Source organism: Coptis chinensis, chromosome 3, assembly GCF_015680905.1.
Source record: "Coptis chinensis isolate HL-2020 chromosome 3, ASM1568090v1, whole genome shotgun sequence".
In the NCBI taxonomy this organism is placed as follows: Eukaryota; Viridiplantae; Streptophyta; class Magnoliopsida; order Ranunculales; family Ranunculaceae; genus Coptis; species Coptis chinensis.
Window position 1 is genome coordinate 111,168,276 of NC_141458.1, and position 72,089 is coordinate 111,240,364.

Sequence of the window (72,089 nt, forward strand, 5' to 3'; positions counted from 1 at the left end):
TGTTTTGATCCAACGGCCAAAATTTTGTTGTTTGGATGTTGTCTGAGAAATTCACGTCTCCCTAGCCAAACTGATATATATATATATATATATATATATATATATATATATATATATATATATATATATATATATATATAACTCTACCTTGACAACTCTAATTGACAACTCCAATTGACAGCTAATCTTGACAGCCCACCACAGACACTAGATTATAGTCCATCCAACGTCCAGATCTTGGTCTCATTTAACAAAGGAATTAGGGAGGGTAACTTAGTCATTTGACTTTCTATTCTAAAAAAAACTCACAAACAAACCACCCGACTCTTCATCCCCTTCCACCCAACAAAATCAATCTCTCCAAACAAATCCCAACTGAGAGCTTGATGAACTCTCTCTCCCTCTACATAAAATCTTCGACCGCTCTCCTCACCTAAAGAAAATAATTCAAGTTTGAAGCTTTTTACCTTTTTGGTGAGTTATTTCTATTTTGTTTTAGTGTATCAAATGTTAGGAAGAAACCCGGCCACCCACCCACCTTTCACGGTTTTCATTTTTTCTAGTGTTTGTGCGTGGTTAGTTTAATAGGCACACGCCTATAGATAGAGCACAACTAATAGACGCACGCCCACATTTAATTACTGTCTAATTTTTTTAAGAGTTTAAATTGGAAATTTAATATGGGAGTCACTTGATATTTATTTCGTTATTGCTCTGCATTTATTTCGTTTGATATTTTCCTCGCTTTTTGAATTTTCTAGAAATGGAAGGGAATGTTGGAGCTGTTAACGGGTCTTCTTCTCGTTGTACTGATTCCCAAAGTAAAGATGTCGAGATATTAGTTGCTCCGCACTTAGGTATGAAGTTTAATGTTGATGAAGCAAAGACTTACTATAGAGAGTTTGGTAGAGGAATTTGAGATTCGTGTTCAGACTACAGATAAAAAACAAACTGGTGTGGAATTGTCTTCTAGTTGTCTATTGGTTTGCTCACGTGAGGTGGTCCATAACAAGAAAAAAGAAAGTGAAGGTGTAGCTTCGAGAAATATTTCGACTGTTAGGTGTGGTTGCCAAGCTAGAATGCGAGTTACAAAAAGAAAACTTGAAAATATATATGATGTGAGCTTCGCTGCAAACAACCATAGCCAAAGTTTGGTCTCTCCATCAAAGAGGCAGTATATGAAAGGTAACAAAAATATGCCTGAAGCTGCGAAGTGTTTGACAGAGGTTTTTCATGACAACGGTATACCTGTAGGGAAAGTGGCAGACATTTTCCATGGGGATGCGATTGGGTTTAGGAGAAAGCATTGTTGGAACCACCATTATGGTTTGACGAAAATATGCCTAAAGACAATGATGCTACTGCTGTACTTCACTATTTTAGGCAAAAGAGTGCTGAAAATCCTCAGTTCTACTATGTCATTCAATTAGATACAAAAGGGGTGGGTTGCAGTAAATTTCTTTTGGGTTGATGGAAGGTCCCATGTCCAATATGAGTACTTTAGGGATGTCGTATCTTTTGATACAACATATATAACTAATGTTTACAGTATGCCTTTTGCCCCTTTTACTGGAGTCAACCACCACATGCAGTTTATTCAGTTTGGTTGTGCCCTGCTACTTGATGAGACAAAAGAGACATTTGTGTGGTTGTTTCAAACATGGCTTGCAGCTATGGGTGGTCGTCCACCAACTTCAATGCTTACTGACCAAGATTTAGCAATGACTGCAGCAATTAGAAGAGTTTTCCCAGCTATTCGACATCGATTTTGTCTTTGGCACATTATGCAAAAAAATTCAGAAAAGTTGTCCTTTGTTTACCATAAGCTCGATACATTGTGTTCAGAGCTTACATATACTATTTGGAAGTCATATAAGATTGCTGATTTTGAAAGAAAGTGGTATGCACTACTGTTGAAATATGACTTGACTGAAAATACTTGGTTGACATAAATATATAAAAACCGTACATCTTGGGTTCCGGCTTATCACAATAACATTTTTTTTGTTGGTATGCATATGACTGGGCGAAGTGAATCAATGAATTCTCATTATGATCAATTCGTTAGTCCAACGACTACACTTATGGAATTTGTCCATGGTAACGAGAGGTCTTTGGAATCGATAGCCAGGAATGAAAATGAATCTGATTACCGCACCAAACATACTTCTCGCATTGTGGCTAAGGATGCATTCCTCCTCAAGCATGCAGGTAAAGTTTATACCATTAGTGCTTTCAATAAATTCAAGAAACATTTAGAAAAGGTTAAGATGAAATATAGAATTGTTGGAGAAGAGATAGACATACATGGAACTGGAATTTATACGGTGAAGACAAGGGACATCAAGCAAACTTCAATTTGGAAAGTGACTTTTAATAGAGGAACCTTGGAGGGTAACTGTGAATGTAAGAATTTTCAGTTCGAAGGATTACTTTGTGCTCACATTTTAAAGCTTTTTTAGCGTTATGACATCGAAGAGATTCCAGATCATTTTATTTTGAAACGGTGGATGCAAAAGGCAAACACATATAGAGCGGTGTTTAATGGTGGACTAGTGGCCGGTCATGAAGACCATGAGCCTTTAAGAGTTGCCCATTGTATCAAGGTTGCTACTCAATTAGCTTATGATGCATCAATTAGTGTTGAGACATATGCATATTTTATTCAGAAGATGAGTGAAATGTCTATTGGAGTTTCGGAGCTCAAGGAAACTATCAGCAAAACAGATACAATGAATAATGAAGCACCTCCAGTTGAAGAGTCTATAGTTGATACCTCACAGGTAATTTATTTAGTTTGTTGTTTATCTTTGCAATGATAAAAATCTTATTTGATTTTAACTCTTAAATCTTCTTTTCAGCTCTTGGTTTTAAATCCCAACATTTCTCAAACGAAGGGGAGGAAGAAAAAAGCGGAGAGAATGAAAGGCCCCAGGGAGGAAGCCTTAGAGAATTCAGGAAGAATGTGTAAAAGTTGTAATAAGATTGCTAGGCATGACTCCAAAAATTGTCCAGAAAAATTAAAAAATAAGAGTGTGGAATGACATGCTTGTCGAGTGTGGAAGGATCGTTGGGTTCTTACACTCGTTTTTTTGGGTGTTTATTTTTTATTTTTTTTTAATTGTCTGAATTTTAAATTGACTATCCAGTTTTTTAGGAGCTTACAGTGTGGAAGGACCGTCATTTTAAACATGCCTCCACGAACACGAGGAGGATCAAGCACCCAAACCCGAAAAAGAAAATGTAACGAAGTACCACCAATTCCCATTATTGACGAACCCGATAAAGAAATCGCAAAATCAACAACTCTGTGGACTATGAACATTGAATGTTCATACTCTTGTTGGACTATGAACATTCAGTGTTCATACTCCTAGTGGACTATGAACACTGAATGTTCATACTCTTGTTTGACTATGAACATTCAGTGTTCATAGTCAATAAACTTGGCATATAATGCGTATGTCAATGAACTTGGCATAATGCGTATGTCAATGAAGTTGGCATACGTCAATGAACTGGAAAAGCGGGTAACAAAGTCGGAAAGACATGGACGCGGCCATATTTGATTGGAAATGACAAAATAAGCATAACCCACTGCTTTGCCGTGGGCACCACCCTCCTGGGCCCTAAATCCATCGTTTAGGCCTTCAAAATCATGTTTTTGCCGTTTTAGGAAAGTTTTGTTTTTGTTATATTTTTTGATAGGAGAGTCCGTTTTCAATTTTGTTAGTTGGGTTAGTTCTATTTTGATTAGTAGTTTCTTTATATGTGGTTATCCCAAAACTTTCTATTTTTGGAAAATTTCGAGTTTTGTGGTAATTAGGGTATTTCGCCTATATAAAGGTTGGTAGTCTGTATTAGAGTTTTCAGTTTTGGTTTTGAGTTAATTATATTAAGAGTTACCACAATTGGACTATGAACAGTGATATTAAGAGTTAATCATTTTGAGTTAATCATATTATGAAAGTACGTACAATATGGACTATGGACACTCACTGTTCATAGTTTGATATGAACAAATAATTTTCATAGCTCATGACTGTGGTATGAACAAAGAAGGGTTAATTTGAGATAATCCCTTGTTTTGTAGTGAGAGGAGTGTTTTTTCCCGATAATAATCTCATCTTTTTTTTTTTTTTTGTCAACGGTTGAGATTAGATCATCTAATTTATTTTAGATCGACTGTCGAGATTAGATCTAACCATTTTGGTAGTCTTCCATACGTGCACAGCTTATACATTGTCGTATATAAATTTTCTCTGTTATATAGTGTTGTGCACAGCTTATTCAGTGAGGTATGAACATTGATTGTTTATACCCCAAATAGGTATGAACAATGAGTGTTCATAACTCATATTGGGGTATGAACAGTGATTGTTCATACCCCAAATAAGAAAGGGTACAATGGTCATTTGACTTTCTATTCACAAAAAAAAATTTAGATCCACCAAAAAACCACGACCCCATTCTTCTTCCTCCTAACAAAAGCCATCTCTGCACAAAACTTCATAGCTGGGTATTGATTTGTGTATAATTCTTCAATTTGGAGATGGGTTTAATTTACCTTGGAGTTATCCTCATAAATATGAAGTGGGTGATCCGGTTATCTGTTGAAGTGAATTCTTTGACTTCCATTGAATCATTGATAAAGAAATACCTTATATAGTTATGACAACCTTTTTTTATGTAAACCATTTGAAGGAATTAAGGATATTGCTGAGTTGAGAATCTTGGTGAGCTTTTGATGGGTGATTGGATTGAGAAATCGCCTTATATGTTCGAAATATACACGGATGTGACCGAGCTTTTTCAAATTACTAGTTCAAATTATTGGTTCGTATAAAAAATCGATCGAATCCTTCTTAGAATATTTCGACCAAATTTATTTCTTGGCGGATAAGATGGGCATCACATGTTTTCATCTTTTGCTTCTATTGTTGAGCGTTGATGTTTTTGTATCTCTTTGACTCTATTGTTGAGCAGGAGGTAATCAATTTTCAAATGAGTTCTTCAAACTTGATTGAGTTGGGTTTCAAGGATTCAACTTTAATGATATTTTCCTTTTGATTCTTAAGATTTGATTGTGGGTTAACCGGTTCCAATGAGTTTCCAGGCAGAATTTTCATGAAAAAAATGTGGTGGTGGGTTTCTCTAAAAACTTGGTGGTGGGTGTCATTGTAGTAAGGAGAGAGAAAGAGGCCGGATGAGGAAGAAGAAAGAGGGCGTCAGTTTTTACCCAATTGTCTAATCTAATTTGTGAAAGAAAAATAAAATGACTATTGTACCCTCTCATATTTGCTTTGTGAAATTAGCACAAGATCTGAACGTTGGATCGGGTATAATTGAATGGACATGATGAGCTGTTAAGATTGGCTGATATATATATATATATACACGACATATCTGATATATATCATTGACTTTGTTGATTTTGACCGTTTTTTATTAATATATCAACAATATTTCTGATATTTTTTTATATATCGACATACAAAATAAAATTTTGACCGGTCAACAAATTTGTTTTTACTGATATATATGATATATATCCGATATATATATATATATATATCGGTTTTTTTGGGGTTCCGATATATCGCCTGACATCGAAATATTTGGCCTTGTCCTAAACCAGCTGGACTAGGAATTTGAATTGAGGGGCAACGAGGTTTTCACTTGAGTTTAATAGACTTCACTACTATCTTAAAAATCCTAGCTCGACCTACAATTCTACAACAATATTTTAATATTAATTTATTGTGTGATGTGTGACTCTTGGTCACTTTTTCTTGACATTTTTACCCCTGCTATTTAATCATTTGGATGGATTTACCTTTCCCTTTCCTTGAAGATTATAGGCTCTGTCATTAAATCATCTTTCCCTCTTTATTTGAAACAAAATTTTGTTTTGGGATACTTTTTGGTTCTTTGTTTGATGGGGTTGTAGTGTAAATTTGATTTGTAAGTATTAAATAATGCAATTGAAACGTTGTAATTGTGAGTTTTATTTTGTGTTTCTTACAATCTCAACTATTTTCTGTGCCATTTTTTGAATCACCGATATGCAGAAGACTGAAAGATGTAATGACAATGTAGAAGAAGAAAGGAAGTGATCTATTGGTCCACTAAGAGAATAATCAAGTGAGCGGAGCGAACGTTTTGGGCCAGGTGGGGGGTATGTAGCCCAAAATGCCATTTGGTTGGTCTCTCTCTCTCTCTATTACTCGGGTTTGCTTTGTAAACGCCCCAACATCACAGTTCTCTGCATTGAATTGTTTAACTTTTTGTATAGATGCTTAAAAAGTTTGTCGAGGGTTAAATTGGTTGTTTCTCTGTTTGGTGCACCAAGTTATCAATTCATGGATTCTTAGAGAAGTTGTCTGCACCTTTATTGAAGAAAATCTCACGCGAATGTTTTTTTTTTTTTTTTGATTTTTTTGTTATGTTGGGTAACTTAAGTTTTCGTCCTTTCATGATATTGTTACTTGTACATGGAATGAAATTGGTTTTTAAAAGATAGGTATGTTTGGTTGGGGTTTTTTTTTTTTTTATTTTTTATGTTGTTTTGATGTTGGAATTTTTATATGAGTTCTTAGTGTGATTCATATTTATGTTATGTTAACTCACTGTTATTGATTAGTTTGGAAATGGTTTTGGTTTGATACTTTGATTAGTTTATCTGTAATTATGACTTAAGTTATCAGCATTTCACGATCTAATTATTTATGGGGAGACACAAATGTTTGGTTTTTGTGTGGCAATTTGTATTTGTTATGATGTTAACCGAGATTCATTTTCTCACCTTTATAGCATTCCCAATGCAGGTCAATATGGGGTGGTTTGTGAAAATTTTCACCTCTTTTTTGAGGAAAACCAATGCCCAATGCAGAGGTGAATAACTGATGACTATTTTCCCAAGTTGAAACCAAGGTGAAACCTTCAACCGAGATAGTGGCTGACTTGTGAACTTCGGACGGGATATTGGATTCCATCTCGTGTGTTTTTTTTTTTATTTTTTTTTTCCGACGGAATGTTTCATTCTGTCTCGCGTGTTTTTTCAGTTTTTTTTTAAACTTAAGACAAAATACTGGACGGGATGTTACATTCCGTCTCGATCAAAAAGCCTCCAGACAGAATCTAACATCCCGTCCGAGATTTTTTTTTCACCTTTGCATTGGACAGTTTCACCTTGTTTTTTTTTAAGAGGGGAAATACTGCCTACAAAGAGGTGATAAGAGGAGAATATATTGATTTGCATTGGGAATGCTCTTAGTGATTAAATACACTATTTACGTTGAGACCATTGGTTGCATTTGTCAGACCACGCTTGATCGTGAGTCGGATTGAGATTGATAGTATGATTACATTTGTCATTTTTTATTTGCATTTGAGATTAGGTTTGTCATTTTTTTGTTGGGTGAGTTTGAGATCGAGAATTTTAAATTGTGACAGATCGAACAAGAGCTGAGAGTGACATTCAATTGAATAACCATGGCATCCGCAGGGGCTCCGTCACTCGGCACTGCAATGGGCAGTAAAGTAAATTGCACCTTCCTATTTTGACTTTTTTGTGATCATTGAACCCAACGATAATTATCCACGTGCACACCAGAATAGTAAAAAATAAAAAACACTCTCTCATATTCTTGAACACCAAGAAAAAATTCTCTCCTCTCCTCTTACGAAACGAAACCTTTTCTTGAATAACATCAACACAGATAAAACCAAACCTTTTCTTGAATAACATCAACACAGATATGGAGGAGATTAATCCAACATTTTATTTTGTTACTTTGGTTGACGATGAGATATCAGTTTTCAGAACTGGGTTCAATTTTCTTGGAGCAGAAGTACGAGTAGTAGTAGAAGAAGAAGAAGAAGTACACGAAGAAGAAGAAGTAGTAATAAAGGTATTATCTTTACATCCAATGCAGAATCAACCCCCAAACAGCTATGTGGATCTTAATGACATACGGTTCACAGTTGTAGGAGTATATCCAAGGGTGTATTTGATGGGAAAGAATCGTTTGGGGGAAAGGGATGTGGTAGGAGGTCAAATGTATAACGAAATTGAGAACTTGTGGTTTCCCCTTCCGCCCCCTCTTGTCCACAGGACTGGCCGTTACTGGTTAATGTAAATGTTCCCCAATATCCTTATGGTGCTGTTATCGCATTACCCTATCTTTTTGAGGACAAAGACGAGGACTTTGGTGAAATTTACTATCCATTAAAACAACCATTTTATGTCTCTATCAATAAACCCATAAATGTCCCTACATCTGAGATAACTTTATGTGCAGCTTCTGCTAAATTTTTGTATTGTGCACTAGAATACGATCAAGACTCAATCCATTGTTATTCATTTGTTACTCGTCCTTGGAACACAATTCGTGTTTATGCACCTTGTTCAGGTTGGGGTAGAGGCCAAGCCTCTATCTACCATGATGGGAAGCTCTGGACGTTTTCGGACGGAAATTTCTACTTCTATTGTCTGGAAGATAACGAGAGACATTATGGGGAAGTTCAATTCGTCCCTGAAATGTTGTGTATAGCTGGGGAGGTAATTGTCACTGATCCTTCAATTTTCCGTGTTGGTACTTTCTTTTACGTGGTTTGGTTATCGGAAGAATTGTCAGACCAACTCCTCGTCACCGTGTGGAAGTTTAAGATAGAAAGCAGTATTAAAAATGATGCCCTTGATGTGAGAATGGTTAAGAATAGCAGTCGCTTTTACAAATTTTCTCTCCACGGTGCTTCAACAAGCTTCAAAGTGGCGTGGTAAGTATTTTGCGATTTCACTTTTATGTTTGTGCAAATTATATGATATTTAATTGCATTTGCTTGTCTTGCATGCTCATTTACAGTCTTCAGATTTCGAAGAAACAGACCCCAAAACCCTACATTAAAACATACATCAACACTCTTTCGCGTACCCCAAATTCAGCTGATTATGTGCAGCTTTTGAAGCACACGGGTTCCTGCCCATCTGACGAGGTAAGATTGACACATGGGTTTCCTGATTTTATCGTTACATTTTCATTATATACTGTTAAGGGGTAGACAATGGAAGGGTAGCAGGGGCGGAACAAGGATTTTACACTTGGAAGTTGGCTATAGCCTCTTAGCCCTGTCCGCTCCCTGTTTCAGGTAGGGTGGTGGTGATTGGAAGCAGGATGGTATCGATCTGAGTTGAGTGAGTGCAAGGCTGGTGGCAGTTCTTGGGTTTCTTATTCTTATTGTATATGGGTGTATTGGGTCAGGGAATGTGGTTCTAGGAACTAATTTGTCAATATTTGTATGTTCATGTAAGATTCGGGATTATATGAATTTACTACTTTTGATTGAAATTGTCAATTTTATCAATAAAAAACATTGTGTGTGTGTGTGTGTGTGTGTGTGTGTGTGTGTGTGTGTGGGTGACCTTCATTTAAAACTTCATTTGTTTTAAACCATTTAAGATACTCTGTGTAGGTGACCTTTTCTGGGGAAGGACATCCTCCCAATTTGTACTCGGTGGATGACCTGCCAAAGCTTGTTGTGCAGAATCTTCATGAGCAACCTATTGTGATGAGCATGGACTTCCATCCAACACTGCCAACAATTCTTCTAGGTCTGCTACCTGAGTGTGTTTCTTATAGTGATTTAAGATAGATCTCGGCCTTATTTGATTTATACCTGCTTTAGGTCTTTACAATTGCAATTGGTGTTTCTGACTCGTTGTTCTTTTGCTCTGTGCTTAAGTTGGTACGAGCTTCGGCGTTATCACTATATGGGAAGTTGCATCTTCTTCAGTCATAGAAGAGATGACCTTCGAGCTATCTGATTTTTCAAGTTGGGGAATGCCATCACAGGTGTTTTTGTAGTTGGTATCTTTGTAAAAAAAAAAAAGCAATTGATACTTGCCCGCTTTATTTATAGTTCAATTTTCTGCATTTCCAGAAACGTGTACGTGTGAATTGCTGCGTCTGGGGTCCAGACGGATCTATCTTTGGTAAGAACTTAAATCGTCACCACCTTTCTTAAATCGTCACCACCTTTCTCTATTGTGTGTGTGTTACTGCTGGACCATTTATTTGTTATTTAGTTGACTTTATACTGCTGTCCTCTAGGTATTGCCTTTTCGAGATGCTATTTTCATACTTATAGCTTCGGCACAACAGGAGAAGTGAGGCACCAGCTAAGGGTAAGTTGCCCCTTTAAATTTCCTTTATGGTCTAGCAATATATAGGTTCTTGATTTGTTTGTCATTGCAGATTGATGCTCATATTGGTGGGGTAAATGATATTGCCTTTGCGTACAGTGGAAGCAATGTATGTGTTGTTACATGTGGTGATGACAGAAAGGTTAAGGTATAATCTCGAAAGTTTTGTTTGTTGTGTGTGTGTTGAGGTTTGGATCCTCATGTCTCTCACAATGTCACAGGTGTGGGATGCTGCATCTGGGCACATTCTATACGTATTTGAAGGTCACAAGGCTTCAGTTCACTCTGTCTGCCCTCATGATACAGAGGGCGTCCAGGTTGATTTCTACTCAATTCAGTTTTTTTGAGAGGTGGCATGTGTCACTCTTTTAAACAAATTATTAGTGCATACATTTTAAAGTAAATCTTTCCCCTGATTATGCAGTTTATAGCCTCTTCTGCTGCTGATGGGAAGATAAAAGTATGCAAGTTAGATTGTTTGGGATCAGGAGTGGATTATGATGCAGGTACACTTGGGTTAACAAGAATGCTACAAAGTGCAGGTGGAAGCAGGTGAGGCTTACTTTTCCCAAAATTGAGTTGTATCTGTAACTTTGTAACTCACCGATTAATGTCTCCCTTCATATGTTCAAGCGGTATTGAGTACTTAGTAATTAGTTTTGTGTCCCTCTGAATAAGTTCAAGTTGTATTTTCTACAGGCTCTTCTCCTGTGGAACAGGTATTGATGGTCAATCCCGTTTACTCGAGTGGAACAAACGTGATGGCATTGTGGAAAGGACATACATCGGGTTGAGAAACCAGTCTGCAGGTCTTGTGCACTTCGACATAGCCAAAAGCAGATTTTAGCTGCTGGCGATGCCCATCTCATTAAGTTCTGGGATGTAGACAAGTTATACAGGATAGCAAGTTCTAATGCAGGTGGAGGATTGTCTGTAAGTACACACCACTTATTCTTTTGTCCAATGAATTTTTGTTTGTCATAGAGGGAAAAATGACTTTCATCTTAATATACTACTTGCAGGCATGTGCTAAGCTGAAATTTAACAGAGACGGTTCACTACTTGCAGTAGTAACAAATGAGAATGGAATAAAAATCTTAGGCAATGCAGATGGCCAACGCTTGATAAGTATGGCGGAGCAGTGGGATTCTGAAGTATCAGAGAGCCCCTGTGTGCCAATCAATGTGAGGGTAATTTTTATACTTGCTAAAGATATTGTACAAGTTATAGCAAACGTTCTACTTCTTTATCTTTTGTCTGGATTTGCATTTGTAGTATTAGGACATCCATAACATTTACATGATGAGGGACTTTGTAACGGTATCTCACTCATTCTGTTTTTTTATTGTCCCAGGATGTTGCTACTACTAAAAATGTGCTGTTAAGTCAGGATATTACGAGTGACTCTGACGTATCACCATCTAGCATGGCTGATGTGGAGAAGGAGCTGGGTTCCTAGTGGGGACCAATTTATGGCAAAACAAGGTAATGAGTCGATTATTTAGAATTCTATCAACCGGAAAATATCTACTGAAAACCAATTGGGAAACAAGATACCACGCTTAAAGAAAACTAGGTCTAATACCTGACATCTGGGCCATCGTGGTCTGAAAAATTAAACACATATTTAATTGGATTTACTGTACAGGTATAGGAGAAAGTGGAGCCTACTCACTTGGAATTGTAGGCCAATTCTTGCCACATTAAACAATTTGGGGCAGGGAATTTTATAGTGACAAATCACTTAATATTAGTTTCTTTTTATTGTAGTGTTCTCAGAAATGCGTAGTCAGTGCCTCGGATACTCTCATAGTCTCTAATTGCTTAGAAAATTGGTTGGGCGGACTAGGCAGGCTGGGTCGCAATAAATAAATAAAAACACAACAAAAAGCCCGAGAAACGGAGACCTAGTTGAGTAGTTATGGAAAATGTTTGGTTGGAAAACTCTTATGCCTTTCTAGAAAGGTTGTTTTTTTCTTTTGAACTTTGGATTGTGAGAATAGTTTGGGTGGGAATAATTTTTTATATTGTTTTGTAATCCTAGTTGTATTAAGAAGCTTGTTTATGTGGTTTTGAGAAAGCTCACCCTCATTTATAAATAGGTCTTGTAGGCTCTATTAGAGGGGGACCAATTAGTGAGAAGAGCCTAGGGTTAGGGTATTGAAAACAGAATAGAGGATTGAGGGTTGCAAACTGTAGGAGGAGAAAAATGTCCATCTTAGAAAGAGTATGAAGATAGTGCATCCTGTAGAGGTGATCATCATTGTCTTGTATGGAGCAAGAACTGAGATCTTCAGCCATCAAGTTTCAACATATCCTCTCTGTTTGTCCAATGCTTGATAAGTTTGGCGGAGCAGTGGGATTCTGAAGTATCAGAGAGCCCCTGTGTGCAGTCAATGTTAGTTTTTTTTTTAATTGCTCGTCCGTTTTTACTAATCAAAGATATACATCCCTTCTGGTATGCATGATTTATTGATTTTCTGGATTTCACTCCTTTGTTTTCTGTTTGTGTACCTCCAATCCTGTGAGCTTCTGATAGAAAAGTGCCTGCTGTTTCAGATGTAGGCGAACCATCATATGCAGAACCAGATGTGCCCTCCTCAAGTCCTGCTGCTAGTAGTCAGCTAGCTGGACATTGTTATAAATGATCAGTCACGTTATACATTGATACTACAGATGCTGTGGAGAGTCCTTCCCTACAACAAGCAGCCTTGTCATTGACCTTTGCATTCAGCCGAAAAAGTTTTTGCCACTTGAAGACGTCTTATAGTTTCTTTCTGTTTTTGTAAATTTTGTAGTCGTGGTCGGTCATATTGTTTCTGGTTTTGTAATTTTACAAAATTTGAACCGTGGAAAGAATTAAACAGGAGAGAAAAAAAAAATGCAATTGTCTATTGTAAATTTGTGTCTAAGAATAATTGTTTTATCGGAATTCGAATAAGAAAGATACAGTAACTACTCCCATTGTCATTAAGGAATGAGAAAAAATAATAACTAAAAGATAATCGGTCCTTAAGGAGTAGCCTTGAGATCCTTAAGAGCAACTGCATAACTTTGTGCATGACAACTTTAAAGGACCTGCAAAACACAACGGTTGGAATAGAAAATATTTTTTTGCGGTATTCTACTATTTCAGTACTTGCTTCAAAACAAAAGTATAAGCTACCAAGAGTGTTAATACATTTAAAAGTATAAGTGTATATATAAGAATCATTAGCATTAGATATATAGTACTTGGTTTCTTTATGAGAGCATGTAAGACATAACCATCAAAAAAAGAAAGAAAGAGAGCATGTAAGACATGACACGAAAAAGAGTAACTCAAAAGCAATACATGTCTAACCATTTATATCATATGTCAATCAATTTAAATCTGAACCCTCAGCCAAACAGTAATATCTAAGCAATGAGATATATGGTTCTCTACTATCATATAATTCAAATTCTGATGGAAGCGTGAGGTCTAAACGGTCAAGATAACAGTAATACACTAACCATTCAAATTCAACTTCAATCTATCCTATAATAGATTGGAGGACTTGAACCCAATAATCTCCAAATTTTGAAGTGATTACAACACTATCAAACTACAAAATGCCAAAAACTTGCAACGAATCGAAAAGGAATAAAACTGAAGAAAAATATAAAGACAAAAGTAATATCAAGCTCCTTGATATAAAGTTTTTGAACAATTTTGTTAAAACAACATAACAATTTCTAATAGAAAACAACCACTGAATGTACGTAGAGCAACAAAAAAGAAATCTTTGAGCTAACATTTTTCTTCTAGTTGCGTGTAATCAAACCATTATTGTCCTTCTATTCATTGTTATCTAAACACCTCAAAATCAACTGATTTTGAGATATTGGTTAAATTGTTTCTAAGAAACCAGGAGAACGTGGTATATTAGATTGGGATAAGACTAACCACGAATGAATATAATTCTGATCAAACAAAGAAGCAATATTTGTGGGGCTCAAGAAAAATAGGTGACAACAATGAAAAGTTTATGGGGTTCTCAAGTTAAAAGTGTATGGTGTAGTAACTTGGTTAGCTAAAACAAACATTTGGCATGTAGTATATATTTAAATTATCAGCATAAATATTTACATGCATAAGGACCATGGATTAAAAAAGCATAGACTTACGATGCCACACAAAGATTCCTCTGAGTTAATCATCATGAGGCTTTTTCCGCAATTGCACATGAGGCTGAGGGAGGCTATTAACCTCGCAGACTTTTGCTTCTGTGATATCTGAATATAGGTAAGAGCAACATTACAATAATAGTAGGAACTTAAAGAGATTTTAGGGAAAATTTGAGTTCTGACTCTTTAATTTTCGCACTTACTTCTTTCACCTTGTATTATTGGGGAGGAAATGCCATTCTGCGAGTAAGTATGGCTTCCACTAGATGTTCCCCTTTCACGGATTCATGGATGTCTTCTAAGCATGTGGTAAGTTTCAGTGCTTCTTTTAAATTGTTTGAAGGTCTTGAAACCTCAGCGTGGCTTTCAGGAGCTGATTGCTTCGTATTCTTCTGAACTGGAAGTATAGAAAGAGAGGGAGAGTCTATTCCCTTAGGATTTGATCCAATACCAATTCTTTGACATATTTTTCTAAAAGACGGCATCTCCCACAAACTGTTTCCTGCTCCACTCAGAGTATGTGAAATTTCCATATCGGCGCTAAGAGCGAAGCTTCCTGTAATAGAAGAGGATTAGAAACTTTGTGCAATTTTACAAATGTTTGTGAGATATCATTTCAGAAAATAGTTGTTAACAATAGCCGAAGAATAAAAGATTGTCCATAAACACAATTGACAGAATAGATAACACTTACCTTGGCTCAAAGCAACAACATACCTACATACCTGAGACAACACGACATACAGAGGCCTGCATATTGTTTAACAAAGAAAGCCCCCTCTAAAAAGTTGTAAAGGCAAAAATCAGTTCCTTACTCTCCTACAATAACAATTTTAATATAAAAATTATTTCCATACACAAACCTATATGTGGTGCATAATTCAAAGTAAATCAGAAACAATTTGGTGGAAAAATACCTGTAGAATGCTTTGAACTTTAAGTATCTAAAGCACTCTAAAATTCTTGGACACCACTAAAAAGAATAGATCGAAGTTGCTGCCAATCACATACTTAAACAACTAATTAAACACCATAGCGTCCATATATCCATTTAGATGGTGGGTTTGTTTTTTATACGTATTTCATAGCAAGTTGGTAAAATAATATTTTCTCCCCTGTCTTGGCCTAGTGATTTCACACCAAAAATATATAACCTCTTTCCAATTATGAACAACTCAATAACCCCTAGTTTCAAAACTAATATTATAACAAGACTTTCAGGAATGCATTGTACCTGAAAGTAATTTAAACGGTCTGAGAATTGAAAACAACCTCACCAATTTGCCAGAAAATAGGTGTCTAAAACTTTTCTCAACAAATCGATCTACCATTGTTTCAATAGTCATGTCTAAGTGTAAAGAGTTCAACCCTACTACAACTCCCATTTGTTAAGGTTATAGTAAAAATGTTGAACAAATAATGAAAAAGTACATCATTTAGTAAATGCATTTATATAAACCTTCCATTACTTGATATATATATATATATATACAAAAAAATGGTTAAACTGTAATTCAGTAACATCATCGTCATGGAGGTTTTCCCGCTAATTTATTATGGAAAAGGTTCAAAATGTAGTTATTCCTTTACCGAAAAGGTGATCAGCAAAATACTTACATATTGGTTGCCTACCAAGGCTTTTTGTTTAGGAGATATGCGGCAACAGATAACAGAATCACAAATTACAACGAAGCGTAGGAACTTACCGTTCATGTCAATTCTCAAAGCCAGATGAAGAGCTTTTCCATCAACTACTAAAGAAAAAGGAGCGTCCTTGTTACTCCCCTCACAACACACTTGATAAGCAGTTTCAATTTGGAGAAATATATCTTCTACCAAATCCTGCAATAGACACATTAGCACAGCCAACTCATATAATATTACTGCAGAGTACCATGCAATGCAACCAACTCAAATATGCTTCAATTCTACATATTGTTACAAAGTCACAATGAGATTTCAAAAGCAAATAGGTACTTAACAAAAGCGCGTACTTCCAATTCTCAAATAGATATTTAATTAAATGCAGTACACAACAACAATGATAACAACCGATATACAGACGACAGTAGTAAAGAATTAGAACATACTTAAATGCAATGCAATACTTGCTAAATTTTCCATTTTGAACTATATCAATGAAAAACATTTACAAATTAGAGAATATAAAAAACAAATAAAAGGAGTTAACTGAATTCAAGAATGATAGCAACTATACTTTTTCTGAAAATCCCAAAGCTCAATTCACTGAAAGGACACAAACCTGTTTAGAGCGAAATCACAACACAATGGAAGACAGGGGAAGAGAAGGGGCCATATATAACCAACCCAGCGACAAAACCCCAATAAAACACGAACCCATTTTTAATTTATTATAAAAAAGACAATACATGTTAATTTTCAAGATAGCAGACAATGGCCTCAGATTAGGCACAATCTGCAATACACTGAAGTTCATGAAATACTACTCTTAGTAACTAAAAAGGTGCCACACGCGCAGTTATACCTGGGGCAGAAGCACATTGGGGGAGTAAGTCTTCCTGAAAAAGCAATACATAAAACCGTAGATAATATTAGAACCCAACTAAAACTATATATCTGGTACGTAATAAAAGAAAAACATAAAACAACCCATCACCACTTCACACAATGACAACAAACAAAAATGAAACAACAAATCCATATTCTAGGTAACTGGTGAAGTTCTAAAATTGAGCTCTACAAACAAAGAGATCAGATTTTATTGAAACGCTGAAACCCTATTGGATCACGAAGAACAACCGTTTAAGGATCACTAAACGTAGGAACCCACACAATACTTGCTACCAAAAAAATAAAAATGGCAACTAATATGCACATTCAGTGAACCCAAACAGATCGAGATTCTTGAGAATAAATGAATTGGGATAGGAAGGGCCTCAACTTAAAAGAAAGTACAGTCAGAACCAAAGTAGCACCATTCCTTCAATTCACCCAAATAAAACCTTAAAAATTATGATAATGTCACTTATTGGGCAACACTATAAACACAACATATAACAGCTGAAAAGAAGCCAATTAACTTTTAGGAGCCGAGTTGAGCTCCTGATATAGATATGGCTTGAGGGCATCCTCAAAAACGGGGTCCTCCATGACATCGAAAGAATATAACTCTTAGAAGACAGAAGGTTGATTTTCAAAATGTTTGAGGCACATAAATAACACTTTTGCTTAGAATTATGTCACGTAAATGTCACATATATGATCGCTCGTCTTACCTGAAACCATGGTGGCATTGTGCTATCTACAACATATAATTAAGGATTCAGTGAATCATCTCTCAGTTATATAGATTGTCCTAGAGCCTATCCCTAGATCTTCTTGATGTCCTCGTTTCATTCGACAATGCAGATAGGGATTATCTCCAAGCCAACAAGTGCGTAGTAATTCATCAACTACAATTTTTCACTTGGACCAAACAATAGTTATAAGGAAGTATCATTCCCAAAACTATATATTTATGATGAATAAAGCAATAATCATAACTGAGTGCCCGGAAAGTACTATTGAATCTAATCCTTGGTTGCTCTGTTGCACTCTGTCATTTACAGTATATGAAATCATACCCTAGTCGACCCCCACACACGCAGAGAAGAAGATATGAAAAGTACTTTTATAAATATTCTCTATTACTTTAGAACATGTAAGATATAACACTTACAAGTCGGTAACAATCAAAGCAACACAGAAATAATGTACTTTCTTTCTATCGATTTTAGAAATTTAAAAACGAACATACAATTAAAAGTTGTTTAACTGCAATTGGCTATTGGACAGAGTATAGAAAAAGCACATAATCACTTAATAGGGAATTAGACGGTGGTGGTTGTAGAATGTGGCTTATGCACTCATAGTCTCATACAAGTGTACAACAACCAATATCACCTCTTATGTAGATTAAAAAAAAAGGATAAACAAATTAATTTGATAGATCATGACCTGTTCCTTTAAGTATTACTATTACTTCTTGTCTTGAAGTGCTAGAATCTTAGGAAAAACTTATTAAAAATGTTTCCAAAAGAATCCATGACATTGAGCTTGTCTTGAAGTGTCATCGATCGCTTAGATTTTCAGAGCATCTTTAGGAGAGCTACCAAAAAAACACCAAAATTTTGAAGCAAAAAAACACCAAACCAAAAAAACACCAAACAACTTTAGGAGCAACATCAAAGTTTCACCAAACAACTACGTGGTTTTGCCAAAACCACGCCACTAAAGCCTAACTGACATGCCCAAGCCTACGCGGTTTTCCCTGAAAACCACGCCATGTATCGCACATAAACTTTTTTCTTTCCCAATCTCTAGCGTGGTTTTCACAAAACCGCGCCATATAAGCCCAATTAAAAGCCCAAGCCCACGCGGTGTTGGAAAAACCGCGTGAGTGATTTGATACAGCATCAAACCTGGAACCAAATATTGGCCGATTTGTTGGAAATTTGGTGTTTGGTGCTAGGTTGATATCACTCCTAAAGATGCTCTTACGATCATCAAATGTAATAAAACCGACGCCTTTTTGTTACCTGGGAAAACATGCAACACACACTACAATCTCAAAAAAGATTTTAGATTTTATGTGAAGTCACAGACAAAAGATATAGAATATAGAACAGAAAATGCACTCTAAAACATTCCCGTGAATCATAAAGAACACGTACAGAATAACTCAAGTAAGGATTAAGTCATAACGTTGGGTTATATGAAATTAATCAATATTTGATGATGCAACAGCTATATGTACATACTTAAGGAGCATAACTCCACCATTCTAAGATGCAGACATAGCTCAACACAAAGTTTGGGAAACTGGAGTTACAATTTAGTTTTAAATGGGCAACCCTTCTTTTGCTTCAACTGCCTGGTGGAGAGATTAGGGAGTCGAAAGAGTGGGAGAGATGTTGGGTTTCTTCCCTTCGTACTCTCTCTTTGGTCTTTTCATTTTTTTTGAAACTTCTAATTAATTGCCATTTATGGTGGCGTACAATTAAAAATGATGGCGTGGATTTGGATTTTTAATTTACCATCGCATCACATGAAATAATTACTCCTATTCAAATGTGTTGTGCAATAATTTAGGTTAAAGACAATATGGATACCACAAATTTTACCAAGGTTAAAAAAACCAAGTAGCCCTTCCAAATAGTATGTAGGATTGGGATATTATACGTAAGAAAAATATCCAGATGAATTTAAGAGACCAGGTTAGGAGCTTGAGTCCGGCATAATCAAGGCTTGATTAGTTGGATCATGTGGTTTATAAAAAAACCTGGTGAAGTAGAAACTGGGCTGGGTCCTATCCTACCACGTTACGAGTGTACGACCATAGTTGCCACCTCTGCTCCCATTTTGGTCATGTTTACTACCACTGGAATTTGAACATACCAATATGTGTTGTAAGTTGTAACATGGGTTGCGAATCCCATCAACACATCGAAGTAGTGAATCTCTCTTCTCATTTTTATTTTTTATTTTTTTTTCCGATGAAAATATAAATGAGTATTGAACCACTATTACATGCGATTATAATGCCTGTCGTGGGCAAATATCGTCACCCCGATATTCCAGCCTAAAATATGGTGATATATCGCTAATTGGTAAATAAGTTTGTACATTACAGTTAGAAGGCGGAAAATGAAGGAAGAAGAAGAGAATGGAGAGAGAGAGAGAGAAAAATAATTGTAACCGATACTATCTAGCAATAACAAACTTCATTTTTCATTTTGATTCAATCTCTATCTTCATCTTTAGTTCTTCAGTTCTTCTCAATCGAAGTTAGTTTCTCTAATCACTACATTGGCGCCGTCTGGGTTCAAAGACAAAGATCGATTGTTTTTGTCTTTCGTTTTTCTTTTTCTTTGATCAAATCTATTGATTAAAATCTTGGTGAGAAAGAGAAACTGGTGGTAAGATCAGTGAGGAATTAAGGATCAAGAAAGAACATTCTTTTCTTAGTTTCTTTGAAGTTTGTGAATCTAGTGTGAAGGTGTTGGAAAGAGTTTTGATAGGATCAGTAGAGGATAGAATTTGGTTAAAGAGTTTATAATCAAGATGCCTCCTAAACGAGCAACAACAAGTAAAGCATTGATGGTTGAGAAAACAAGTACATCTCAAGCAGCATCAAAGAATGCAGATAGAAGAACTAGAAGGTCAACAAGTAGATTGCTGGAAGAGGTGGAGGAGATACGAGAGGAAGAAGTATCCTTGAAAGACTTGTTGAGAAGAATGAATGAGTTAGAAAAGCATAATCAGATGTTAATGGCTGAGAATAAATCAATAAGGGAAGAGAAGGAGAAGCGTACTGAAGACGCTATGTATGAGAAGGATGATGAGGAATCAAGTTCAGGAACTCCAATAGTGCGAAAGAGTCATCTCGAGGAGAGGAGAAGAAGTCATGTCGAGGAAGTACAAGCTGTAGCGAGAATGACTCCGAAAGAGGTGAATGAAGAAGAATGTAAAGCATTAGTCACGAAGGAGATGGTACAAGAAATGATGCAAAAGCAATTAGGAAATCAGTTATTGGAAAAGGTCTCGACATCAATAAGAAAGCTAGCAGATGATGTCGGTAGGAATCCATTAGGAAAGGAGATAGAGAGGGTCTCGTTACCTCCGAAGTTCAATAATCCATAATTGAGCCAATATGAAGGAGCTACGGACCCCATGGACCATCTGTTTAGTTATCGACATCAGTTCTCGATATATCAGGGCACCGAATATTGGGATACTGTATTATGTAGGTCATTTTCGTCAAGCTTGAAAGGAAAGACATTAAAGTGGTTCTGCACAATTCCAGAAGGATCCATTTCATGCTTTTGAGAGATTGAAGAAAGGTTCCTTACTAATTATGGTCACCAAAGGGTGAAGCCAAAGCAGGTTTCGGCCTTGTTCCAATTGAAGCAAGCAAAGAAGGAGTCGTTAAAAGATTTTTTAACAAGGTTCAAGGCTGAAACGCAGTCAGTGGAAAGATTGGAGGAGTCAGAAATGACAGCGGTCATAGCTTTTCAAGCTGGAGTAATACCAGGATCTTATATGCATAAGTATCTTTTGAGGAAAGAGGTGAAAACATTGCAAGAGTTGTATGATAAGGTGGATAGAGATATCATAGTAGAAGAGGGGTTGAGAACCGCCACTGTGCAAGCGGTATTGCAGGTCACCGATGCGGGGAAAAAAAGAGAGAGATAGTAATGATCGCTATGAGAGTTGAGACTCCTCGAGGTCAGATAACAAAAGCCCTCAGGAGCATTATGCAAATCGAGATAATCAGCTACAACAGTGAAGAAGGTATGACAAAACATTGAAAGAAGAGCTTGATCCTAGAAATTTCATAGCTCTAAATTCAATGGCAGAAGATATTTTGCGAAGAATAGCAAAGGAAGATTTTGTGGTGTGGCCGAAATACACTCTTAGAGAAATGAAAGGAAAGCCTTACTACCAATTTCATAAGATTGAGAACCACGAGACTAATAGGTGTCTCCAGTTATTAAAAGAGATAGACAGGCTCATGAAAGATGGGAAACTAAGAGAGTTTCGGGCCGATGTTAGACCAGCAGAAACAACGACCATAAGAAAAAAGCTATTGGGCAAAATCATATTTGGTCGAAACATAATTGACACGTTCGGTACAGTTTTCAGCAATCAATTTCGTTCAAATTTTTTACTGTGCATTTTTCAGCCATTTTTTAACTACAATACATCCCGTATACGTTAGTTTGACATTATTTCGTTTCCGATAATTCACGATATATATATATATATATATATATATATATATATATATATATATATATATATATATATTTTTTTTTTTTTTTTTTTTTTTTTGATTTTCCAATTATTTCTTTTTCGCGACGACAATTTTATACATTCCGCTCATTTTTTTTTTCTTTGCCATATGAACTTTGTTCGCATGCCAAAGAGGGGTGTTTTTCGACCCCCACCTACGTGGCAAACGTCCATTGGTAGGAGTCTCCACTTTATTCGTTTAATCGACAGGGCTAAAGCCCAATTCGCAATACCATGGATCAATGTACAGGCCCATTAACTCATGTGTCTAAGGCTGAACCTTAGACACATGGCTTGCCACTTATGTACATTAATTTATGTCTAGATTCGTTTTCTTATCAATGAGATAATTATCAGTTGAGAGTTATATTCTATCACAATAACTCAAGCTACAAAAATACTTGAGCTACAAGGATTCTCTACTCTACCTATATAAATACAAAACTATTTTTCATTCAGAACTACGTTCTTGAGACTTGATCCCACTGATAATTTGGGTACGTAGGCAACCGCAAGGTACAGTCTCATCATTCCCCCGATCACCATCATTTTTCTAATTACTTTTCTACGTTCTTCATCTTTTTCATCAACACTTGGTGTTTTGATCATATTTGGTCGAAACAGATACAATTCCACCAAAGTGGATATTTCTTTTTCATTTTTTACTATTGACATATGTACCTTACTTCCTTGGTGACTCCATTCCTAAAAGCTATTACCGTGGTCTTCTCATCTAAACTCTCTACCTTCATGGCCTCCGCATTGAATCTAGACGTACAATCATTTCCTCCTTTTCTTATTTCACATAAAAGAGCACAAACGCATCCACCACTCTTTCTCTTTTGATGAATGTAATGAGTAACGAATGCCCTTTCTAGATCACTGAACTTCTCTATGCTTCCAGCTGGAAGCCGATAAAACCAATCGGAAGCTCTCTCCTTCAAACTTGTCGGAAAAAGCATACACCACAAGCCATTGAACTTACCCTCATGCCATAAAGCCAACTATTGATGAAAATGTTGTATGTGGTGCACCGGATCTCCTTTTCCATCAAATTTATCGAATCTGGGCTGTGTGTACCTCCTGGGTACCTCTGTCGACCTCATCACCGCTGCCAATGGGTTATGACTTAGCCTTGTTTTTATCTGGTTCGCCGCTTCTCTGTTTTCCTGTTGTATTGGTTGGATGGCCTCTCTCTTCCTTTCTAACATGTATTGAACTTGTTGCAAAATGACATCATTTGTTATTCTGCCACCTTCCACTTGTAGATCTGGCTCTATTCCCTTTCCTACTCCATCTAACGGCTTCAAAGGTTCCCCCTCTAAGTCTTCTTCATCTAACTATCCTTCCCTTCGTTTTCTTCTATGCTCGCCTCCGCCGTTTCTCTCTCTCTCCTAAACCTTCCATTCTCTTCCCTTAGCTTATCCATCTCTACCTCCATCTCTCTCATTCTCTCCACTTGCCGCCAGATCTGCTTCTCTTCCTACCACCTCTATTTGATTGACCATTTCTCTACTATCTACTTCCACGACCTCCGTTTATGTCTCTTCTCTTGCTTTTCTTTTCGATAGCACCGTGGCTTTTAACGGGCGTGGTCGTGAGTTCAGTCCGCTCGGACGGCGCCAATTGTTGTGACCTCTTTCTTTTCTAGTCTGAACCTTTTTTTTTCTCTCCCCTCTTCTTTAGGGTTTCCCTCCTATTTATACTTGGTTCCTCCGTAGTCTGCGCCCTCTCTTTGATCTTCCTTCCATCCATCCGTTCTAATGAACCCACGTGTCCTCTCTAACTTCGCACACCTGTCCACCGCCTTTTGTGGTATCCTCTCTATTTCTGCTCCATGCTTCGCTGCCTACTCCCAGTCCGTGATGACCCATCAGCTCATAGACTCCTCTGAACCTTTGGGTCCATTAATCCCAAATCAGTCCACAACATAGTCCACTCCTATATCCTGAATGTGCCACATACATATCACTGCCACTCTCAATCATCTCGTACATATACAAATCAGTCCACAACATAGTCCACTCCTATATCATGAATGTGCCACGTACATATCACTGCCACTCTCAATCATCTCGTACATATATGTTATTTACCTTTTGCATACTCCTGGTCCGCGGACTCCCTTGAGCCAAGTCACTTCACCCTTACCATGGACCATTAGACTCCATAGTCTAGTGCTATAACACAAACAACACTCAATACCCAAAAAGCAGGTATACTAAATTCTTGCTCAAGTAATCTCTCTTTTAACAGTAGTTAAACGTTCAACTAATGCTTGTGTAAGATGTAGCATGATATGGGCATATGGCTACTGTTACAACTTGATCTTGTGCTGCATGCATGTCGTTTGATTTCACCACAAAGTCCTTATTATGTGTATCATAATATAATATATAGTTGATTAACTTGGTTGATCTTGTGCCGCTTGTCGTTTGATTTACGCCACCAAATCCTCATCAGTTAGTTCTCATGCGTAACTTAGTTGATCTTGAATCTTGATATGCATGTATATGTAGTTTGTCATTTGTCCGCCACCAAGCATATGGTTCATTATGATTTGTATTCTTGCATTTCAACTCATTAGCATTTTTCTGCCGTGGATTTACTTCTGGTGCACCATTCCTCGTTTGCATTAGTGCACCGACCATAGAACAAAACATTTATAAAATTGTACGGAAATCTGTCGAAATATCACCTCTTGGCATTAATAAAAACCATCAATTTTCAAACATTTCGGAAATGTATGCCGAGTTTAGTTGTTAAAATTTGGACAAACGTTCGGCATTCCCGTATGTAACTTGCTGCACTAGTTTTCCACCCTGACCTCATACTACGTTACACTTCTACCAACTTCAACTCCATCGCCCTGCAGCTGACATTTAAACCCAAATTTTTAAAGCTTTCTATCTCAGAATGGATTTGTTCTTGTCGTGCTTCGACAACTGCAGCTTTACTCTCTTAGTCTCCATATTATTATGCTTAATTAACTTCACTGGCAATTTCTTTGTCATGCCGGAATCGTTCAGTTATGATTTGTCAGTCAAAATCACTTAATTTGGTTCGTTCACGTGTGGGGACTGGGGAGCGCCTTTTGGCATTGCCAAATCAACACTTTGCAAAACTTTTAGTTTTGTGTCTTTGAGATTGTTTACTAAGCCCAACGCATGATGGAGTTGGCTTACCCGGATTTGCTTTGGGTTGGTTAGAGAATTTTAATTGTTTCAAATAAACGGAGGTGTTGAGAGAGGCAGTCGGGCCGGCTCAAGATAATTGGGCCTAAGAATAGAGGACCTTCTACCGATAATATATATGCCAATAAAAATTGTTATATATATATCCCTACAAAAAGTGCATCCTTATAATGACATTCTTATTGTACATCCTATCAAAAATATTTCAACAATGAATTAAAATTTTTTGTAGATATATTCTATATATTATATCCCTACAAAAAATTAGCTCAATCCAATATGTGGAACTTTTTTCAAAAATAGTGTTTTAAGTTTGCAATTTTATCTAACATTAAATAATTTTAAGTTTGACAAGGCTAGAAATATCGAATGAGCTAATTTTTGTAGAGATATAATCCATGAAGAATAGATTATATCTACAAAAAATCATACATTAATTCATTGTTGAAATGCACTTTTTGATAGGATGTACAAAAGGATGTCATTTATTAGGATGTCACCCTAATAAACCGATATATATATATATTATATATATATATATATATATATATATATATATATATATATATTTTTTTTTTTCTCACAATATCTTATTGATTTGTTTACATTATTTCATATGATCCCAATATTATTTTTTTTCTTGAATAGTTTATAGTACAAATTTGAAATTTCAATTGATTTATTTAACAAATAATTATAGAGAAAGAAATCAAAATAATTCTACACTAAATAAAATAAATATAGAAAGAAATAGAGATTATAGGGAAAAACTATAGAAGGCAAAAAAATGATAGAAGTAAGATTAAATTGTTGTCGTGATGCAGAACTTTAATTTGTTATGGAGGTGTGCTATTTTTTATTGGAGAAGACAAGAGAACGGATGGAGTTTAAGTGTTTAAGTGTTTAACACTTTAACACCACTTTAATGTGATTTTATAGTTTCAACTTTACAATGTAAAAATATTTATTTAACGGTTAAAAATAAATGAAAACAGACGCTCGAGGCCTCGCTGGCTGTAGGCACGGGTATACTATAGTTTCAAAAGTTGCATTAGTGCGACCCAAGCTAAAATATAGGTAATAGTGCGAATGTGACAAATTTAGGGTACCAAACCGGTCAACCAAATGATTTTGATTGGAGAATATTTACATGGCTACACACCTGATTTGTTGGTTTTATGAAATTTTAGACTACAGGAGCAATTCTTTTCTTTTAGATGGGTTGGTTTTCAGATTTAATTCACTTTAATATACCAAATTACTATAACACCCTTTTAATATAAACTTTCCGTACTGAAGAAAAGGGACACTATAGGAAAAGAAAGTGAAGTCTCAACTCCCAAGTACACACATCTATTGAGTATCCCAATGACATTTTAGCTTAGTGAAGAAGCTAGCTGTGCTAATATGCTGGTACCGTCCATATATATATATATATATATATATACTGTTGTAGTCTTTATAAGTCTTCAGTAGTCAAGGTCGTGACCTTTGTGTTGTTGTCAACTTTTTATCTGTTTGCCTTGTTAAGGTTTTTAAAGTGTCAGTTCTTCCTCTATGACACTGAAAGTATCATTTTGGTGAAAGAAATTAAATAGCTTTCTCTTTTGTGTCATTGTGTGTACTTGTTTTCTTCAGTCCTAAGAAACCAGTTTTCATTTTAACCATATATGTTGAGTTTGGTTATTTGATGCCAGAAAAAGTAGAAGAGAAATAAAATGGCTTGTTGTTCTAGTAAGAAGAAAGAAGTAGCCCAAGACATAAGTTTGGTTGACGAGGTGTTTTCTTGGTCTCTTGAAGATGTTTTCAACCAAGAGCTTTACAAACATAAGGTATTAATGAAAGTTTTATATATAGTGAAGAATATACTACCAATTATCTAAAACTGCATTCTATTCTTTGTAGGTGCAAAAAATTCCAGATTCCTTCCAATCTGTAGATCAATATCTCGGATCCTACATTCACCCGTTACTGGAAGAAACTCGCGCAGAGCTATGTTCAAGCATGGAGGTTGTTTCAATGGCACCTGTTGCTGAAGTTGTCTCGCTAGAGGAGTGTAAGCCGTATGGCTCCTTCTTCTATGATGTTAAGGTTGATTCTTGGAGGAATAGGTCACGTGCAGGTGGCAAGGAACCATACAAACCAAAACCTGGTGACATTTTCATACTATCGGATGCACTACCTGAAACTGTATCTGATTTTGAAAGATATGGAAGGACGTGGAGTTTCGCTTCAGTCACTAAAGTTGCTGAAAATGAAGATATGGCAAATAATTCGAAAGTTTCAAATGATGATCACGACACACCTATGAGCTTCAAAGTCCAAACGTCGAGGACTGTCGAGATAAAAGAGGGCATGAGGAACTCACTCTTTGCAGTTTTTCTAATAAATACAACAACAAACAGTAGAATATGGAAATCTTTACACAAGTTGGGGAATGTGAAGATACTCGAGGAGGTTTCGTGCCCTGATTCAGCGGTATGAAACATTTTAAATTAACCTCACTTTTGTATGGGCATTGCACTAGTATTTATAGTATATGGTGTTCCTGTCACTGTTGATTTATATCTCAGATTTGTTTTGCATTTGTTTTGCTAAGTCATTTTGACTTTTCCATAGAGTAATAAAATCAAGCTATGTAAAAGATGGTTCCTATGATGTTTTTATCTATATTGCAGATCGAGGGTACTTGTAATCTCTGTTCGCATATTGATGACATGCATGCTGAAACTTTGGGTGCGAGATTGTCCATACTGAATGAATCTCAAGCTGCTGCTGTGCGTGGTTGTATATCGACAATGCAGTGCAAGCACAGATCTACTGTGAAACTTGTTTGGGGTCCTCCGGGGACTGGGAAAACTAAAACTGTAAGTACTTTGCTCTTCAACCTCTTAGAAATGAGGTGCCGAACGCTTGCATGTGCCCCAACAAATGTCGCAATTACTGAATTGTCAGCTCGTGTCGTAAAGCTGATGAGAGAAGCCTATGGCTTGGATTATAGGAATAATACCTCACTTTGTTCTTTGGGGGATCTACTCTTATTTGGGAATAATGATCGGTTGAAAGTGGATGAGGATCTTGAGGAGATATATCTGGACTATCGTGTGGAGAGACTTCTTGAGTGTTTTGCACGACTAACTGGTTGGCAGCATTGTTTTACGTCTATGATGGATTTTCTTAAAAATTGTGTATCTCAGTATCATATATTTCTAGAGAACGAGTCAAGCAAGAATAATGAAACTGACAAAGAAACTGGAAAGAGGAGAGAAGTTGGCATATCGTTGGTCGAGTTCATGAGAAAGCGATACACTGCTACTGCATTACCACTGAAAAGATGTATCAGTATATTATGCACCCATTTACCTGTAGGTGTCTTATTGCAAAAAAATTTCCAAAACCTGGTTAAGCTTCTTGGACTTCTTGAACAATTGGAGTCTTTACTGTTGCGAGATGACGTCGTTGAGAAAGAACTGAAGGAACTCTTCGAACAAGCGGTTGTTGGGAGTACACCCCTATCCTCCTGCCATGCATCGGCCCTTATGTTTAAGATTAGAAATGAATGCATCTTTGTTCTGAGGTCACTTCGCCAATCGTTAAACGGTCTTAACCTTCCCAATTGTAATAACAAGTATGATGCAAGAGATTTTTGTTTCCAAACCTCGTCTCTCATTTTCTGCACTGCTTCTAGCTCGTTCAGGTTGCACTCGGTGGTAATGAAGCCACTAGATTTGGTGGTTATTGATGAAGCTGCTCAGCTAAAAGAGTGTGAGTCAACAATACCATTACAGCTTAGCGGTATACAACATGCTTTTCTTATTGGAGATGAGTGCCAGTTACCGGCATTGGTTAATAGCAAGGTATGCTACTTGGCCTTCTAATTGTTGTATGAATTTAAGGTGATCTCAACAGAATATATACCTAATGTGTGTTCACTTTTCTCTGTAGTTTCTAATCCCTAATGTCGCTTCTTAACTGATCAGGTATCTGATAAAGCTGGCTTTGGAAGAAGTTTATTTGAGAGATTGAGCTCAATGGGATGTCCAAAGCACCTTCTTGATATGCAGTACCGAATGCATCCTAAAATAAGTTGTTTCCCAAATTCGAAGTTCTATCAAGAGAAGGTCTTGGATGCTCCAAATGTTAAAAGTCAAAGATATGAAAAGCATTATCTTCCAGGTCCTATGTTTGGTCCCTACTCATTCATAAGTATTTCCAATGGAAGAGAAGAAGTTGATGATGTTGGTCATAGCAGGAAAAACATGGTAGAAGTAGCTGTTGTATTCACGATTGTGCGAAGTCTTTTTAAAGGTATTATATGTTCTTACCCTGCCCCTCTGTTTTTTTCCCTGCAAGATATCTTGCTTTTGTATGGTTCAAAAGAAAATTTTAAATGATTCTTTTAATTACACATGATACTTACCATTTTCCCTCCCTGCTTTGCTCATTGTTGGAGTTAGGACTGTAGGAGAGACTAAATTATTCTCCACATGTATACATGAGTTATTCACCTGTAGTTTTGATATGAATGACTTCATACATTGTTGCTTTTTTTACAGCGTGGGAAGTATCCAAGCATAAGGTTAGCATCGGTATAATATCTCCCTATGCTGCTCAGGTTGCTGCAATACAAGAGAAATTTGGAAAGATGTACCAGAACATTGAGGACTTTGATGTAAGGGTGAAGTCTGTTGACGGATTTCAAGGTGGTGAGCAAGACATCATTATAATCTCTACTGTCAGATCAAACAGTGGTGGACACATCGGCTTTTTATCCAATTTCCAGCGTACTAATGTTGCTTTAACAAGGGCCAAGTATGTTGATCTATTGTTTTTAATGGATCAGAAGTTGTTATATTCAATATATTATATTGTAACTTTCTATATTAAAATACGGGCATATGGATGACATTGCAGACACTGTCTCTGGATTTTGGGAAATGAAACAACTCTGGCTAACAGTGACTCTGTCTGGGCAGCATTAGTCAACAATGCGAAGGATCGCAAGTGCTTCTTTTATGCAGATGAAGATAAGGGTCTTCTGAAAGCAGTAATACAGGTCAAGAAAGAGCTTGATCAACTTGATGATTTACTTAATGGGGATAGCATACTTTTCAAAAGTGCAAGGTGGAAGGTAAAGTGCTTACTTAGATACTTATATCGTACAATATATTGAAGCAAGATATGTATTCTACTTGTTTCTAACATTTGTCAATCACTTGTGCACAAATATTATTTTTAAGTTTGTTGAGGTTTTGTCATTTCCCTCATTCTGTATCTACAGGTTCTGTTTAGTGATAACTTCAGGAAGTCATTTGGAAATCTGAAGTCCTCCCAGTTACAAAAGTCTGTTGTTAATCTTCTGCTGAAACTTTCTGGTGGTTGGCGCCCAAAGAAGAGGAATGTGGAGTCTCAATGTGAAAACTCCGCACAGCTTGTTCAACAATTCAAGGTTGAAGGATTGTATCTAATATCCACAATCGACATTGTTAAGCAACCATTGTTTAGCCAAGTGCTAAAGATATGGGATATCATACCTCTGGAGGAGATATCAAAATTTGTTAAGCGCTTGGATCACATCTTTGCAATGCACACAGATGATTTTATTAGCCGCTGCAAGGTGAAACACATCGAGGGGTATGTCCAGTCATCCTTATCTTTGTGAATTTAATCATTTCAGGCTGTCATGCATTTTAAGATGGTGGTGGTGGGAGAAATTTTTATTAATATTTTAGTATTAGGTTGTTAATAGATGAGGGATATTCATGTTGTCCGTCTATTCTCTTTTTCCAGAATAGCTTCTTTGACCCTCATTTTTTTTCCACCTGTTTCATCCATTTATTGACTCTTACATGCTCAGATTGGTCTCCAATTTCATATACTTTCTTTTAGAAGAAGAAAAAAAATTTGTTCTGCACAACTTCTCTTCATTAAGTGCTCTTTTTATTTGGTGTTAGCTTGCAATCTGTGTAACTTCTCGTATATTGTGTGCTCAGGAATTTGGAAGTGCCAATGACTTGGGCAACCTCTGCCAATATTGTCCGGTATAAGGATGTTTGCGTCACTGAGGCTTCGACTGGTGATGCAAGTACTAGCACAGCTATCGCCAAAACTTACGTTGAGAACTCTAAGGTCAGCGAGAGTCTGTTGCTAATGAAATTTTACTCGTTGTCAGCTGGTGTGGTAGCTCACCTGCTCTCTGGACCCGATGGCAAAGAAATTGATCTGCCTTTTGAGGTTACGGAGAAAGAATTGGAGATAATTCATTTTCCTAGAAGTACTTTCATCCTTGGAAGGTCAGGAACAGGAAAAACAACGGTTTTAACCATGAAATTGATTCAGAAAGAGCAGCAATACTTTCTGTCTTCTGAAGGATTGAGTGGTGTACACCGTGATACTTGTGTTGATTTTCCCATCAGAGACGAGAAAAGTGAAAATGCTCTAGTCACCGAGGGGACTACATTACGACAATTATTTGTTACTGTCAGCCCTAAACTTTGTGCCGCTATCAAGAACCACATTACTAACTTGATGAGGTGTGTACAAACTTCAATCTCAGTTCTATTTTATTTTATTATTATTTTTCCGATAACATTTCTTACTTCTGAAATCTCTGCCAGTAATTCACAAATTGTTTTGATTCGACAGTTGAATTTGTTTTTTTAGGTGCACTCCTTAGTGAAGTAGTCTTCATTAGAAGTTTCTAAATGAATTAAAATGAAAACATTAACAAAGTAAAAACAGACAAAAGATTGAGCTATAGTTTCAGAAGGATAGCTCATGGATTGTGAATTTGGTTAAATAGCAGTTACTATTGAAGTTTGAGCTTGTAGGAGGTGTAACTATGAATATCAAGAGAAGTCCCAGAGATTGTAAATAGGTTGGGCCACCTAGAAGCAGGGTGGAATAACAAATCTCAAAGTTTCCCCTTCTATGGAAATGGGTAGGAAAAGGCTCAAACCTGTGATGTTGCCTCTTTGCCATATTAGGCATCAGATTGAACCTTCATTGAGGGCTTATTTCGTGACTTCAACAGAGCGGGATTACATGCATATTCAGTTATTAGCTCTATCCGCTAATTTCGACGATCATCATCCAAGACATATCTGAAACAACCTTTCAATCACTTCAAAAGTTTGAGTTTGATGGGTTACTCTATTGAAAAGATTGTTCATACATGTATATAGACCTAATGTTCCATTCGAACAACCTTCATTAACCTCAACTTCACAAGTTTTGCTTTTTTTCATTATGTCCTTTTTCATGTACAGGTTTAGTTGTGGGAGTAACTCTAAAGCAGAATGCAACACAATAGATATGCATGACATTGAGGACACGTCTCAATTAACCGGTATCCCGGAGTCTTTTGTCGATATTATACCTAAGACGTATCCACTTGTTGTAACATTTCAGAAGTTTTTGTTGATGCTTGATAGAAGTATGGAGAATTCATATTTTGATAGATTCCTTGATTTAAGGGATTTTTTGCATGGTAGCAATGGACATTCAAGTTCAGTTGCCTTTCAAGTGTTTATAAGAACAAAGGAGGTTAGTTTTGACCGATTTAATTCATCCTACTGGCCTCATTTTAGTACTCAAGCGACTGCGAAGCTTGATTCGTCCACAGTTTTTACAGAGATAATATCCTACATAAAAGGAGGGCTGAAGGCAGGCAAACTTTGTGATGGTAAACTGAGTCGAGAGAATTATGTTTCACTGTCTGAGGGTCGGGTCTCCACTTTAAGCTCAGCAAGAAGAGAGATAATCTATGACATTTACCTTGATTATGAGAAGAAGAAGATGGAGAATGGTGACTTTGATCTTGCCGATTTTGTGATTGATCTCCATTGTCGCCTGAGACATGGTTGTTATGCGGGTGAAGTAATGGACTTTGTCTATATTGATGAAGTGCAAGATCTTACCATGAGACAAATTGCTCTGTTTAAATATATTTGTGGGAATATCAGTGAGGGATTTGTCTTCTCAGGAGACACTGCACAGACCATTGCCAGAGGGATTGATTTTAGATTCCAAGATATAAAGTCTCTTTTCTACAACGAGTTCATCATGAGTTCTGGAAGTGATTATAAGGATAACATGAAAGAGAAGGATCAACCATGCGTTTCAGACATTTTCCATTTGAATCAAAACTTCCGTACCCATGCTGGTGTTCTCAATTTATCGCAGAGTGTTCTCGATCTTCTTTATCACTATTTTCCGTTCTCTGTTGATGTCTTAAGCCCTGAAACAAGTCTAATCTATGGCGAATCACCAGTTCTGCTTGAATCTGGGAATGATGAAAATGCGTTAGTAACTATCTTTGGCAATAGTGGAGGAATCAGTTGCGGGGATATAATTGGATTTGGCGCTGAACAAGTTATATTAGTACGTGATGATAGTGCAAGAAAAGAAATTGCTAGTCATGTTGGAAAGCAAGCCCTTGTGTTAACAGTACTTGAGTGCAAAGGACTAGAATTTCAGGTTGGTGGTGATGTTGTTAATATATATTCCATGGGAAACATATTTTGAAATTTTTGTACCTCTGAGAAGAACAATGTTCTATTTCCTTTCCAATTATTTAAAGATGAGTCATATCTTTGATGGAGCATGGAAAACATGGCATGACTGAAAAATACTTACAGGCATAATAATAACTGCTGATTCATCTGTGAGAACAACTAAAGTGTTTGTTGTTTGAATCATCACTTGTATCCTTGTTGATCGCTTGACACTTTGACTCATCAAAGAGATCACATTGATTACATGGAAGAAAGGAGGATGTAAAGACCAATTCAACCTGATATCTTACTATCTTGAATATTCTATATGAGGGGATTTTTCATATGCCTTTTACACATGATATGTGTACTTCTTAGTCTAATTCTATTGCTTCATGTATCTGATTCTGATGTTTTGATGTTGTTGCAGGATGTCTTATTGTACAATTTTTTTGGTACGTCTCCTTTAAAAAATCAATGGAGAGTAGTTTATCAATATATGGAACAATACATACCTGACTGCAGTGGATGTATATCATTTCCAAGTTTTAATGAGGCCAAACACAGCATCCTCTGCTCAGAGTTGAAGCAGCTATATGTGGCTATAACTCGTACAAGACAAAGGTTGTGGATTTGTGAGAATATGGAGGAGATTTCAAGGCCTATGTTTGACTATTGGAAAAAGCTAGGCCTAGTACAAACTAGACAACTTGATAATTCACTTGCTCAGGCAATGCAAGTTGCGAGCAGCAAGGAAGAGTGGAGTAGACGTGGCATAAAGGTTTGGTCTTTAACACGTTTTGAACTCTCCAATTTGATCACGATAGAGTAAATGATTATGTATGGTTTTTTAACACGTTTTGAACTCTCCAATTTGGTACAATCATACTTAGTATGGTGGGAAGTTCAACATACTAATGAAGTTATCTTCCATATGTTTTACTTGTGCACAGCTATTTAACGAGGGTAATTTTGAGATGGCTACTATGTGCTTTGAAAGAGCTGGAGACTCGAACAGAGAGAAATGGGCACGTGCAGCTGGCCTTCGATCTTCCGCTGACCGTCTGCGTGGTTCAAATGCTGAGCTTGCTCATGTTGCTCTACTACAGGCCGCAGAGATTTATGTAGAAATCAGCAAAGCTGAGTTAGCGGCCAAGTGTTTCATCGAACTGAAAGAATATGAAAAAGCAGGTTTGTGTTTGTCCCTCTAAAGAAAATCTTTTAGCAACATATTTATTTAAGTTGGACGATATGTTTCAACTTTAGGTTCCACGTATTGCGCTTTATCATATTAAAAAGAAAGTGATCCTTTAAAGTGTGTTTTTTCTTATCTTCTTCATTCCCCTCCCCTCCCCAGTGCTGGTAAATATTGAACTCATCAAACCAAACTTTGCCAGCTCTCTTACCTGCACTTCCCGGTTATCCCGAGGATTGTTGTGTCTGTGCGTACCTGAAGCACATTTATCATAAATTATGTTTATCCCAGTACATGCAATTTCTTATTCAGAGAAGACAGTTTAGGGACACGTATATGACTATGAATAAGAAGATCTGGCTTAGGCAGCCACACTTCGTCTGGATTCGGAATAAGTGGCTGGGTATCAGAATTAGTCTTTTACTTAACTTCACGCCTCACTTGTCTAACTTAACTTTCTTAATGGTTGATCATTTTTCTGAAGATGAACTTGTGATCATTTGTTTTCACGAAGGTGCCTCCTTTCAGACCATAGTAATGTTACCTATGAGACACATTGATTGATGACAGATTCAACTCTAAGACGACTTGATAAATATGTAGGTTCATTTTTCCAGGGAGTGGTATGAAATTTCATCATATACATCATGCAGTCAGTAGATCATTTGGCAAATAGTTCGAGAGGTGGGGGAGGGTCTAACATTCGTAAACGAACAAATAGTTTAGAATTTTAGGAGTTCTTTACCCCTCTATTAATCATTTTTTAACTGTGTACCAGGCAGGTAATTTTTGTTTCCATATTTGGAGTAACATTATGGAATTTTTAATACTTTCTTGCTCGTAATTTTAATTTTTTGCTATTTAACATTACAGGTACACTTTATCTGGATAAATGTGGAGAAACAAGATTGGAGGATGCTGGCGACTGTTTTTCCCTCGCTGGCCGTTACTCACTAGCAGCTGAAGTGTATGCCAGGGGTAATTGCTTTTCAAAGTGTTTGGCCATTTGCACTAATGGAGAACTCTTTGACATGGGGCTGAACTTTATCAAGCAATGGAAAGAAAATGCATATCAAACTGTTGATGTGGTTGTCGAACGTCGAAAGTTGGAAGAAATGGAACAAAACTTTTTGGAGAGATGTGCGCTTCACTTTCATGGGCGTAAGGATAAAAATGCTATGCTGAATTTTGTTAGAGAGTATCGTTCTATGGATTCCAAACGCTCTTTTTTGAGATCTCTGAATTATCTCAATGAGCTTTTATTGTTAGAGGAAGAGTCTGGGAATTATATTGAGGCTGCCAGCATTGCAAGGGAGAAAGGTGATCTTCTTATTGAGGCTGATCTGTTAGCAAAGGGAGGTCATTTTGAGGATGCATCCAAATTGATTCTTTTTTATGTCCTTGGAAACTCTCTCTGGGTAAATGGAAACAGAGGATGGCCATTGAAGTGTTTCACTAATAAGGAAGAACTTCTAATGAGAGCCAGGAATTATGCAATGAAGGAATCAGAAGAGTTCTATGAGTCCGTCTGTTCGGAGGCTAGTCTATTTTCAAATCAAGATATGACCTTGTTAGACATGGGAAAGTTTTTGAGTGCTTCTAAACGACTCTCCAGTCCTACAATTCAAATTATCTCTGCATGGAAGATTCTTGATGCACATCATCAGTTACATCCCTCTAAATATGAATGGGGTCAAGAAGTGGTCTTGAATCCAATGAAGCACTCTGAAGAGCTGATATCCTGCAACAAAGTCTCAGTAGAATCTTTGATTTACTATTGGAATCATTGGACGGAGAAAATAAGAGGCATGCTCGATTACCTACAATATATTGGAACACTGCATGAAAAAGATCATATGATTTATGGACAGTTCTGTTTGAGCTACTTTGGTGTACGAAAGCAGGACAGTGATCATTATTTTCTCTACCCTAAAGGTGCTGATGCATATTGGATTAAAGAAATCAATGAAAAATCTCTTCGAAGGACAGGGGATTTGGTTTGTATGGACACACGCCAATTTACAATGGCTGCAAAGAAGTTTTGGGTTTCACAAATACTTGTCTTTGGTATGAAAGTTCTGGAAAATTTGGATACTCTTCATAAGTTCTCTAGTCAAAATTCTTTCTCACCATTTTGTCAAGGTATGATCGCTCTTCACACCTTTGAAGTTGCAAAGTTTATTATGGAATTCAGTGACTGGAAATATCAAACTTGGGCACTGCCAAAGCTACACAAGTTCCGTCAATCATCGAAAGAAAACTTCTTTGACATTGTATTTCCTCTAGACTGTAGACAAGCAATGAAAATTTTGGTTTTTATGAGAGAAAACAAGCTTTACAAGGATCTGCTTGAAGACGCTATTTTGGAAAATATAGAATCTAAGAGTAAGTTGTCCCACGGGAGAATCGGAAGGACAGTGATGCTTTTGTTTGCATCTGGCAATCAAGCTGACGAACTGTATGATAAGATTGCAAGGTTCTTTTTTGCAAACCAACCATGGAACTTATTCATTTTGCAGCTCAAAGGTGTTTTAGAGTCAAACCTGGGGAAGGTTTCTTTGGTGTCACAGCTTAAAAAAGCTTTGGAAAATACCTACAATGCCAATTGGCAGAAAGAAGTTGATTATATATCACCTCATTGCTTCATATATCTTGTTGAGCGCCTATTATTCTTTGTATCTTCTTGCCAAAAGTCCTTTTTCACAACAAAATTTTCTCTGGTTCAAGTACTTGAATTTGAGAATTGGGGAAACAAGTCAAGCAGCTCCACTGCAACTGATATTCATGTACAATTGGCAGAGGTCCACAAATTTATCACTGATACTGTTCATCACATTTTCTTCAATAGGCAGGATACTTTTAAATGGGTTTCAAAATCTAAAAACAATGCCAAAGAGGATTATGCTTTACTGGTGTTGAGGTTGATTATGATGATTTGTTTGATTTGTCTGAATACGGGGCAGTATTTTGATTTGCTGTCAGCTCTGCTGGCCAGGAATGAAATTAAGTCAGAGCTGCCTTCAGCTTTTCATGGGATACTTCATAGAAGGAGAAACCGCAGCTTCAGAGATGTGCTAGATGAAGCATTTAGGACAGTTGAAAATCCTCTTGTTATAGTGAGTTTGCAAGACAAATCTCCGAATGCCCTGGATTGCTTGTTATCAACTTGAACACGATTCAATGCAGAGAGGACATGGTGAGTATACTGTTCCCAATAGATGAAGTCCAAGAAGACACTTCTGAATTGGAAACTGCATGTTTAAGCATTTCAGAGCCTTCTCCAACCAATACTGATGGCACAATCAGCACTAAACTTTTACCTAGTCTAGATATGGATGGGAAGGAAGTTCAGAAGTTGTTAGAAAATGAGAACAGAAGTGAGGAGTTGGATTCGTCAAAACCTTGCGAGAGCTTTTGGGATTTTCTGGATGCTTTGAGTTCTGGCAAAATTGATAACTTTTCAAATGTTAAGGTACTAACATTTGTATTTTCACTCTTCTGTTTGTTTATTTGGTTAAGTATATTGAAAAGGTCCCTTTCTTGTTTTTTTGTGAAGCAGGAACTGGAGTCATTCGTTGGTATCCTTGATGCCGCAACCGCAAGGACCAATGTGAGTCTGGAATCATCTTCCAGAGATGACACAGGAGTGGAATTTCTGGAAGGACTGAAGCAGCTCTCAGTTTCTTTGGAAGCGAGGTCAGTAAAAAGTAAACAAATGTTCAATCCTCTCATTTCTTCGTCAAATAGTATTATCTCTGATAGATAAGGGTAAGAAGCTGTTTGTGGTGAAGTTGATCCCCTCATTGTGAGATCACCTTCACGTATAACTATGTCGAAAGTTATAAATGTTCTATCTACAACTAAGTACTAAATATATTTATAAATTTATTTCAGTGGCAGCCAAGACCGTGATGTCAGTGTTGGAAATATAATAGAGTTTTTGGAAACTTTTCGGGATAGCAGACCAGGGCTACAACCAGTGTTGGATTCCCTGAAGAACACTGTAAGAACTGCTGTGCAGGGTGGTGTTAATCCAGCGTCTGAAACCAAAAGCAACACTGAGAATCAGAAAACAACCACTGGGAAGGGAAATTCCAAAGCAAAGAAGAATAAGAAGAAACGCAAAGGCAAAAAGTAGTAACATATCGCTGTCTGTTTCGTCCAATTTTGTTTCTCTGCAGGAGACGTTTTTTTATGCTCTTTTGCAGGCATTGTAAGTCATCATGTATGATCATTACCTACAGCTTTTGTACACAAGTTAATTTCACTAAATTCACAATTAAGAAAGAAATTTTGAAGTAAACGAAATATGTTATGAAACACTAAATTACTAAAAGAATACTTGGAAAGAAGAAAAGTAACATTACCGGGCTTGGTTTGGGCCCCTACAGAGAGTCAAATGTAATTGAATTGAAAGCCCAAAGGCCGATCATTTAAGAAAAAATCGACACTTCCGATAAACGACTCTTTCTATCTTTCCTCTGTCTCTGGCCGGCAACAGCACAGAGACTTTTGGAATCTGGTGTAAGTATCTTTTTCTTTCTTTCAATCTTGTTCTTCAAGCAACACAATTTTTGCTTTCAAATGTGTCTTATAATAAAGTTTGTATATTCTGTTTGTACAGGTTGATATGATGAACACTCTCTTCTTATCCTCGATTTCCCACATGTCCATTCGAGTCGTTAATAATACTAATCTACATCCCAACATCCCCAAACCAAACCGACTTTTCTCTTCAATTTCTATTCAGAGATTGCCCACCAGACCCTCTTCAACTTCTTCTTCTTCTTCTTCTACTCTTTCCACTGGAGATCTTCCTCCAAAGCTTCAAGAGATTGTGAACCTGTTTCAATCTGTAGACGATAACAAAGCTAAGTACCAACAGCTCATGTTCTATGGTCGAAACCTTAAGCCGCTTGACCCCAAGTTTAAAACCAAGGAGAATAAGGTACAGGGGTGTGTCTCTCAGGTTTGGGTCAGAGCTTATTTGGATGCTGATCAGAATGTGTATTTCGAAGCTGATTCTGACTCTGCTCTCACCAAGGGACTTGCTGCTCTGCTTGTTCAAGGCCTTTCTGGGCAACCTGTGTCCAAGATTACTACTGTTTCTAAAGACTTTATTATGTCGCTTGGGCTACAACAGAGTCTCACGGCTTCTAGGAACAATGGTTTTGTAAACATGCTGGGCTTGATGAAGCGCAAGGCCCAGCAGTTATCTGAGAGTGGTGGAGCTATGGTTGGAAATGAGGCTGAGAGTTTGAATCCAACCCAGGCTGGAGCTGAATTCAGGGGGTACATCTGAAATTGTTGACGACCTGACTACAGAGACAAGTGAAACTCGAGAGAGTAAATTCATTGGCTTGGGGAGTAGAGGAGAGAGGATTAAGGACTTGTTGGTGAGGGAGTTCTCTCCGATTGAATTGGAAGTGGAAGATATTTCTCATCAACACGCTGGACATGCAGGAGTTGGAGGAGCTGCAGTTGAGACACATTTTAATGTGAAAATTGTGTCCAAGGTGTTTGAGGGAAAAAGTTTGGTCAAGCGGCATAGGCTTGTTTATGATTTATTGCAAAATGAGTTACAGACTGGGCTACATGCATTATCAATTGTGGCGAAGACACCTTCTGAAGTTAGTGGAAGATAAAAGGATGGGCAAGGAAACAGGTTCTTTTGTTCTTCGAAAAAAACTAGCGTATATGAGCTGTTAATTACTCTTCATCTTTAACCTTGTAAAAATCATTGATTATAGTGGCTTAAAACTGTGATGATTATCAACATTTGATCTCGGCTTCTTGATATAGCATAAATGATTTGAGTACTTGTCTAAATTACCTTCTTCAATTTACTCAACCTTGTGGTACTTAATGCTTAGAATTTCATAACTCAACCTTGTGGTACTTAATGTAAAAAAAATAATAACAAACGGTGATTCATCGCTACCAGGGCTAAACTTCCATATTCCCAGAGTATTGTTAAATGATTGGAGACTGTTGAAAGACAATTGCTTCTATATCAGATAACAAAGATATGTGGTTGAAGGTTTTAATATCAAGTAATCATTATGATCTAGCAGCATCCCGAGGAATGTACTTCATTGAAGCGACAAACTATATCTTTTGAGCTGAGCTGAGCTTAGGGAGTTATCTACATACACAACTCATCCCTCTCTCTCTCTCTCTCTCCTCCTCCTCCTCTTCACCTCATACTCTTTCTTTCCTAGCACCATACATGCACTTGCACGAGTGGATGGAATGTTGGTGCAGGTGCTCAAGTAGGTGTATTAAGAGAGATCTAGGATTTGGAAGCTTGGTGTATCTAGGAAGGTGCTTTGATATGTTTATGTAAATTTCTTAGGTACTTCTGAATTTCTGACAATTCCTTTAGGCATCTAGGAAAAACTTCTTTTGCCTATGTATTTTCTATAGGCTAGAAATAGACGATAAAGGTGAATATAATGTCACTGTAGTGGAATCCGACTTTTCAAGGATATAGTTGACAATGTTTTTAGGGATAATGGCTTCTCTTAGAGTTTAGTGATATATAGGGAAGTTTAGAACTTTGATCCTATTTGTTTCTGGGAGAACTAGACTTGATTAGCTAATAGTTGTAGCCTGTGAAATCCTTATTCGCGCGTTTGTGTTGAACAAATGTTTTTATACTTGCATCTGGTTTAGATTTGCTTTGCTTGGAGTATGGGAATAGAAGTGTGATTGAATCTGTCAAACCCTTGCAAGAATTTTTGGGACGTAGCTTTTTTCAAGGCAAGAACGCATGATGAACTGATGATATTCAGGCACGAGATGCTTCAATAAGACACAGGATAACTCCCCTTGCAAACATGTCACTCAACAATCTGACTTTCTCTATGTAGGGCCATAGTAGCTATAAAAGACTCATTGAGATGAGTCACTTCGTTGTGAAAGTTCTGTTGTTCTTGCTCAGAATGTAAACAATATTCTCTTCCAGTTTTTGTTACATATTCGAGTGGTATAATTTCCTTTGAGATTCTTTTTTGCCTGTTCGAGTTGTAAACAGTTGTATTCCAGTTTCTTAAGCTATTCAGCATATGGGAAGTGGAATATATGTTATTTCCTCTTTCTCTCTCTCCCATTTTAGTATGAATGTGGTAATGATGTAGCAACTTCAGAGTTATTCTTCTTTTGTTTGTTTTGTTTTGTTTTGTTTTGTTTTGTTTTTTTTTGGCTGTATATATATAATACTATGAAATTTCATTTGTATCACATTATAGGAAAACTTGACAGTATTGTTAAAGAAGATCTTGAAATACTGTGGATGAGGATACCAGAGCTACCTTGTTGCTGGGGGCATATGTTTTAAAAGTTTCTGATGACAGCTACTATGTGAAGGATAAAATCCAAGTGGAAAAGGAATTCCAATTTCCAACCAAAGAAGCACACAGAAAGAACGCTTGAAATCATATTGTCTCTGTTGTATTTTTCGTTCATGTTGTACAGGCACAAAAGATCACAGTATATAGGTTTGCATAAATACGAATTACTTTACCGAAGAAGGAAAAATTGTATTCAGTTGGGTTTATGGTGTCAAGAGTTCAAGACCAAATGAACCGTTCTCGTGAGAAAATATAAAGCAACAAGTTTTTAGCATGTAAAGCATGTGCCTAGATGGGTGCCTCTAACAAACCATAAATGCAATCATCGTGTGTGCGAAAATGACTGCAACCTTCTTTCATAAAAGAAATATTGAAAAGGAACATATTCTAGTTAAGACTTAATAAGAGTAAGACAATAGAGAATGGAGAGTCTATAAAATGAATCATTTTAAACGCGTTAACTTGTGAATTCCAGAGGCATGAGCGAGAATCTTACATGTTACATGCCTAAAGACTATAGTTTTCGGGCTTTCTGTATTGGAATGAGAACAGGTGGTCCTGGACAAAAAATCCTATATCTGACTTCTTTCTAAAGGAACTCAGGATCACAATGTCTTTCTCTACTTTTCTTGTTGGATACTTGGTAAAATTAGTTCTGAAAAATGGGTGGTTAGTTTGCTTCTCTAGTAAGACAACTGCAGTGCGGGCAGTGCTACCTTTTGAGCTTGATTTGGGTTACTTTTCAGCCCCTTTATGATTGAGTTTCAAGCATGAAATATCACTCTGGGGAAGTACACAGTGTAACATGGTTTGATATGATTAGGTCGGGAGCTAGGTACTCAAATTTGATACTAACACACACCTAGAGACCAGTTCTGATTCAGTGACAGTCGTACAGTTTAGAAGTATTTTCTCAGAGTGTGATACTGTGATATGACTATATGAGGTTCTTTTCTCCTGTTCAACTCGTTTTGAGGTCTTAATACGTATTTGATGATCTGAAAATTTTCAATTGAATCGGTCAATGCTTAAAATGGGCATTGAAGGTCAGAGTGATAAAATGACCTGACGTGTACCTTTAATCAACGTACTAAAATTGTTGTTTCGAATCTCGAGAAATTCTTTTAACACCTGTACTGCTGAGTTGGTAAATCAAACCGTAAAAATAGAAAATGGAAAAAAGAAAATGGAATATAGGGTGAAAAAAATGAGTACTCAGGATAATGTTGGTTTGCATTGCAATACATACGGATACGTATTTCTATGTAAATCAATTATTACGTAGGTATGTGTATCATTACCTGAAAAAAATGGTGAAACAAAAATCACTCGTGTTGTCCATCTTCGAAGACGAGGTTCTCCATTATTTAGTTGTTCTATGTTTTATGGTATATATCAACTTCTTCTTTGGTTTTAGAAGATGGCATTTCTCTTTGATGATACAAAAACTAAAATTTATTTACATATCTATTTTTTCTCTATGGCACTCACTTAATTAACAAATTTGTTTTCTAATGTTACATAATAGTAATTAATAGTAATTGATGGATAGAGTTGAGTTGATGGAGTATTTCTTTAACATTTGGTCTAAATTTGAAACTTGGGTTTTTGTTGGAGGAAGGATTTATAAAATTGGAACCAAAAGAAGATAAAGAAGGAAGCAACAAAACTTTGAGAGGAAAGATAGAAGATAGAAGAAATTAAGTTTATTAAATTGTATAAACTTAATAATGAAAGGTTGTTTATGGTTTAATTTGTTTAAACCCCTTACATTTGTCATCAGTTTATAATAAACCCCCCATATTTATAAATATCACGATTTCCCCTAGTGTTGTTTGATTTCCATTCTAGTTCGTTAATATTCTAAAAGTACCCCTCAAAAAGAATTGTTATTACATTTTGTTTTTTTCCTATTTACATATGAAAAAGAGCTATTGTTAAATACCCGTTATACTTTTGGTTCAGGAGTAATTTTAGTACTGGGATGAAAGTGAGAGTGTGAGACGGTGCCGGGAGAAATCGTGATATTTATAAATGTGAAGAATTTATTATAAACTAGTGACAAATGTAAAGGGTTTAGACAAATTAACCCATAATTAAATAGTCCAAACGGAACAAAACATCACATAGTTAAGATCAACAGGTTAGAAATTGGCCATACCAGGACGCTATATAGGATGATGGTCATTTAGCTTAACTTTTCCCTGCTTTCATTTTGTTTTGACCATCTATGCATGTCTTGTCTATATTCTATAAGCAGTTTTCCATAATCCCTATGCCGCTGTCGTTTATATGCCGCTGTCGTTCCATAGTTTTTTTTCATTTCATTTGTTTTGGATAAATGGATTTCTGACTTCAAAGTGCAGTGACATCAGTTACAGTGGGAGATTTTCCATTTGAACTAGTTGAACATAAGAACCTTGGTAGCCTACAAGAATGGCACTTGAATTAAGGTTTCTCTAGTTGTCCCCTTCAATAAAATGCTTGAAGAAGTGGTCATACCCAAGCTTCCATATGAATCCCAAACTAATTCAGGTCCATTGTGAACTTGAGTCAACCGTATATTCTAACCATAGAGTAGGGTCTACCAAGTACTAAAACAAAATGCCACAACTTGCTACAAAAAGTTCACCACTAGAGCAGCCCCCACAATGTACCTTCACTTTATTTTATTTGGAGAAGGGCAAACAACAGGGCCGGCTCAAGGCAAAGTGAGGCCTTAGGCAAAGACAAAATGTGAGGCCTTTAACAGAGAACCATCATTAAGTGTAAACTTCTTTTAAAATCACCCATAAGTGTAAAAACCACTATGAGTAAGGATGTGTAGTAGCGTTCAAAGACCACTCTTTGTTAGACCCGCTCAATTGAAAATAGAATTCCAACTTTCATCATACAAGAGTAGAACCATGAGGAAAAAAAGAGACGGGGGAGGCACCCATAATTTTTATAATTGTTTATCTTTTTGTAAGAAAGAAAGTTAATTAAATGAGGGCAGTCTCAGTCTCACCAGATATTAAGAAAAGGAGTCAGTTGTGACCATTAGATTCATGATAAGTTTTGAGATTGGCATTGGATAATGAACTACTAGATTGTGTACATTGCATAATTAACTCTTCCCGAAATATAGTGCATAGTAGGTTTAGTTAGTTAGATCAAATGCCATTTTTATTCTTGGTACACTAATATATCACCCAATTTAAAATAGGGTTTAGTGAAAGTGTATGGCTAGTATAGGAATTTTGGGGCCCTTCCAAATGGGAGGCCTTAGGTGGCTGCCTAACTCGCCTTAAAGGACGAGCCGGCACTGGCAAAGAAGAAGAGTCTGCTAAAGTGAGAGGAACAAAAAATCAAACACAAACAAAACTGATGTAAACTATGTTTCCTTATAGTACTTAAAGTTTGGACTGCTATAAAGTGTAAACTAATGTTTAATTTGCGTTGAGTAACATGATTTTAAATTTATTGGAAAATAAGCCCATGAAAGGATAATCTACTTTCTACTTTGCCATAAGTAATTTAGGATTTTGGAATTCTAACATCTCCAAAAACCAGAATTCCAGCAATAATTTCAAAATATTTCGAATAAAATTTGAGATTTGTATTTTTTTTTACCTTTCGAATTCTTGAAAAATCGAAATATTTGGCAGATATCTAATATTCCGTTCGAAATCACAAACTAGTACACCAAAGTATAATAACTAATTGTAAAACAAAACATAATTATCACAAGAGAATACATTGTTTTTGGAGAAAATTTCAAGCAAGTTCGTAAATAAATTCAGTATCATCTACTACTTGGAGACTCTTGTCATGAAAATCCTATAGGGAGCTTGAAGGGTCGATTCTAGATGCAAAGATATATATGTAGGAGTACACAAGACACTCATGAATTGGACCACATGATGAACTGCATATGCAATGTCATGGGAGCTAGTGAATGCTAAATAGTGAAGAGACAACAAACTGACGATATTTAGTCACATTAATTAGGTAAGGTGAAGTGCTGCAATGTTTACATATTTCTTGTTGTAGAATAACGACGAAATAGATCAACAATGTATTTAGTCTGTGACAGATGAAAACTAATAGGAGTGAAGATAATCTCAATATATAAGAAATATGAGAGAGAGCCAAGGTCTTTAATATCAAATTATGCTCTAAAGATCGATAGAGATAAAAGAGGATAGCAAAGATGGAACATTGCCATTTTAAATAATGTCATCATACATTAACATAACCATTATCTCTTATGAGTTGTGAACAACAAACGTAGATGGATTTGCATGGCTCTGAAGAAACTCATAATGAAGAAGAAAGGTGTCAAGACTTGCCTTTTAACATACTTTTGTGAGGATGTTATAATCTTTAAACATTTTATGTTCCAATAACATATACTGTACTTTTTTTTTTCAATAAACATATACATGATTAGTAAGTCATAACACAGTTTGCGATTTTGAAATTGTCAGAATTTTGAAAGTTCCAAAAACTGGAATTCCATATTGAATTCTGACATATTTTGATTAAAATTCAAAATATACATTATTTTACTCTATTTTTATTATTTCGATTTCCTTAAAGATGGAAATATTTGATAGAATTTTGAGATTTCATTCGAAATCATGAACTATATGAGTTATATTACTTATATATGACAATCATGAATTCTGAATATAATTTAAATCACTTCTTGATAAGAAGATATTTAAATCATTAAACCTTAAAAACGGAAATAGAAAATCTCAAGGGTTGTGTTTGGTTCGCTGAAATTTGATTCATTGATTTGTTTTTCCATGAATTGATTTTACATAAATCTGGTTTACGTATGTTTGGTTAGAAGTGGAAAATTTTGTTTTAGTTTAGTTTAGCTTGGGAGTACTAGATCAAGGCTTACGAAATCAGGACGAAGCATCAAGTATCACGGGGGACAAAGATAGAAAACAAGTTCCTTCTTATAAAAATGGAGGTTGTTTTCCTCCTTTTCAACTCATTTGAAGAATCTGTTTTCAATTTTTTCAGTTTCTAGGATGAACCAAACACTTGGGCTATGTTTGGTTCACAGATTTCTCGATCTTTCAAGAAGAAATTGTATTCCTAGATTTTATTTTGCTTGAAATTATATTTCATGAATTTCCTTTCAACTTGTTTGGTTCAACAAGAAAACTCTTTTCATAATTTCTTAAGCGGAGCATTGGATTAAAACAGTATCAAAATCCCTTAAAGTTATCTCACTCTTGAAAATCACCATATCAAAATTCACAAAACACCTTATCAAACCCCTCAAAGTGGAAACCCACCCCTCAAAACGAGCGAAACCAACTAACTACCTGTCTTCTCTCCATGTAACCTGTTAATGGCAAAAGAAGATCTCCAAATCGATTGGAAGTATCAATCAGAGTAAGAGAGTTAGCTAGAGATTGCCTGAAATTTTGATTGAAAGATGTGTCTTTTTTAATCAAAAAAGAATGGAAGAAAAGAAAACAACTTCCTTTTTTATTTTAAAGGAAGTTGGATTCTTCCATTCTAACATGCTTGAAGAATTTGTTTTCCATTTTTCCACTTTTCTTAGATTAACAAATGCACTTGAGTTTTCAAGTTCCTTGAAAGCATTTTCTTTTCCTTCATTTTCCGCAAACCAAACACAATATTAATGGTTTTTAATTTCAATGAAAACACTTTCTTTTCCACCACTTTTTTTTAACCAAACACATTCAAGATTATCCTAGCTCAAAAAGGATTGTTATTTGTTTTGTTTAGTACATGGAATCACACCATTAACAAAGTTGCATTGTGCAAACTTCGATTGGTTGATGTGTAATACTTTTGGTGCTCATTTCGAACAATAAAAATAGGTGATTTAATCGGGCACTCATCAAATTGCATTGGGCAGCTTCCAGCCCAACAACTAAGTCCAACAACAATAGCCCAATACACCCTCAACGCATACCGGCTACCATTTTTTTCAAACATTTTTAGCTAGTATCATCTCTCTCGCGAGATTGAACCCAAAAAAAAAAAAAAAAACTTCGAGTTTTCTATTGTGCTCATACTTAGGGTGTTGAGTTGTGAATCAACAATGAGAATTGAAGTTGACAATTTCACCCAATTCGAATCGTGTCCCGTTTGAGTATATACTAAAACTTGGTTAGGTTGATTAAATTTGATTGGGTGGAAGATTGGGTTAATTAAACTTGATTTGGGTGGAAAATTGGGTTGATTAAACTTGATGATTTCAAACTTAATGTTTTTTTGGAGTTTGGGTGGAAGATTGGGTTGATTAAACTTGAGTTTGAGTTTGCCCAAGCTTAATGAAGTCGTTTCGAGTTTGAGTTTGAGTTTGGATTGATTAAGTGGAAGTTGATTTTTAAAATGAACATCGTGACAAACAAACCAAATTTTTTAAGTCCAAACGACCCAGCCATGTCGCCCAAGAGAGTCTCCAAACAACCCCGCCATGTTGTCCTGGAGACTTCCCAAACGACTCCATCCATATCGTCTAGCTAAAAACCAAAAGTTTTGTCTCAAACGACGACATGCGAAGACCGCTTGAGTGTATACTAAAACGACATGATGAGACCGTTTAAGTGTACACTCAAACGACATGGAGAGACTGTTTGAGTGTACACTCAAATGATATGGATAAACCGTTTGAGTATAAACGACATGGTGAGACCGTTTGAGTCTACACTCAAACGACCCGAGGGTTTCGTTATGGCAAGACCGGTTGGATTAGTTGTTGGGCCTAGACTTTGATGACAAACTTGTAATATTTCTTTTTTTTTTGGGTTGCCCAATTCAATTTGATGAGTGCCCAATACAGAACCCTTAAAATATAGATATGTAACGCGCGCCAAGTGGTTGGGTTAAGGCATTTCCAATTACGACCATACGAGTTCATAATATCCACTCTATTGTTGAGTAGCTAGGTTCTTCAATGTATAATTGTATATATACCGTTAATTGTTGACTGATGGATGCCACTTGAAATTATACGACTGGGGTTGCATTGTACAACTCTTTATAAAATTTGCTCCTTGGTATTTTTCATATCTGTTTAACATGTGTTTTTTTTGGGTAAAATGAAGTAAATGAAAAGGCGTGTCAAGTAAATGAAGTAATAGTATTAAGTAGTTACTGAATATGAGATCCATCCAAGTTGGGGAAAAGTATCTTGGCTCTCCCCTCTTCCTTGGGCAGCCTAAATCTGAGATCTTCAACAGTCTTATTTGTAAAGTGAATAATAGGATCTCAGGTTGGAAGAGTAAGGTGCTCTCCCAAACAGCTAGAACTGTACTCATTAAGTCCATCTCATCAGCTATTCCTACATACCAAATGAGTACTTTTCTGTTGCCTCTAAAAGTCACTACTACCATGAATGCCCTTCAAAGGGATTTTTGGTGGGGAACTAGTACTGGTAAGAAGCACCCTCTTTATCTCAAAAACTGGAGTTTCATTTGTAAATCTAAAAGACAGGGTGGTCTGGGTATTAGAGATGCACAGTTAGATAATCTAGCTCATTTAAGTAAAATTCTTTGGTATATCATTTCTAACCCTTCATCCTTCTTAGCACAGCAGCTGAAAGGTAAGTATTTCAACTCATCTACTGCCTTAAACTCAACACATGTACATAATATATCTTGGTTCTGGCATGGTATGTATGCAGAAAATTCTTAATAAGATCAAAGATAACTCTATCTGGCAAACTGGAGATGGCAATAATATTAACATGTGGATGGACTCTTGGATTCCGGTATGCATAAAGGGAGAGTACCAAACTCATTATACCAAACCAGGTCTTACAAATGTGTGTCGAACTCATTAATCACCACACGGAACACGGAACATCAACCTTTTAATCAACTCTTTGATCACCCAACCAAACCTCAACATACAACAAATATACCTATCTAGATCACAACTAGAAGACAAACTTCATTGGTCTCTCACAAAGAAAGGTGCACACTCACGGTCAAGTCTATGTATCACTTTTATCGAGTTCTCACAATACACAACCTATCATCCCAACAACCAATCTTGCTTTCGGCATAACACACATTGCCCAAGAGAATCACTTTTGCTTGGAAATGTTATCATGAGATTCTACCAACTAGGAACATCTAGCTCAAATTATGTATATCAATGACAAATATTGTTTGCTATGTGGTATGCCCGTGGAATCGTACATCATATATTGTTAGTTTGTCATTTCACTAGGAAAATATGGGCAACTATCCCCGGAGTGTCGATTATCTCAATTTGAGCACTTGCGGGTTAAACAGTGGATAGACTTGTGGTTTAATCCACCTTCTAAGTGGCCCATAAATAAAAAAATTGGACAAAATTCTGTTTGTACTTGTAATTGGAAAATTTGGTTGGAAAGATGCTCTGTTTTCATGAAAAAAAGAAGACCAAATTTGTTCAAAATTTCACTTTGCTTGTTAAATTTTTCTTTGATTCTACCGAGAACCCGAACTTGCACGAAAACACAACTGAATCCCAAGAAGGAAATGCATTGGAGCCCACTGCTATTAATCATGTCAAGCTAAACATTGACGCCTCATGTACAAGGTTTGTTCTAAAAATGGACATACAAGGAAAAATACTCATGTTATGGGTTTGTTCTAAGGGGCGCTAATGGATGTTTTTTGGCCGCAGGAGGCGTAAACATGGCGAAGACGACAATTCGGAAAGAAGCGAGAATCGCAGAGGAGTGCTCTAAGGCATCAAATGGAGCTTAAAGTTCAAAGTACAGAACTTGGAAGTGGAAACCCGACTCCCAAAGTGTCGGCATCTTTTTGGAGAAGAAGAATGCAAATATATCATGGTCTTCTCAACTATTACTTTTGATGCCTTAGATCCATAACCGTTGTAAATAGCTATTGTACAAAATGGGTGAGCAGATCTGGAAATAAGGTTGCTCCACAGCTTGCGGGCGGGGTAGATCCCATCCTGTGTTCCGCAGAATGGATTCAAAACCCACCCCTTGGTTATGTAACAATCTGAACTATGATAGATTTTATGTAAATTTTGGTCTTTAATATATATATATATATATATATATGATGATTAACAAAAAAAAAAAAAGTAATGAAGTAATTCCATTAAAATGAAACAAGATTTGTAGCACTCACGACTGGAATATGTGCATAGACGAAGTGGTGTCAAATGGGCTTTGAAGCCCTCATGCTTTGAGGGCCGGGCCAGCCCTACCCTCATTTACTTTGAGGGCCGGGTCGGGTCGGGCCAATGCTTAAATCTCGAAGCCTTTACCCACCTCTCAACCCTCCCGAGAGGGCTTGAAGGGCCGGGCTTGAGGGCCAAACGTGAGGGCCGGATACTATGTTATACATTTGATTTAAAAAAATTTATTTAAACATTAGTTAAAAATGATAAAATCAAATGCACTTCACAATTAAATTTTCAAACTACTAAAAAAACTTGTTAAAGTTGTATTAGTCAATTAAGATCAATTAAATTCATTTTATAAAATATTATAATGAAATTATAAGATTGGCAAACTTAATAGATAAATGTTTTTTTAAGTGATTTTTAGCATATTAATGTTAAAATGAAATATATTATAAAATTTTTTATTAAAATATGTGTAATAAATGTTGAGGGCCGGGCTTAAGGGAGGGCTTAAGTTTCGAAGTCTAGGCCCTTACCCTCCCCTCAAAGGCTTGAGGGCCGGGTCGGCCCAGCCCACAAATGTGTGAGGGCCTCATTTTGAGGGCTTTTTCAGCCCATGGGCCGGGTCGGGGCGGGCGGGCTAAGAGTTTGAGGGCCATTTTGACACCCCTATGCATAGTGTGACTCAAGTAATCGCCTTTGCTTTTAGTTGTATATATATAAAAGACATGGCCATATGGGTATAGTGTTGATACAGTGATACACGATCCCGGATGCAACACCTCGAAACACTAGTGACCATAACAAGTGGAGAACTGGTTTGCATGAAAATTGAGACAAATGTGTTGAAGTATAATTTGTTGGACATGTGGCTATATACCATTATCTTTCTTAGATTGATGATCCCATTATCAGTAAGATGAACATTATATATGTTAAGTGCATCCAAATTTACACAAAATTAATGTACGTGACAATTATGGGTTTTTTTTCCTCTTGTTTTATTCTATAACGAAAATGGATCCGTGAAAACATTGAATACAGTGAACAGCCTATACAATTCTTTAGGAGAGTTCCTCTTGGTGCTTATGCTTAGAAAGTAGAAGATTAATGTTATCCTATCCTCAGTGCCAAACAGGCTAGTAATCTTTGGAAATCCTTAAAAAGTATGTAAATTATTTTCTTGATTTACAAAGATTCTTGACATATACGATGAAGTGGTCTAAGCTATAAGAATATTTGCTCTTTAGTGTTGGCCAAAGTTCACTTCGAAGCTTAAGAGCAAACAGTCTCCAAGCATGCATTACAATAATCTCCAAGAATCTTGAAGATCACACTTTGCTAGAGATTTTAGTAGGCGTGTACCATATTATTTTTTCCTTTATTTTTTTTAAGAAAAACTTTAGAGGGTAAAATTTAAGAAATTAGCAAAACAAAAAATCAGTATGTAATTTGTTTGCAAGATGATTTTCCATGGCAATGAAATCCCGAAAATTGAAACCCAAATCAACACTGGAAATCTCACAAGAATATGATGAATATGGAAAAATAAGATTTTTCCGAAAAAAGTTAATAATGAGATTATAATCAATGCAATGATTCTAGTATAAATGATGGTTCCACACAACACAAATGTGTGTCGAATCTGGTTGAACATTAGAATGACTCATCACAACTACCTTTTCTTCTCAAAATTTTATTGAAACTTAACTTCTCGAAATATGTAAATCTCATGGAGATGAATGTGGATCTTAGAGTTACTTATGGCATGTTAGAATGAGAATGAAAGCAAAATAGAGGACTGGGTCCACTCTTAAGTCCTAACTCCTAACAAAACGGCATTTTCACTCCATAGAAAACTCCACTAGGTGTGGAAAGTTGGTTTCGTTTACTTCTCCACCATTCCTTTTTTTTTTTCCTTAACAAAAAAATTAAAATTAAAATTTTGGGTCAACGTAAAAAAAAAAGAATTAAAAACATGATGAATTTCGGAAAAGGGAACCCACTGGCCGGCAAGCTAAGTATGAAGCAGTTACAGTTGGCTTCATAATACCCCACAAAGTAACAGAACCTAATAAATTGATTAATTAATTAAAATTGGAAATTCAGAAAAAATATAAAATCGGGAAAAAGAAATTAAAATAAAAGCCATGTGGTTCTATCTTTACTACCCCGTCGTTACAACAAACCCCAGCAGTTTTCTTGACTTGCATAAACAAGATACTTATTGATTTTAATATGCCTCTTAAGTTACAAACGTACCCTATATGCGAACATTAAAAGACTGGTGTATCCTTATTGGAACAAAATTATTTCAAAGACATATTACTAGGAAAAACAAATTAGATCAGTAAAATGCACCCATTATTTTATAGTCTTGTACATACTCTAAGCATTTTTCACAGGCAAGTTTTTTCATTGGAATAACAGCGGCTATATCCACAGCAAAAGTTGCAGTGTGAAGAAGAGAAGCATGGCTATCCAACAGAGGCACAGTTACTCGGGTCAAAACGTATTAATTTCACATAAAACTAAAGGCATATATATTTTTGGTCAAAATCCAATTTAAGGTACAAACTTAATAAGTAAATATTCATGGGTATATATGGTATAGAAAATTAAAAAAATGAAACTGGCAAGATTTGCATGTTACATGTCTCTCTTTCTCCCTTCATGCATACGATATTTCTTGTGGGGTATTAAATTTACCATAATTAATAATTTGATTCACTTTATTTCAATAATAATTAAAAAAATAAAAATAAAAACTAAATAAAAATTGACATATATATATTTTCTTGGTTTTTAGAGTGTTTTGGAAGAGGAATGCTTGTCACCTACTCTCTCTTAAAACTCTCTTTTTTTTCTCACACAAACAAAACAAACAACTCTCCAACACTGTTCTTCTGTTTTACTCACAAATGGAGAAACGCACTTGTAAGCTCTGCTTCAAAACTTTCTCTAATGGCAGAGCTTTAGGTGGTCACATGAGATCTCACATGCTAGCACTTCAAACTACTCCAAGAACACCACCACCACCACCACCTCCTGCTCCTCCAAAGACTCAACTCATTCATCAACTTGAAGTTGAAACTGACTCAGTTTCAACTACATCTTCGTCTTCCGAAGACGACGAAGACAAGGGACTAATTTACGGATTGCGAGAGAACCCGAAGAAGAGTTTTAGATTAGTAGATCCTGAGTTTTCTTCATTTGCTGTCGCTGATGCTACTTCTGCTGCTGTTGTTGTTCAAGACAGGGAAAGTGAGACTGAGTCATCAAAAAATCCATCTAGGAGAAGATCAAAACGCAATCGTAAATCTGGATTTGGAGAGCAACAACATGTTCAGCATCATATCCAGATGAATAATAGTCAAGAAAATTTTATGGTGATGATGAAGAAGCCCAAGTCAAGTAAGCCCATTAAAACTGAATTTGTAATTGAGCCAGAGCCAGTTAGTTCTGTATCTGATACGACTCCTGAAGAAGATGTTGCTTTATGTCTCATGATGCTTTCTAGAGGTATTAGGACTAGAAACAATAAGCAGGTAGAAAACAAAGGATACCGCGACGAAGAAGAACAAGAACAAGAGCAAGAAGAAGAAGATGATGATGAAGAAGAGGAAGAGGAAGCAGACAAGTCAATTGAGGAGAGTGATGAAGAGTTAGAGCAAATTAAAATTCGCGTAAATCGAAGTCGAGGGAAGTACCAGTGTGGAACATGCAAGAAGTTTTTTAAATCTTATCAAGCATTGGGAGGACACAGAGCAAGTCACAAGAAGTTTAGAGGCTGCAATACTACTACTACCCCTTCTCCTTCTGCGGTGCGACACAACCATCATGAAGTTGAGTATGAAGTTCAACAAGGTAATGCAGGATCAAGAACAACACCAAATACTACTAGTGTAGTTGCTGATAGAAAAATTCATGAATGCCCAGTTTGTTTTAGGGTGTTTGGGTCTGGACAAGCTCTTGGTGGTCATAAGAGATCTCATCTTACTGGTACATCAACTACTATTACTACTACTACAACTCCTACTCAACCAATTAGAAATACCAATCCTAATAATTTGATAGATCTTAATCTTCCTGCTCCAATGGAAGACGATGACATGAGTGCAGTCTCCGACGCAGAATTCGTTGATGCAACCAGGTACTAAATTGTTCATTCTGGGCATTGAATTATATGTTCCTGGTTCGACTCTGCGCGAATTTTGAAGCATATTAACAGATTGAAAGGTAAAAAACAAAAAAAATAGAAAATTTTCATTTTTTTAAAGCTTGTTGCATCAATCTCCAATGGGAGTAGAAAACTTGATTTGGCAATTCAACTAAATGGGGGTTGCCTATTTTGACAGATATATCTTTTTTTGCCTAAAGTGTTAGAACAATGGGTTGCTAGCTGCTACTTGTTCTTTTGTTCTGAAATGAGCTTTGTTACTTTAACAACTTTACTTAATTCACATTATATTTTATAGAATTGTCATTTGTTTTGTATGCTTTGGTTTGTTGTCTGTTTGAAGTTGATGAAGTAGTACTAGTAGTCTAGTACTAATTCTCTCTGAAACTTAAGAAGATTTCTGGGAAATGGGTCTGTTTCTGACTGTTTCTACAGCTGGTCTGAGTTCACTGTATGCTCAATAAAGAATTCACACAAAAGCCCATTCGTCTATTAATGTAACAGTGCACAAAAACACTTAAAATTTCAACCTCTCACTAGTACCATAGCTTTCTATAGTTGTTGAAATAGAAGCTAATTCTTTCTTATCCACTTGATGCTTCTCTTTCTTTCCTTCTTTTTTCTTCTATGCGAGCTTTTTCTTTCTTTGGTAGCTTTCTACACAGTTGTTGAATGAAGTAAGTTCATAAACTTCATACTAATGAAACAAGCTATAGAGTAGAGACATAAGGGAAAAGAACAGAGTATGAAGAGAGAGAAAGATAACTAACAAACAAACAAACACTTGCATGTTTATCACAAAAGAATTTTTCTTTTTTCACAAAGCAAGTTGGGAAACAAAAGAGAAGTTTTAAGATCCACTTTTTACTGCAAATATTTTGCTTTGAAACCATCGAAGTTTCTTGCAAGAGCAGGCGTTCTGGTAATTATTCTCTGTTGGAACATTTGACACTCTTATTCAATTTGTATTAAATGTAATATAAATCACCTGTTTTTGTTTCCCCAGTGTTCATTATTCCGAACGGAATATCGGAATTCTGTTCAATATTTCGGTTTACCAAAAAACTAGAAAAAACAGTTTAAAGTCAAAATATTGATAATTTTGAAATTTTCAGAATTCCAAATATAACATAGATTGAAATATTATAAATTTCAATTTTTAAATTTGTCAGAATTCAGATAATTCCGAAATCCCAAATTATGGTAAAGTCTGAATCATAAAGGCTAATTATCTTAATTTATAAGGAAGAGATGTTTCTAAAATATATCAGTTTATTTACAAAGTTAATTGGAGTATGAGGATTCAAATGCTTTTAAGTTGTAGCTATTGATACCATCAGTTTTGACAGCCAAGGCCAACTACATGATAGACCTAATAAGACTGTAATTACCAATAATCAACTAAAAGACACTTTGCTTTTTTCTTTCTAGTTGTGTTAAAAGAAAGTGGTCAAAATTTGTTACAAGTGGTAATGTAGATTCTAAAAAAAATATGTTCAATGATTAATCTATATAAAGACATATAATGATTAATTTCTTTGAGTTTCTCAGTGTGTCACTCTGTAATTTGTATGCCTCAAGTTTCTCAGTGTGTGTGCATTTTGTAGTTTGTAGTTTTGTACCTAGAAAAAAAAAATGTAGTTTGTACCTCTTTTCCACACGGGCTTGTGGCCTAAGGATTGGAAGTTTTGGAACACTTCATGCTAAGCTAAGTAAGTGACAGCTTTTATGAGTCGCTTATATATCACCCATAGTTCACGATTTAAGAACTGTCGAAATTCCAAAGTTACAAAAGAAAATTGGAATTCCAACATATTTCAACTAAAATTTACATTTTTCGATCCTAATATCGTTATTTTGATATCTTCAAAAACTGAAATATTATAAGGAATTCACCTCAGTAAAAGACCTGTTATTAATTAGTTGGAGTACATATCTGCATTAGAAAGTGTTTCTAGCGTGGAGCAGGGGTGTCAAAATGTCCTTCAAACCCTCAGCCCGCAAGTCCCGACCCGGTTTATGGGCCAAAAAAACCTTCAAAATGAGGCTCTTACACATTCATGGGATAGGCCTGCCCAGCCCTCAAGCTTGTGAGGGGAGGGTAAGGGCCTAGACTTTGAAACTTAAGCCTTCTCTTAAGGCCGATTCTCATTAGGCCTTCAACATTTATTACATATATTTTAATAAAAAAATTTACAATATATTTCATTTTAACATTAATATGCTAAAAATCACTTAAAAGAACGTTTATCTATTAAGTTTGTCAACCTTATAATTTCATTATAATATTTTATGAAATGAATTTAAATGATCTTAATTGATTAATATAACTTTAACAAAAAAAATTAGTACTTTGAAGGTAATTAATTGTAAAGTGCATTCGATTTTATCATTTTTAACTAATATTTCTAAATTTATTTTGTAAATCAAATGTATAATATAATATCCGGCCCTCACGTTTGACCTTCAAGCCCTCTCGAGAGAGTTGAGGGGTGGGTAAAGGCTTCGAGATTTAAACATTGGCCCGACCCAACCCAACCATCGAGGTAAATGAGGATAGGGCTGGCCCGACCCTCAAAACATGAGGGCTTCATTGTTTAAGGGTCGGGCTAGCCCGACCCGGCCCATTTGACACCACTAGTGCCGTGGAGTACATACCTGCAGGGGCGGAACTAGGATTTTACTCAGGGGGGCTATTATGAAGTTGAACTGTATAAATTTTTTTTATGAAAGGTGTGGGCCTATATGACTAGATCAAGAATATTTTATTGGATTTGTACATGCCCACAGATTAACATGGATAGAAACTTGCATTTTCATAGTATAGGACTATAAATATAGTAATTTTTTTTTTGGTGGGGAAGTTAGGGGAGGCTATAGCCCCTGTTAGCCCTCTCCTAGGTCCGCCCCTGCATACATGCGTTAGAAAGTGTTTCTAGCATCCAACGAGAGCCCATATCTTACAAATGCCATGGAAATATGGACTTAGGGTCGTCAATTTTTTTGTGAAGATGAGCTTAATGCTACGGAAGTATTGAGAACAACTTATTAATATACAACAAAATCGACTAGCTCTAAAACCTCTAAACTTTCTTTTTCGGCCATCAATTTTACATAATCTTTATGCAGTTTTAATGAGATTAGAAATTTTCAAAACAAATTGATCTTTAATAATGCTATGATGGATTGATTATTTTATGGTCATTTAGCTTTAGGTCATCTCAATAACATATATGGGTATTTGCGTTGGATCCCAAAAATTCGTTTATTAGCTTTAGATCCCCCTACCGTTAGTTGACCGCATTGACTATCATTGATCAAGTTTGACCGTCTGTTGTAGTGTGTTTGGTGTCGTACACTTTCAAAATACCTTAACTACCCCTCACACATTTTGCACGTGCCCACACCATAAAACTCAAAATCCAAATTTTAATTTACCTGACACGTGTCATAATCGTGGTTCCTAATCCAAAGACATACTGATGTTAAAAACAAAAAGTCAAAAACAAATCAGATCTGAAAAAAGAAATATAATACAAAATATTAGCATATAGTCCTTCCATATATACATTTGTTTTGCTTCAGGTCCTTCTACGGCCATTAATGGACATACTATGAATTCTTAAGAAACAAGAACACCTTTGGTGCAACAACGATAAGAGTTTGACTTCCACCCATGTTGATGCTCAAAATGAAGAAATCTAACAAAACTCATGTGTTTAAATGGAGAAATCGAGTACATTCTTATAAAAGTATCATATGATCGTTGAGGATGGAGTGTTTAACAATTATTTTATAGCAGCCATTGGATTGAGGAGACACGACTACGACACGTGTCGGGTAAATTAAAATTTGGATGTTGAGTTTTTGGTGTGGGTATGTGCAAAGTGTGTGAGGGGTAGTTAAAGCATTTTGAAAGTGCATAACACCAGACACACCACAACAGATGGTCAAACCTGATCAATGATGGTCAACGCGGTCAACTAATAGTAGTGGGGGACCTAAAGGTAATAAACAAAAAACTTTGTATTCAACGCAAATATTTCTATTATTTGGAGGACCTAAAACTAAATAACTCTTATTTTATCCATAGTTCATCTTTGTAGCATGTCACTTCACTCACTTGTAAGATTATATATATAAGCTCTTGATGGACGCTTTTATGTGTACTGGCGGGGTTCTGTTAAAAAACAAATATTTCTAAAGGTATTTCGATTTTCGTTTTGGATTCTTGAGGTGGTATACATGCAACTCAGAAAAGATTTCGCTTAGGAGTCTTCAATCTTTATTAATGGATTCTTAATTATGTTGAGTTATTGAGTTTCTTACGTTATTTCAAGGAATATTTGATTTCTATGTATATAAATCCCTTTTATGAGAATTTTTTGGAAAACATTTCAAGCTAGTTCACGACATTTTGACTAAAAATAGTGTTGTACATGTTACTTATTTTAGGCCTTGTTTTATTGCTAAGAAAATTTCCTCGAGAAAATGCATTGTCATTGTGTAGTTGCACGTATGATAATTTGAAATTTTTAGTTCCACACGTTTGATAACAACAAATATTATATTGTGTGGGAAAACTGTTTGAATGGTTCCTTTGTTGGCTTTATGTCGGAAAAACAAGTTATTCACTTTAGAAAAATATTATTATTTTCCCTCGAGAAAATTTTCCTAAGGGAAGAGGAAATTTTTTATAAGAACGTAGAAAATTGAAAAAGTAACACACGAACTTTGCATGAATAATGCATAAGCACGAGTGAATAATATTTTCCAAATAAAACCTAAATTTTCCACATAAAATAATTAATCAAATAGGCTATTAGTTGTAGGGGTAAGAATTGCGCTGCAGAATTGCGTGGTTACAGGTCGGTTCGTAGTAGTGTAGGAATCAAGAACCATTTATTTTCTTAATAAAACCTTATTCGGAACCACAAAACATTGCGAATACCCAATTCAAATTCCTTTAAACACGTCTAGCCGGATGGGTTTTATTACAGCATATGAAAACAAAAATCTTAGAAAGAGCGTTGTAGTGGAAAATATAAAAAGTCTTGGAAGTGGGCATTTACAGTCACAACAATAACAGATTCATTAATGAATCATAAACCGAAAAGAGGCGGAACCGACTGCCTAGGGCGTAAAGAAGGAAATTAGGATTTTAGGCTTTCAAACTTGGTTAGGAAGACCTTAGAATTGGTATAGAGAGGCCTTTAACTGCTTGTTCATTACAACCCGCCCACCTGAGATACCGATTGTATACATCATATCCCAACATCTCGTCTACAGAGCTACCACTAAATCCAACAATACCAAAAAATAATCCAACAGTGGAAAATCTTAGGTTTGGATATTCGAATATTCCAATCATATATATTTTGTGTGATACAATATGTACTTTCAATAAAAACAATGCATTTCTTTCCTATAACCTTAGACCCCCAAAAATAAAGTAAAAATAAATAAATTGTCTAGTTAATAAAAAAAAAAAAAAAAAAACAAAACAATTTTAAGTTACACTAGTTTTGTGCACGTGGCAAATCATGTTTTTCTTTTTTCAAAAAAGAAGACTTAAACTTTTGCCCCTGTAATTGATGATATTAACTAAAGTGCCATCGAGTGCAACCTTTTTCTCTAGGAACAGGGGCAGCGAGACGTTTGACAAAAAACAAACTGCAAGATTACATTTTTACCCTTGAAAAACTCAAAAAAACAAAGGGATTTTTAGACATACCCTCTTCCCGCGTTTAACGCTTGATGCCGTTAATTAGGTTTGACTCTCATTAACCACTAGTCCAATTTTTCTCTATTTTCTTCTAATAAAATAATAATAATAATAATCTAAAACTCCCATGATGAAATGTCGAATATGCCCTCAATGGTCATGAAGTACATAAATTAAAACTTTAAACACCTGTTGAGTGGGTTCATCGGTTCATGCTTGTTAAATAGTAGAATAGAAAGACTTGATTTTAAATAAGAAATTACATACGAAATATAAATTATTGAGGGCATATTTGACATTTTATATGGGAGTATTAGATTATTTTTTATTTATTTTATTGGAAGAAAATAGAAAACCTAGACTAAATTAAAGTCAAATCTAGTTGACCGACAAATCTAAAAAAAATTAGAGTGGGGGGTTATGTCTAATTCCCAATTATAAAGGAGGGGGGAGGCTGGAGTATGTCTAAAAAACCCAAAAACATAAAAAAAAACTATGAAATTGCAATTGTGCCACCATGACAGTCACACTTTTACTTTACTTATATATATAGTAATAGTGTGGTAGAATAAAATTGCTTAAGATTTGGTTGGCTATATAGTAATTCACAAAGTTCAGGTCACAATTCACAATCCTCCTAAATACACCACTATCACGCTTTTCTTTAAAACTGTAGCAACATCATGATCCCATTCTTGTAGAGATTTGATTTGGTTCACATAATCACATGTGTTTATATTGTACTAGATTGATGCACGCACAACGGGCGTTTTGCTTAAAGCATAGAAAGACAATATCGTCAATTGACTAAAAAACAGCAGTACAATAGTCAACACAATAATTTTGCTCAATGTTTTGAAAACCGAACCGGTGATTGAACCAATTTTTTGTTAAAATGGTTCAACCAAGTTCAACCATGGTTCGACTCGGTCGGACCGATTGATGTTTATTTAGCAAATTTTTTAATAATTATAATAATAAAATGAATAAATACATGTTTTAATTCAATATTAATTGGTATTATATATCAAAACAAATTTCTTATACAAGAAACACATAGTAGCATATTGGTTTGGAGTTTGGACTATTTGGTTTAGGTGCTAGGTTCAACTCCCCACATACTTACAGGATTTCCAGTATGGGGTGGTGGAGCAGAGACGATTTTACACAATGTCAACCGTATGGTGTATGCTAACAGCGACTTTAGAATGCTTTTAACATGGTTGATCGGACCATCATGTTGAAAGAGGTTCGTAGCCGATGCCCAGCTATTGCCCCTTGGGTCAAGTACTTGTATTGTCAACCTGCGAGGTTATACGTGGGGGATGGTTACATATAGTCTGCTACTGGGGTCCAGCAAGGTGACCCTTTGGGTCCCCTTCTATTTGCACTGGTGTTGCATCCTCTAATTTTACGGATATAGTCCAGTTGTTAGTTATTGCTACAGGCATGGTACCTAGATGATGGGACTTTGATTGGGGATACAGAACAGGTGGCTACAGCTTTGGGTATGATTCAAGAAGAAGGACCTTCTTATGGGTTGGTTCTTAATGTAGCTAAAATTGAGATATTTTGGCTATCACTGGATCCACATCGCTCTACTCCCGGTCTCTTTCCTTCAGATTTGTCCCATCCTCAGCAGGGGGTCGTTGTTTAGAGGTGCAGTTAGCACTGATGCATCTTTTGTCATGGGTCTTGCGCGCAAGCGTATTGACAAGGCTATGACTATGATGGACCGTTTAGCTGTATTAGAAGATCCACAGTGTGAGTTAGCGCTCTTACGAGCTTGTGTTGGGCTCTCTAAGTTGGTCTTCGCAATTCGTACTTGTCCACCATCCTTTTTTAGAGAGGCAGCTGAGACTTTTGATCGGCATCTCCGCAGTGTTCTCCAGGGTATTGTGGTTTCTGATGGTTCTGCCTTCGGTGATCTACAGTAGCGTTTATCGACACTCCCATTACATCTGGGTGGTTTAGGTATTTATTGTGCTATTGATGTCTCTACATTTGCTTTTATGGCATCCCGTTTTCAGACTTCTGAGCTTAAGGACCACATTCTTAGGAGTTGTGGTACAGTCCCTTTGGATGAGATTCTTGATCTTTGTTAGCAGTGCATTGAGTCTTTGCCTACCGATTTTGACCTCAATTCTCTGGGTCGTGAATGCTACCGTCCCTCAAAACCACAAAAGTTTTGGCGGGCGTTTTATGGTAAGATTGTTCTTGGGTCTCGAGAGGGAGTTTGATTTATCCGTTAGATCAAAAGGCGGTTATGAGATGCTTGCAGTCGGAGCACGCAAAATATTTTCTACTTGCTATTCCGATGGAGGGACTTGGACAGCGAATGTCGCCGGTAGAGTATCGTTCTATTTTTCGATACCGTCTCATGATTTCTTTGTACTCTGACGGTGGTTTATGCCCTATTTGCAAAAAGAGTAGATTGGATGCTTTTGGGGACCATGCAACACACTGTCGATATTTTCCAGATTTCAAATACCGACATGATCATGTTAGAGACATTTTGTGTGATGCATTTTGGAGGGCTGGGGTACAAGTGAAGAAAGAAGCTCTTGTTAACTTTCTCACTGATCCGAATGAGGGAAGATGACTCTTCGGCCTGCGGATGTCTTGATTTACTGTTGGTCTGAGGGAAAACATGCATGTGTTAATATAACTGGAGTCTCTCCGTTGGTAGGGTTGGGGAATGGTGACTTTGAGGTGGGAGAAGCAACTAAGAGAAAAGCGGCGGCGGGGAAGAAGATGGTGAAGTGAGGAAGCTTGAGATGGGCTAACCAAAGATTGTTTCATTCCATTTAGTTTCGACACTTTCGATTTCTTGGAACAATAGTCTGTTTAGCTTCTCAAGAGACTTCAAGTTATGAACAATAACGTTATGACAGCTGGTTCTAACGAGTTTGTTTTTAGAATGATAGAATTTGCTATTCAGAAAGGACTTGCGGCACAGCTTGTTGCACGCTTGTCCTAATTATTTGTAAAATTCTTCATCAGTATCAATAAAATTTTCACTTAAAATAATAATAATAATAATAATAATAATAATAATAATAAAGGTGATCCGGTTTAGAGCTCAACCGGTTTGCCGATTCAACCACCGATGGTCCAACCAAAAACTCAAATTATACCTGACCCGAACCAAAAATTTACCGGTTCCAATCAGACTCCGGTTCAACTACCAGTCCGGTTTTCTAAACACTAATTTTGTTTAAAGCATTAAAGGATAATATTATCAATCGACTAAAAAACAGGAAGTACAATAGCCAAAAGATAGACGAAGAGATTTAGAATTATATTAAAAATATACTATTTCACCGTTGCGGGACTGTAGCTGAGCATTTCAATCCTTATAATAATTTAGATGAACGGACTTTATTTGCCACCAATCTGAAAAATATTACAACATGTCAACCATCAATGATCAATGCGACCTTTTATTCATAACAAACAGTTCTATCGGGATTAGTGAAAAAAAACAGTTATAGTTAGGTATTTATAAATACTCAGGAGAAACGATCGGTTGGTCGCAGTCCCAATTAATTTTTGTTTTGTCACATTACCATTCAGCCATCAAACTATCATCAAAGCCAAGTGAGGCACAAAAACGACATCATAATAATACTAAAGTGTGAATAGCGAAAGGAAAAGGTTAATTAAAAAAATTGATAAATTGGGAAAAGGTTTACAAAAGAAAGGAAAGTTGACTAGTCTCGACATCGTTGACTTTTGACATGGTCTTCTTTCAATACATAGATTCTATTTTGTGCGTGTGTAAATGAGTTAAATCTCATAAAACATGTCAATACAAAATAAAACAGAAAGTCAATTGTTCTGTTTCCCGTTTCACAAGTGTGATGGAATTGGGCGCACAGAATCATTCATATGACTTTTCGATGGATGGCATGACTGGCTTGTGGCATGCGTTATGACCCAACAAAGACTGCAGGACTTGAGCATGCGACTTTATGAAATTACAAAGCTAAGCAGCCTAAGCTATCATGGATTTGTGTTCATGTTACGATGTGTGAACTGTGTTGAAAATTGACTCACCTCTCTGGACTCTAGTGACTAATTTATTTTTATTTTTATGGTGACTAATTCTATTAGTTGAACGAATGTAATTAATTCGCAAAAGCAGTACGTATTTGACACCATTACGTACTGGAGAAGAAAGTTTGTTTCACATAAACATCGTTGTACTTTTTTTATTTATGAAAGTAAAAATATTTCATTAATATGTACTATGTAAGATGGGCAACAAATATATGCATATACTAACCCCTCCCCTAGGCCATGCAATCTCCATCATCCCGTTATTGGTCGGGATGGTATAGGTGGACCCAGGCTATTATCTCCGTCAACACAATTTTTTTATGACTTGGGTGAAAGTCTATGTATGAGGGAGATCTTCAACTAGTGCCAATAACAATCATACAATGAGTGAAACAAGGGCGACGATCCAAATAAAAACCATCTAATGGACTATTATACTAATTCCATTTTATCACCGACCAGTAACCACATTCGTAGAAACTTTGTGGCACTATTGTGGAGACTTTTCATGAAAACAAATATTATCTTCTAGTCTTGTGTTTGATTTGTTTTAAGGTGAATACACAGTCTAGCTTTGTACTAGAGAAGAGAATTCAAGAATGCAATTCTATCTCCCTTGAGAAAACTGGCTTATTAGCACGTACTATTAAATATTAAACAGAGGCTTGCGCAGTTGCGCACGGAGATCCCTGAAACTGACCCTTTGGTTGTTAGGTTCCTTCGTTGCTGAAGATGCATACCAATTTCTGGAAATCACTATTTGTAGAGTCATCGCCCAATAAGCAGTATGTTATTCGTACAGATAGATGCAAGTGCTGTGCCCTGGATAGTGGCAGGAGATGGTCATAGTTTAAGCTAGCTAGTAGTTGTCTGAAAAAAGAAACATACAATCAACTGAATCAAGGATGAAACTTGGGGACATTGAGAGTGATTGCCATTTACCACATTCTCTCAAGTGGAGAGTAAAGGTATGTGTGTAGACTGTAGCTAAGATTAAAAGCAAAAAGAAAGACCCTTAATTTGGATGCAATGCCGGCTTATGCGTTATGAATTATGACTAGGGGTGGCAATGGGTCGTGTTGGGTCGGGTTCGTGTCGTGTCATACTCGGGTCACATGTTAGGAGAGCAAACCCAAATCCGACTCAATTACTAATCGTGTCAAGTTTGTCAAACCCAAACCCAACCTACATATGTAACGGGTTATCCAACGGGTGACCCGCTAAGCCAGTGGGTCAATTTCGGATCAGGTTAACAGATAATCCGTAAGTTATGTTTTTTTTTGGATAAAGAATATTTATTAATCTAAATAATAAAAGAACTTGCAAAAGTGCGCAGAGTTGTTGAAGCACATGCATCTACTGAACGCCTGAACCAAACAAGTGAAATAACCTGTTAGCCAAACAAAAAACATAACCAAATTATAAACAACAACCATGTATGTCCAGTTTGTCCACTTTCCTACCTCGTGGGAAAACCTATTATTAAATAAATGTAAATATTATTGTGACTTTGATGATTTCATTGTTCTCTTTATATAATTGAAACTAGGGTAAAGGTTCAATGTTAATGTATGTGATCATATATTTTATTAAATGAATCTATAATATTCTATATGTTGGATTGACGGCTGATCCTTCTAAATCAAGTTAATCTTTTTTCTGTTTAGTATTTTCTTTTAGGTAATTGGGATGATGAGATTTAATAAAATTCGGAAACATATATTTAAGGACTTAAACAGGTCATACAGGTCATACGGGTTGATGACCCGACATTGGACCTGGGAACTAATCGGGTATACTAACGGGTTATTCGGGTTAACATGTGTGACCCTAACCCAACCCATTTATTTGACGGGTTTGGCGGGTCAACCCTTAAATGACCCAAATTTTTTTTCCCAACCCAAATCCGCTAATTTCGTGTTGGATTTGTGTTGAGTTAGTGGGTCGTGTACAAAACTGCCACCCCTAATTATGACTCGGAGATGACAAAAAAAAAAAGTATTTGTTATTGACCGACCCCAATTTGTGTTGGGCAGACTAAAAAAAAAAACGATTATTACAAGTGTACCATTAGTTTCAAAAAATCTAAAAAAAAACAATTATTACAAGTATGCCATTGGTCACAAAAAATTGGATTCGAAAACCCCAAACTTAAACGATCCGGCTAGATCGTTTGGACTAAGTCCCAAAGCGGTGTGGCGAGTCGTTTGGGACTTAAACTAAATGAAATGACTGGCGAGATTAAGTTAAGTTTAAGGTTTTCGAATCCAACTTTTTTTTTTGATGAGATACATGTATAATTGTTTTTTAGATTTTCAAACCAATAACATTGTAATAATTGTTTTTTTTTTTGTCTAAAAACAAATTGGGGTCCGGCAGTAATAGAACCCAAAAAAAATGACTTTGCTATTTCCTCAGCTCGGATGCAATCTTATACAGGGAATAATTTGTGGTAAAAGGACTGGGGAGGTGCTTAATATGCCTCACTGTACTGTTAATTTCCATTGCTCAAGAGAGAAACAATCAAGCTGAGTTGCAAATTCCTGACAGTAATGAAGAGATTTGAGTTCCTGACCCAACTGACCAGAAGACAAAGATAAGTTAGATAATAATTAGAAACAGGGGAAAATGGTATTGAAAAGTAAACGAAAATATAATGCGGTGAGCGTGGATCGAACACGCGACCTTCAGATCTTCAGTCTGACGCTCTCCCAACTGAGCTATCCCCGCCGCTTTGCTCATCACGTCATATCGTAGTTAGTAACTCAACAATTACAACTGTGGCTTACAGCAGCAAGTTTTTTTTTGGAGTTTTAAATAAATAATGTGTATTTAGGGGCTCAATGATTTTAAGAATCTAATTGAGTTGAGGATCTCTTACTAAACTTTCAACCAAGGCTAAATATTTAGATGTCGGACCCTAAAAAACTTATATATATTGGATATATCAATATATTGGTGGATATATATTATTTTGTTGACCGGTCAAAATTTTATTTTATATATCGATATACCAAAAAATATAGGAAATATTAATAAAAATCGGTCAAAATTGGTCAAAGTCAACGGTCTAAATTAGATATATATCAGTCATATATATCGATGTATCGAAAAATCTGATATATATCAGATACAAAATGTGTTAATATATCTATCCGATATATTACAATATATCTATATCAGGTACCTCAAAAACCGAAATATAAATATTTCAAAAATATAAGCAATATTTTGGTCCTTGCTTTCAACCAAATATTATCCGAGTTTCGACATACCAATAAGATATTTTCAATACATATCTACTACTGATTTTACCTCATGACAATAGACATAGTGGCAGATTCCGACGCGGGACATACCAACGATGCATAACAAAATTTTGAAGTAAAATTTGCTAGGTTTTAGATCTATGTAGACACTGGATGACAGTTGTATGAAATTATCATCTTGTATAACCCTTTTTCTCGCCTCACTTGTTTGGATATCTCTTCCTCGTACTCTGTCCCTTTTCCACACTTATATAATCCCTTCATCCAAAAAATAAATACACTTAATCCACTTGCTCTAGCATCCCCATTTACTAAAAGAGAATAACAACATATACCAACAAAACAAACACTGAAAGTCTGAAACACACAATCCCCCTAGCTTGTACACTACGCCCGGATGTATGCAGGGACGCAGGGTACGTGGTAGTGTGATATCACTGCAAGAAGTCGGCAAAGAAGAGGGACACTCGTACGTGACAACATAACGGGTTGTTAGCAGTTATAACTTATAAATAAATTATGAGAGGCAGATGGGATCAAGCTAGTGCAGTTTGTCTTGAATAATTTTTTAATTCAAAGTTATAATCCTAATGTTGCGTCTGCTTTACAACCTCACGAATAGGGGTTGTGGCCCTTGAGTACTAAAGTCGAAAGATAACTAGTACCTAACATATAAATGTTTAAATGAAAGCTTTAGCAACAAGATATAATCCATACAAAGGGATTGCAGGCTTACAAGTTCGTTACAACCTTTGCTCAACAATATGTGATGTATAGTTCCTCCCCCACACCTTCCTTATTAGTTATTACTATGGAAGACATGTTGAGACATGACTTTTTCTTGCTTTAATACCAAACTTATCTTTCTCGATAAGTCTTTGTTTTCATTAATTATTATTCTGATTCCATGCGACTTATAGCAACAAGCGTTCAGATTTATATGGTATATAGTGCTCTCGATCATTCATGTGCGGAGTGTTGGAATTCCTTGTTTTATATTTCAAATTACTTGTGTGTGCAAAGTGGAGAAGAAAAATATTGAGTGTTTCTCTTCACTTTGTGTTTTTGTAATAGTCCCATATTGGTAAGCTACCACTAACTTTGTGAGTAGACTACTCTTAGTTTAAAAGGGTGTTTTTAGGGTACAAATGTGCTTGTGTTGTGTTAGGAGGGAGACCATGCCCACACCGAGTCACGTCGTGACATGTTGGGTCGGCTTGGGGCCTTGGGCTTGGGCTTCTTGTGTGATATATTAGTGGGCTTGGCCAATTCCAATCCCTAAACTATTTTTTGCTTCTCCACCACATTTTTAGTCTTCTATTAACAGTAGGTTTCTAATCTATTTTGGAAACTAAATCGACTTATTCCCTATATAAACAGGACTAACGTCCATATATAAGATACAATTCTACAAATCCTAAAGTCAGTTCTTTCTCTTTTTTCTTAAGCCGCCAGAGAGAGTTGTGTTGCCGTTCTAGAAGAATAGTCTGTTTGAGTGCATATCAGCCTACTTCTACGAACCATATATTGAAATTATGTTAGAGGAGACGCCTATTGAAGCTTTTTTGCACCATTTGAAGGGGGCAAAATCTTTCCTTAAGGACAGTGTCTAACACACATTGGTAGTTCTTGTTCGTTTTGTCCTTGTCTCTTTCCTAATTCCTAACCCAGGTACAACACGGAGTGATCTCATCATTCGACATCTGAAAACACAGGCTCACGTATAGAGTGACAACAACGACATGCATGACGTGTGATCAATTTACACTTTAACTAAGCAACTTCCTTATCAATTTCCGAGCTTTACTTCATACATATTATGTTGTAAAATGGGTTAGATAATCGAATAGAACAGAAGGACGACAGAGGAAGAATAGACTCTCAAGGCATGTGAAAACATTGTACTTAAAAAAAGATTTCTCCCCCCTCAGATGGTGTAAAAGGCTTCACAAACGTCTCTACTCACAGAATTCAATGACAGAAGTAGACCTAAGATACACTTCAATAGGCTACTCTCTAGAACATCAATACAACACTCTCTGGCGACTGGAGGAAGAAGAGGGAGAAAAGGTTTTTGGGTTTTTTAATTAAGTAACTAGATCTGTACATGAGTCGAGTTTATATAGAGATCAAAGGTTTCTAAAATAGTATTAAAAACCTACTGTAATTAGGAAATCAAAACTTGCTTAAGAAGCCAAAACCAATTTTGGAAATTGACCAAGCCCACTAACATATATATCACACACGAGAAGCCCAAGTTCAAGCCCGAACCCGACAAAGTTAGTGGTAGCTTACCAATGTGGGAGGGAACACTCATTTTTCTACTTCTCCACTTTGTACAAGTAATTTGAAATACACGAAGGAGAATTCCAACAATCCCCCACTATTTTGGAATAAGATATGACAAAAGGGTTAACGAAGTGCGAGAGAAAAACGAAATAACATTGCTTAAGGTCCTGGTGTCTTACGTGCTTAAACCAGTCATAGGGCAACAAATCTTATCTTACGTGAAAGTGGTGGAATAAATTCTTTGAACCAACATTCCCTTGTAGTGAAATAGATAACGTCCACCCACACTGCTATTTAATTATATTGTTTGTTCTGCGATGTTGCCATTTTTGGCCCTGCACTACTTATGCTACATGAATGCTCTAGAATACTTGCCCAAATATCTATAAGAACTAACCCAATTCTACATTCACATGGGTGGATTTCCATCAGGTGTACATTGCAGTTTAAATATACCACCTCATTAAAATATGGGCTATAGAATCCATTAAGAGTTAAATAACTTAGGGTTAGTTAGACTAACCCCCCCATTACTAGTTGGTAGTGTTACCCCTCCCCCCCCCAATTTTCAAAAATATTAGTGATACCCCCCCAGTTATTGCAAGATCCAACGGCTATGCGATGAAGTTTTTTTTTTTCCAGATGAAGAAACATGACCGTTGGATCTTACAAATTGGGGGTATATAACACCCCGTGTTTTTCTTTTACTTTTCCTATTACCAAAATAATAATAATAATAATAGGTAAAACAAAAATAGGATAGATATTAGTAAGGATAGGAAACCCAGTAGGGTTAAAAGATAAATTTTCCTTCCTTGTTTTTAGGGGAGTTTGAAAACAAAAAGGAGTTCACACGGAGTTTTTAAAAACAGAGAGAGTTTTACACAGAAAAAGGGAGAGTTTTATTGTCACACCCCGAATTTCGATAGAATTCGGAAAAACATTATTTGTTCCCGACTCTTCGATCTCCAAGGTGTGACGCACTCTCCACTTCCAAAAACCCATAAATAGTTTAAATAGTTTACTGGAGG

General features: G+C 36.2%; 4 protein-coding genes, 1 long non-coding RNA gene, 1 other non-coding gene and 1 pseudogene across 12 annotated transcripts; 5 read left to right on the plus strand and 2 right to left on the minus strand.

Moving 5' to 3' along the window:
- Positions 1-1,196: 1,196 nt before the first annotated feature.
- LOC147512966 (protein FAR1-RELATED SEQUENCE 5 pseudogene) lies at positions 1,197-1,952 on the plus strand (annotated as a pseudogene).
- A 5,684-nt stretch (positions 1,953-7,636) lies between these two features.
- LOC147512967 (protein TOPLESS-RELATED PROTEIN 2-like) lies at positions 7,637-13,105 on the plus strand. 2 transcript variants are annotated; one of them, XM_086595958.1, is made up of 14 exons: positions 7,637-8,137; positions 8,415-8,781; positions 8,868-8,997; positions 9,475-9,613; positions 9,745-9,854; positions 9,943-9,994; positions 10,113-10,186; positions 10,257-10,352; positions 10,426-10,521; positions 10,629-10,756; positions 10,904-11,137; positions 11,227-11,394; positions 11,559-11,689; positions 12,764-13,105. In XM_086595958.1, exons 2-11 carry the CDS (start codon positions 8,543-8,545, stop codon positions 11,049-11,051), a joined length of 1,212 nt encoding a protein of 403 aa, XP_086452084.1. In that variant the 5' UTR covers positions 7,637-8,137; positions 8,415-8,542; the 3' UTR covers positions 11,052-11,137; positions 11,227-11,394; positions 11,559-11,689; positions 12,764-13,105. The 2 variants fall into 2 exon arrangements, with proteins under 2 accessions (XP_086452084.1, XP_086452083.1); XM_086595957.1 differs by having other exon boundaries at positions 7,637-8,781; positions 11,227-11,388.
- LOC147512968 (uncharacterized) lies at positions 13,081-18,396 on the minus strand. 6 transcript variants are annotated; one of them, XR_015215154.1, is made up of 5 exons: positions 18,054-18,396; positions 16,860-16,893; positions 14,557-16,600; positions 14,354-14,461; positions 13,081-13,282 (listed from the first exon to the last, which is right to left on the minus strand). It is a non-coding gene; the product is annotated as an uncharacterized LOC147512968 (long non-coding RNA). The 6 variants fall into 6 exon arrangements; XR_015215155.1 differs by having other exon boundaries at positions 14,557-14,909; positions 15,079-16,600; positions 16,860-18,396; XR_015215153.1 differs by having other exon boundaries at positions 18,132-18,395.
- Positions 18,397-26,859: 8,463 nt separating this feature from the next.
- LOC147512969 (uncharacterized) lies at positions 26,860-40,881 on the plus strand. Its single transcript, XM_086595959.1, is given in 16 exon segments — positions 26,860-27,194; positions 27,268-27,840; positions 28,041-29,219; positions 29,343-29,670; positions 29,919-30,174; positions 30,277-30,493; positions 30,644-30,996; positions 31,356-31,895; positions 32,631-33,840; positions 34,288-34,638; positions 34,811-35,048; positions 35,926-38,193; positions 38,196-38,524; positions 38,612-38,748; positions 38,947-39,576; positions 39,677-40,881. Coding segments are annotated over 15 exon segments (8,337 nt in total). The 5' UTR covers positions 26,860-27,080; the 3' UTR covers positions 39,191-39,576; positions 39,677-40,881.
- Positions 39,719-40,697, plus strand: CPSUFE (chloroplast sulfur E). The gene is made up of 2 exons (XM_086598836.1): positions 39,719-40,344; positions 40,424-40,697. The coding sequence occupies exons 1-2, from the start codon at positions 39,719-39,721 to the stop codon at positions 40,695-40,697; spliced, it is 900 nt and encodes a 299-aa protein (XP_086454962.1).
- A 13,475-nt stretch (positions 40,882-54,356) lies between the features above and the next one.
- On the plus strand, positions 54,357-56,030 carry LOC147512971 (zinc finger protein ZAT9-like). The gene has a single exon (XM_086595960.1). The coding sequence runs from the start codon at positions 54,455-54,457 to the stop codon at positions 55,691-55,693; it is 1,239 nt and encodes a 412-aa protein (XP_086452086.1). The 5' UTR covers positions 54,357-54,454; the 3' UTR covers positions 55,694-56,030.
- Positions 56,031-68,157: 12,127 nt separating this feature from the next.
- TRNAF-GAA (transfer RNA phenylalanine (anticodon GAA)) lies at positions 68,158-68,230 on the minus strand. The gene has a single exon. It is a non-coding gene; the product is annotated as a tRNA-Phe (tRNA).
- Positions 68,231-72,089: the final 3,859 nt, after the last annotated feature.

What these genes read in the sequence shown, in the direction of transcription:
- CPSUFE (XM_086598836.1), top strand. Translation starts at nt 39,719, where the DNA reads ATGTCCATTCGAGTCGTTAATAATACTAATCTACATCCCAACATCCCC. An exon ending in GCTGGAGCTGAATTCAGGGG is followed by an intron (nt 40,345 to 40,423) that starts GTACATCTGAAA and finishes CTTGGGGAGTAG; the next exon opens with AGGAGAGAGGATTAAGGACT.
- LOC147512971 (XM_086595960.1), top strand. Translation starts at nt 54,455, where the DNA reads ATGGAGAAACGCACTTGTAAGCTCTGCTTCAAAACTTTCTCTAATGGC.
- LOC147512967 (XM_086595957.1), top strand. Translation starts at nt 8,543, where the DNA reads ATGTTGTGTATAGCTGGGGAGGTAATTGTCACTGATCCTTCAATTTTC. An exon ending in GTTCCTGCCCATCTGACGAG is followed by an intron (nt 8,998 to 9,474) that starts GTAAGATTGACA and finishes TACTCTGTGTAG; the next exon opens with GTGACCTTTTCTGGGGAAGG. An exon ending in CAAAGTGCAGGTGGAAGCAG is followed by an intron (nt 10,757 to 10,903) that starts GTGAGGCTTACT and finishes TATTTTCTACAG; the next exon opens with GCTCTTCTCCTGTGGAACAG.